The sequence below is a fragment of the Gastrolobium bilobum genome, unplaced genomic scaffold (assembly GCF_033153095.1).
Source record: "Gastrolobium bilobum isolate Gb01-03AN ecotype WA unplaced genomic scaffold, APGP_CSIRO_Gbil_v1 utg2242, whole genome shotgun sequence".
NCBI lineage: Eukaryota > Viridiplantae > Streptophyta > Magnoliopsida > Fabales > Fabaceae > Gastrolobium > Gastrolobium bilobum.
In genome coordinates, this window is record NW_026895266.1 from 66,423 (window position 1) to 138,511 (window position 72,089).

At 34.2% G+C, this 72,089-nt stretch overlaps 6 protein-coding genes across 6 annotated transcripts in view; 2 read left to right on the forward strand and 4 right to left on the reverse strand.

Annotated features, from left to right (window-relative positions):
- LOC133302777 (light-regulated protein 1, chloroplastic) overlaps nt 1–769 on the forward strand; it is a 1,605-nt gene extending 836 nt beyond the window's left edge. The window contains exons 2-3 of the mRNA XM_061502599.1: nt 1–75; nt 308–769. The exon at nt 1–75 is cut by the window's left edge and continues 87 nt beyond it. Of these exons, the coding sequence (XP_061358583.1) occupies nt 1–75; nt 308–383 (151 nt within the window). The 3' untranslated portion in view covers nt 384–769. The remainder of the gene's footprint in view (nt 76–307) is intronic.
- A 3,727-nt stretch (nt 770–4,496) lies between these two features.
- On the forward strand, nt 4,497–6,950 carry LOC133302760 (putative pentatricopeptide repeat-containing protein At2g01510). The gene has a single exon (XM_061502582.1). It carries the CDS (start codon nt 4,497–4,499, stop codon nt 6,948–6,950), a length of 2,454 nt encoding a protein of 817 aa, XP_061358566.1.
- A 1,514-nt stretch (nt 6,951–8,464) lies between these two features.
- LOC133302811 (protein PXR1) lies at nt 8,465–9,245 on the reverse strand. Its single transcript, XM_061502634.1, has one exon. It carries the CDS (start codon nt 9,170–9,172, stop codon nt 8,594–8,596), a length of 579 nt encoding a protein of 192 aa, XP_061358618.1. The 5' UTR covers nt 9,173–9,245; the 3' UTR covers nt 8,465–8,593.
- Nucleotides 9,246–17,303: 8,058 nt separating this feature from the next.
- LOC133302734 (aspartokinase 1, chloroplastic-like) lies at nt 17,304–22,832 on the reverse strand. Its single transcript, XM_061502551.1, has 14 exons — nt 22,631–22,832; nt 21,709–22,117; nt 21,533–21,615; nt 21,358–21,398; nt 20,578–20,732; nt 20,283–20,432; nt 20,062–20,157; nt 19,689–19,805; nt 19,352–19,471; nt 19,167–19,259; nt 18,970–19,086; nt 18,558–18,674; nt 18,169–18,231; nt 17,304–17,777 (listed from the first exon to the last, which is right to left on the reverse strand). Exons 2-14 carry the CDS (start codon nt 22,114–22,116, stop codon nt 17,637–17,639), a joined length of 1,701 nt encoding a protein of 566 aa, XP_061358535.1. The 5' UTR covers nt 22,117; nt 22,631–22,832; the 3' UTR covers nt 17,304–17,636.
- A 9,159-nt stretch (nt 22,833–31,991) lies between these two features.
- Nucleotides 31,992–36,605, reverse strand: LOC133302743 (transcription factor ICE1). Its single transcript, XM_061502561.1, has 4 exons — nt 35,592–36,605; nt 34,906–35,130; nt 33,044–33,214; nt 31,992–32,290 (listed from the first exon to the last, which is right to left on the reverse strand). Exons 1-4 carry the CDS (start codon nt 36,471–36,473, stop codon nt 32,207–32,209), a joined length of 1,362 nt encoding a protein of 453 aa, XP_061358545.1. The 5' UTR covers nt 36,474–36,605; the 3' UTR covers nt 31,992–32,206.
- Nucleotides 36,606–62,570: 25,965 nt separating this feature from the next.
- Nucleotides 62,571–65,377, reverse strand: LOC133302816 (zerumbone synthase-like). The gene is made up of 3 exons (XM_061502643.1): nt 65,358–65,377; nt 65,115–65,192; nt 62,571–63,378 (listed from the first exon to the last, which is right to left on the reverse strand). The coding sequence occupies exons 1-3, from the start codon at nt 65,375–65,377 to the stop codon at nt 62,571–62,573; spliced, it is 906 nt and encodes a 301-aa protein (XP_061358627.1).
- Nucleotides 65,378–72,089: the final 6,712 nt, after the last annotated feature.

Consider the following 72,089-nt stretch of genomic DNA (forward strand, 5'->3'; position numbering starts at 1 on the left):
TAGTAATGGCACCACCCCAAGTGTTGCTTCAGAGAACGTTGAGAGAGAGTATCTTCAATACAATGATCCAAAGACGTAAGATCTCACAAAACAGTTTAGTAATTTTATTAACTTCATTGATGAATATGAATTTAGAATTATGGGCATGTTGAGATATATAGTCCCACATTGGTTGTATGTGCAACTAATGTGGAGTTTATAAGGTCTTGGGCACTCCCAACCTTTGAGCTATCTTTTGGAGTGGTGTATCTCAAGGTTCTTTACATGGTATCAGAGCATTATAATCTTATATGGATGTGTTTTTCAGGGTTTTCCGTGCAGAGGCTTGTGATGATCTTGGAGGAATTTTCTGTGAGCAAGAGTATCAGAAGGGTGTCTACTAGAAGAAAGGGAAAACCCTGATCTTTTTGCCATGACTACTACGTTGTCGATGTTAAGTTTACATAGTAATTGTAGTGTTGGTTGTACATAGTATAGAATATGATCTCAGTGTGCATCAAGTTATATGGATGTGTTTTTCAGGGTTTTCCGTGCAGAGGCTTGTGATGATCTTGGAGGAATTTTCTGTGAGCAAGAGTATCAGAAGGGTGTCTACTAGAAGAAAGGGAAAACCCTGATCTTTTTGCCATGACTACTACGTTGTCGATGTTAAGTTTACATAGTAATTGTAGTGTTGGTTGTACATAGTATAGAATATGATCTCAGTGTGCATCAAGTTTCTTTTTCGCTATAAATTTTACAATAATAATGCACAATATATTTGGAAGCTTCTGCCCTCTCTTATTGACTAATTTGAAAATAAAATACGAAGAAAAAGAGCACTTATTTGATGGCGCGCGTCATTTTAATTCTGAAAAGACTTAGTTTGTGGGAGATGATACAAAATAATTAATTAAGTTTTACCCAATATTTTAAGGTTTTGAGTTGAAGAAGTACTTATAATTCGATTCTCACTACCACTTTCAGATGGAATGAAGAAAAACATAAAGTAAATCAAAAAATGAACATGTGCAGTACAAGATAAACAAAAAAGCGGATATGTGTCATATCTATATTTCAAGTCTAAAGGACTCTTGAGTGAGATGATGTTTGTAGAAATACAAAAGATATAAAATAATTAATTAAATTTCACCAATACTTTAAGATTTTGAGTTGAAGTAGTGCTTATTATAATTAACATTCATTCAGTGATTCTTACTAAAAAAAATTAGAATAGATTCTCTCATGTCTTTTATGCTTAGTGCTTCTGTTTTGACTTTTATTTTGTCTCTTAATCTTATGAATTATATAATGGTAACCTCAAGAATTAGCAGATGAAGTTATAAGTCATATTTTTATATGCATTCTTGGCTTCTTCCTACCCAAAGTCAGATGCAGGTTTCCTTAGATTGAATAGAAGCATGGCCTGAAGAAGTTAGCCTCACATACCAGCTTTCCAAGTTTAAATACCAACTTTCCAAGTTTAAATACCAACTTTATTGGATTTTCCATTTTCATGAGCGTTTAAAACATTTAAGATATCTTGTTACAAAAAAAAAAAAAAAAAAAAACATTTAAGATATCTTAACATTGAGAAACTATATCTGTTATACTTATGTAAATTAATGTATATAAATGCGTGATTCCCATCAAATACAATTTTGGAAGAGATGAGAAGATTTAAATGTGACTAAGTCCCGACTCCGAATTAGTTCCATAATTAGTTCAAAGAATTAAAATTTGTAGAAATACCTGAACCGACTCGCCCCAAAAGATAAAAAAAAGTATATGTGTGTGTGTATTTAAATTAATTTATTTTAAGGTTAAAAAAAATTTAGTATTTTTTTCAAATAAATAATGAATTTTTCCCTACGATTAGTTCTATAATTAACTCAAAGAGTTCAAATTTGTGAACATAACCGGGTGTCGACTCGTCTCAAAGAGGTAATTAGAATTATAAAAAAATGTATATAATTGTGTGTATTTAAATTTACTTATTTTAAGGTTAAAAAGATTTAATATTTTTTTTTTAAAAAAATGACTTTTTAAAATATGTGTTTTTCAAACATGCTGCAAGCCATAATAATATCATATAGAAAAAGAATTCATGGATGAAAAAAAAAATCATTTTACAAATACAAGTGCGCCCGACCCACAATTGTCTTTAGAGAAATTTAAACTCTTGTAATATAAATAAAGTTCGCTTACATGTAATTCAACCATGCAATAAATACTAATTGACAAAATTATTATTATTATTATTATGAGAGAGATTATAAATAGGTTATAAATATATTCTTCTATTATTATTATCCGATAAATAATATATATTTTATTTACTAAAAATATTGATTAATATTTTAAAAATTGAATCAAATTACTTAATTTTATCGGTCAATTGATGAATTAATCATGTTTCTGATTTAATTTTCTTATTATATTATTTGATTTAATTATGATTTGACAATTAATTTAACTAATCGAATCAATCAAAAGTTTCGCCCGTTTTAATTTTAGATTTGATTTTTTAAATATTGATACTCACTAACAAGAGAAAAAGTGGTGTATAAGTATAACATTTCAATTAGGGGGAGTTTGATACACCCAAAAAATTTTTTGGAAAAAACTACTCTTATGCTATATATGATAAATTTTTCTTTTTCGATAACTGTATCACTTTTTTTTTATTTTTTTTTTTCAGATGGTGGAGCCCACAAATTTATCTCTATGACATGAGATAATTTATCTCCTTTAACATTAGATTAATAAAACTCAAAAAATTTATGCCCAAAATCATAATTAATTACTAGAAATATGTTAGAAAAATAAATTTCCCGAGAATATGACAAAAAAATTGTTTGAGAAGTTAAAATATTACTAAGAATATTGGCTCAAGTTTACTAATTTTATATTTGGTTGATTATCGAATATTTTTTAGAATGTGGAGTAATTTACAAAAATAACCTCAAACCCATTGCAGCAATTGAAGATTCCAATTAACACGATTTACAGATTTCAATTTTCTGAATAGCTTTGTTCCTTGGCTATGTCACCGATTTACATGGGTTCAAAGCATGCTCACCGAACTGAACCCTTCCACTACCACCATCCTCGATCCATTGTGGAACCCCCAAATCAACAACCCAATAGACCCTTCTTCAATCCACAACAATAAATCCATAACCCAACAAGAATATTCAACGACGATTCAGAGCAATTCCCGTTATAGCCGCATACCGACCATAAAGAGCAACAAAACCAACACAACGAAACCTAAATCAAAACCAGCAACAAGTGATTCCTGGTATGACAAGAAGCTAAACCAACACAACGAATTGAATTATGGTTTATTTTTTATGTATAGTCGCGAGATATTTAACATGTTGGTCTTGGGTATGACAAGATGTAACAAAAAGACCTGGTTTGTGGGTCTCCATTTCTTGCCGAGATTTCATTAGCAAGATGACCCTGACCATAGAAACTGAAATGTCTCTGTCCAAAAAACTGTGTGACATTTTCCCACCACCTAGGATTTCAAGAATACTACCCAGGAATACTGGAAAAATCACTTTCTCGGAAAAATATTTTAAAATGTGCTATCAAACATAATCTTCTTGGAAATCCATCCTCACTTTTCTAGATATCTGAGAATAATTCCTCTATCAAACACTCGCAGGTAGTGTTTGGTTCGGGAGAAATTTTTTTTTACTAGGAAAATGTAATTGATAGGAAAATGGTTGGAAAGTGAGTTTGATAGGAAAATGTAAAAAAAGTTGTTTGGTTAACCCAAATATTACCAGGAAAATTTATTTAAGTATGCAAAATCTATGTTCGGGAGAAACTTTGCACCTGTTTTTTCACTTCCCCAGTCATCTCAAAATACCACATCTCAAGTGGTATTCTGTAACAGTGAATTTCATCCAAAAATCAACACAATTCCCATCTATCCTATTTGTCTGGTATTTCTTGAAAAAATCTGAACCAAACGTGATATTTTTTAATATCCACCTACACTTTCCCATCAATCCTAAAATAAACCTTCAACCAAACACTACCCCAAGGTAATCATATCTGTTTGTCTTCGACTCGCCATAAAATGGGTTAATACAACCACCTCATTTTTAAAAGTGAGTTAAAAATGTCAACCTTTTTCATTTTATGATCAAGTTGGTGAGTCAACTTGCTTATAATAAATAAATAAATAAACCAAAAGAGAGAGTTAGTGAAATTTTTTAGAAAAAAATGAAATATTTCACTTAAATTATCTAATTAAACTTTAAAAAAATAAAAATAAAATAAAAACTCAATTCATCAGGTTCACCTATCCCAACATGCTTTAACTCTTAAGCGTGATGGGTTAAAAAATGTAGCCCAACTCGCGAAATTAATCGGGTTAGATGGGTTGACCCGATGGGTAAAACCCGTTTTGCAACATCTTTGTAATTCCAGCCCCCCTTTATAACGGTTCACATTTTGGCGCCAAAAACGAGGTTCCTTAGACACAATTTTCCGTTTCCATGAATTGTGTAAAACCATGTACGAGGAAAATCACGGTCCAAAACCTTCTCACTTTGGGTGCATCCAGGTCTCCAAAACCGCACCTCGAGGTCGACGCTTGGATCATCAAGACAGGCTTCGATCCCAGCACATGTCGTTCCAATTTCAAGGTGAAGAACTGTCTCCAACGTGGGGATTTGTGCGGTGCCCGCAAACTATTTGACGAAATGCTCCACAAGAACACTATCACCTTGAACATGATGATCATGGGTTACATAAAATCTGGCAATCTTTCCAATGCTAGTAACTTGTTTGACAGCACGGTTGAACGCACGGCTGTTACCTGGACAATGCTGATTGGTGGTTATGCTCAGAACAATCGGTTTCCCGAAGCTTTTGATCTTTTTGCTCAGATGTGTAGGCATGGGACTGATCCGGATTATGTTACCTTGGCCACTCTCTTATCTGGGTTCACTGAGTTTGACTCTGTCAATGAAGTAACCCAAGTTCACGTCCATGTTATCAAATTGGGTTATGATTCGACCCTCATGGTTTGCAACTCATTGCTTGATTCTTACTGTAAAACCCGTAGCCTCAGTTTAGCTTGTCACCTCTTCAAGCATATGCCTGAGAAAGATTCTGTCACTTTTAATGCATTGTTGACGGGATACTCCAAAGAGGGGTTCAATCATGAGGCCATAAACCTGTTTTTCAAAATGCAGGATTTGGGGTTTAGGCCCACGGAATTCACTTTTGCTGCAGTTTTAAATGCGGGCATACAGTTGGATGATATAGAATTTGGGCAACAAGTTCACAGTCTTGTAGTGAAGACCAATTTTGTGTGGAATGTGTTTGTGGCTAATGCTTTGCTTGATTTCTACTCCAAGCATGACCATGTTGTTGAGGCAAGGAAACTTTTTGTTGAGATGCCAGAGTTAGATGGTATCTCTTACAATGTGCTCATCACGTGTTATGCATGGAATGGAAGAATCAAAGAATCTCTTGAACTTTTCATGGAATTACAGTTTACTAGATTTGACAGGAGGCAATTCCCATTTGCTACACTGTTGAGCATAGCTGCAACTGCTTTAAACCTGGAAATGGGTAGGCAAATTCATTCCCAGGCTATTGTAACAGGTGCCATTTCAGAAATCCTGGTTGGAAATTCTTTGGTCGACATGTATGCTAAATGTGACAAATTTTGTGAAGCAAATAGGATTTTTGCAAATCTGGCTCATCAAAGTTCAGTTCCATGGACAGCCCTGATCTCTGCTTATGTTCAGAAGGGACTCCATGAAGATGGCCTAAAGCTATTCATTGAGATGCAAAGATCCAAAATAAATGCTGATGCAGCCACTTATGCCAGCATTGTAAGAGCCTGTGCAAATTTAGCCTCAATGACACTAGGAAAACAGTTACACTCACATATAGTCAGATCAGGATACATTTCAAATGTATTTTCTGGGAGTTCATTGCTTGACATGTATGCAAAATGTGGATCCATAAAAGATGCACTTCAAATGTTTCAAGAGATGCCCGTGAGGAATTCAGTCTCCTGGAATGCACTGATTTCAGCTTATGCACAAAATGGAGACGGTGAGCATACTCTTGGATCATTTGAACAAATGGTTCGTTCAGGTTTGCAACCAAATTCTGTTAGCTTCCTTAGCGTGTTATGTGCCTGCAGCCACTGTGGTCTAGTTGAAGAAGGATTACAGTACTTCAACTCCATGACTCAAATTTATGAACTTGTTCCTAAAAGAGAGCACTATGCATCAATGGTTGATATGTTATGTCGCAGTGGAAGATTTGAGGAGGCTGAGAAATTGATGGCTCGGATGCCATTTGAACCTGATGAAATAATGTGGTCATCAATTCTCAACTCATGTAGAATCCATAAAAATCAAGAGTTAGCAAAGAAAGCAGCAGACCAACTATTCAATATGAAGGTTCTTAGAGATGCTGCTCCATATATTAGCATGTCCAATATCTATGCAGCAGCTGGTGAATGGGACAATGTGGGGAAGGTGAAGAAGGCCATGAGAGACCGAGGTGTTAGAAAGGTCCCAGCTTATAGTTGGGTTGAAATCAAGCACAAGACTCATGTTTTCTCAGCCAACGACATGTCTCACCCACAAATGAGAGAGATAATGAAGAAGATTGATGAACTGGAGGAACAAATGCAGAAACAAGGGTATAAACCTGACTCAAGTTGTGCCCTTCACAATGTGGATGAGGAAGTCAAGGTAGAGTCCCTTAAATATCACAGTGAACGCATTGCCATTGCTTTTGCACTAATTAGCACCCCAAAAGGGTCACCTATATTGGTAATGAAGAACCTACGAGCTTGTACTGATTGTCACGCCGCCATCAAGGTGATCTCCAAGATAGTTGATCGGGAAATCACAGTCAGAGATTCAAGTAGGTTCCATCATTTCAGAGATGGATTTTGCTCCTGTAGGGACTACTGGTAGGCTTTGTTCTTTGGATAAAACCATCAATTTCTCTTAAAAAGAGCAGAAAAAACTTGGCAACGAGTTTTCCAAGGTCAATTCACACACATATCTAACTTTCTATCTTCGTTTGTAACATTATTTATACCAAACTTCTACAGGCCAAACAGAAAGATATATTGTTCTTTACGTACAATTAATTCTAACACAAATTGGTATTGGAACCCTTGGAAGTTGTAATATCTAGCTAAACTGAATTTCTCGGAACATTTCTATGCAGACACCTTTTGTAATCAGAAAGAAATGAAAGATAACTAAATTCGTGGGAAATTCAAAGTTACACACAAAAATATTGACATGCGTTTTGGTGCTGGATCATTGAAGATTTCACAGAACCAGCGTTTGCAATTGGTCTCCATGGCCTATTAATTACTTCCTCTATCATTAGGTAGAGACTAAAGAAAACTGAACAATATTAATATGGACGAATACCATATAAAACAATAATATTGGTGTCTTGCAAAAATCTAAATTAAGTGGTGGAAAAAATTAGAATACCGGTATTTTCCCTCTGCATAGAAGTTGATGATATGTGGTTCTTGCTCACAAAGTTTGATTTGCTTAGAACATATGCTTAACATCTTAGTTGCAAAGAAGTCACAACCGCTTCCTCTCTCTCACTCTCTCTCTCTCCTCTATTCAGAACCACTCTTGTTTGAGTGACAAGTTAGTGTTCATTTGCAGTGGTAAAAAACAGAACCCTCGCCTTATGTTGTTTTATCCAGTTATAGAAATGAAAATTATATTATAAGAAATTCCAGGTGCAAATACCAGAAAATAAACCTCCTGGTCACTCACAAGAACTTGCGATCATTATACAATTTGTGAAATGCGCCATAGCCCATTAGCCCTGTTACCTTTTTCTCAAATTACACAATACTTACTCCACAAATGACATGAAAGTCCAACTATAGACTCAAACTTCCTTCAGACACTAAAAAACCCGAATTCCTAAAATGCAATTCTAACTTCTAAGCCCCGATCTTTCATTTTTGCAACATACACATGATTGGTAACACAAGTTTATCATAAGCTCAAGTATAAAGAATCAGCATAGCTTCCTGACATTCATAATCATTTTTCCTTCTAAGATTCATCAATTCAGTAATGTGCAAAAATAAGAATGCTAATTTTAAAAGTGACAACAGTGTTGGTTAACAAACCAAACACGAGAAGAGCATGACAACACCCAGCAAACAGATATGTAAACAAAGTTTTATAAGTGTTTCACAAGACCTATGCAAAAACATAGAGCATGTGCAGATGACCTAAACCCTACAATTAATCAATAAAGCCTATAAACAAATGAAACGAAATTAGAATGCGGGTGTTAAATTTACAACATACTGTTTTTTACACGCAATTAATTCTAACACAATTAGAACACTTCAGAGTTTAAACATGTTATAGTATAGGCCATTAAAACAGCTTGGATTATAGTGGTTTCAACCACTGACTGAAACCTAAGGAGCACAAAAACAACAATTCACACCACAGATCTTGCATTCAAAGCATCAACTAAAATCTCAAATATTACAAAATTTCTTTCAATACATCCAAAATTATCCATTGAGAAAAACAAAAAGCAATAAAAAAAAAACATTCTACTTCTTAAGTAGATCATCAGGAACAACTCTAAGCTGCTTCCTCTGCTTAGACTTAGCAATCCTCTTCAAAGTGTTAGGGTTTGTAATCTTCTGGAACTTGGTGCCAGATCTCAGAATATTCTCTTTCTTCTTCTTTTCCCTCTCTTCCCTCTTCTTCCTCTTCTCAACCTTATTCATCCGAATCTCCTCCTTCAACTCCGTCATCCTTTCCTTATACGCCTTCTTTATCATCTTCTCCCTCCCTCTCTGCTCAAACGTCGTTCCCTTCCGGCTCACCTGAACCGCCGACGCCCTCTGCTTCCTCACCTGCTTCCACTTCCGACCGGAAACCCTCCCGGCGATCACGCCGTCGTAGCTCGGCCTCCCGAACACCGGCTTGTCTGGATCGTCTGACGACGGTAGCGCCGATCTCTTCGCCGGCGGAGGTAGAGCGTCGTCGGTGTCCATGGAAGCGGTTCCTTCGTTTTCATTGCCGTCACCGGTGATGTTGTGTGCTTCAGCTTGTTCTCTTTTGCGCTTGTAGGTTTTGCCACCGAAACCCTCGTCCAGACACCGAAAATCTATCGTGCACGCCATTGCTGTGGTGTGTGAAGAGAGCAGATCCGAAACCCTAGCACCTTTTAGGGTTTATATAGCTTAAGGATTCTCACATACTCACAAGTTGGTTATTTGACGAATAAGGCTTTCTCTTAATAATTTAAGAGCGCATATTTTCTTATGTTGGTAGGAGAGAAAAAAAAGTAGAGATAAGTTAAATGTGAGTCTCACATTTTAAATTAAAAAAGAAAAGAAAAATTAATTGGCACGGAAAACGAATTTGTGTAGGAAAAAATTCTTATCTCACGTAGAAGGAGATAATGATTTCTCATAATTTAATGACCGTTTCGTCTTGAAATTAAAAACCTATTTGCGAAATAAAATTATTAAAAATTATATAATGTTTACATAAATTTAGAATTAAATCAAGAAAATGTAGAAATCATCATTAATTTTCACGTTTAAAGTGTTATTTATATAACTTTAGCTTTTTTTGTAATCAGAATCTGTTATCTTAAAGGAGAATAAAATGAATGAATCATCAACAAAATTTATATTATTAAAATCATTAAGAGTGGATTAGTGACTATGTAGCACCGATACTCACACGGGACACGGGACACGTGACACGATACGACACGACACTCCGACACGTTAATTCTAAAAAATATTAAATTTTGACACGTTAGGACACGTTTTGATATTAAATAATATTTTTAATTTATGTAATGTATATTATATTTAATATTCAATAATTCAACAAAAAAATAAAACTAAACTTATAATATTCATCAATTTTGCAAAGAAACATAAGATATCCTGAATATTTGTATTAAACTCAATAAAATGGTAATCGTAATCCAACGAATCTAATAGTTGGAACTAAAAGCTCAACACAACGAAACCTTTAAACCTTTTTTTGAATTTCTATAACGCGTGTTGAAGTGTCGGGGAGTGTCGGAGTGTCGGACACGACACATTAGAATTTTTGAAGTGTCAGTGCTTCATAGATTAGTCATAAGAAATTTGATAATTTATATTTGATTATTTATGCGAGTATATTATATATATAGTGCCTATGCCATTGTATCTCTGAATATTTATATTTATCGCATAATATCCTACATATATGTTTAGCACATAATGATGAAAATTTTGCATTTGTGACTGATTCTAAATTATATAAACTAAACTGAATTTAGCATGAAATTATAGAAATTGTTCAGTTCTATTAAACCGTATAATGATACCTCAAGGGTATGCGCTCAGAGATATCCTATGGATAGGTATCTTGGTTGACTTATAGCCAATATCCCTATCACTGCACACAAGCAATAGGCTTATAGCTGAGACGTGAGTGTGTGCACAGTGTGGGCAGAAGTAGTAAATGAGTTCAGAGTGTATACTTGGGGTCTTTAACCTCTTATTTATAAGGGTTACCTCTTGGGCTTGTGTAGATCTCCCAGTTGTAGTAGGATTTAACTTCCTTTCTGTTGGGATAGGGACTCTATCCTAAGCTGCCTTACTGTTTTATATTGTTAGGATAATTGGAGAATTATTCTTTAAGGGATCCTTGGGTAGGTGGTTAGGATGTGGAAATATTCCATAACAGTTGCCCCCAGCCCGGCAGTTCGGAAGCTCGGACTGCTGGGGTGCCTAAGTTAGATTGATAAGTCGACCCTACCGAGGTACTCTGATCCTGCCTTGGGTCTGGTGTGACTACCTCTTCTGGGTTTAGCTTTTTATATTAGCTTTTCTTCTCTTGAAGTCTCTGAGTGGTGAGGTGGTATTTGCCTTTTTTTGACTTTGAGCTCGGCTTCTTATATCGTGGCTTTCTTTAAATTGACTTGGTTTTTGCCTTACCTACACTTTTGAAGGCAGTATATTTGCCTTTCTGATTTTAGCCCGGCTTAACGTACCGTTGTTTTTCTAGACTTTTTGCCATATTTTGTTTGAGCCCGGCTTCGCATACCGTCTCGATTTGTCTTTTATCTTAAATTGGGGTGTGATCCTTTTCTAGGATCACGATCTCTCCAAATTCGTCTTCTCGGATTGGGGTGTGATCCTTTTTCTAGGATCACAACTCTCCAATTTCGTCTCCATTTTTATCTCAGATTGGGGTGTGATACTTTTCTTAAGATCACATCTCTCCTTTTCTGTCTTCATTTTGACCTCGGAGCCTGAAGATATGGCTTAAGCTGAGTTGAAGCTCAAGGCTGAGGCCGAGCTTTAATCTTTAAGCCTTTCATTGGGTTGAATTGGAGCTCAAGGCTAAGGCCGAGCTTTTAATTTTAAAGCCCTTTGTTGGGCTTAGTTGAAGCTCAAGGCTGAGACTGAGCTTTTAATGAATTTAAAGCCCTTCACTGGACTGAGTTGGAGCTCAAGGCTAAGGCCGAGGTTTTAAACATGAAGCCCTTCGTTGGGCTGAGCTCAAGGCCGAGGCCGAGCTAATAAATTTGAAGCCCTTTGTTGGGCTGAGTCTAAGCTCAAGGCTGAGGTCGAGCTTTTAAAATTTGAAGCCCTTTATTGGGCTGAGCTCAAGGTCGAGGCCGAACTAATAATTTTGAAGCCCTTTGTTGGGCTGAGTTAAAGCCCAAGGCTGAGGCCAAGCTTTTAAACTTGAAGTCCTTTGTTGGGCTGAGCTCAAGGCCGAGGCCGAGCTAATAAATTTGAAGCCCTTTGTTGGGCTGAGCTCAAGGTCGAGGCCGAGTTAACAATTTTGAAGCCCTTTGTTGGGCTGAGTTAAAGCTCAAGGCTGAGGCCAAGCTTTTAAACTTGAAGTCCTTCGTTGGGCTGAGCTCAAGGCCGAGGCCGAGCTAATAAATTTGAAGCCCTTAGTTGGGCTGAGCTCAAGGCCGAGCTAATAAATTTAAGCCCTCAGTTGGGCTGAGTTGAAGCTCAAGGCTGAGGCCGAGCTTTTAAACTTGAAGCCCTTTGTTGGGCTGAGCTCGAGGCCGAGCTAATAATTTTGAAGCCCTTTGTTGGGCTGAGTTCAAGCTCAAAGCTGAGGCTGAGCTTTTAATATTGAAGCCCTTTGTTGGGCTGAGCTCAAGGCCGAGGCTGAGCTAATAATTTTGAAGCCTTTTGTTGGACTGAGTTGAAGCTCAAAGCTGAGGCTGAACTTTTAATATTGAAGCCTTTTGTTGGGCTGAGCTCAAGGGCGAGGCCGGGCTAATAATTTTGAAGCCCTTAGTTGGGCTGAGCTCAAGACCGAGGTCGAGCTAATAAATTTATAGCCCTTCGTTAGGCTGAGTTGAAGCTCAAGGCTGATGCCAAGCTTTTAATCTTGAAGCCCTTCGTTGGGTTGAGCTCAAGGCTGAGGCCGAGCTTTTAAACTTGAAGCCATTCGTTGGGCTGAGCTCAAGGCCGAGGCCGAGCTGATAATTTTGAAGCCCTTTGTTGGGCTGAGTTGAAGCTCAAGGCTGAGGCCGAGCTTTTAAACTTGAAGCCCTTTGTTGGGCTAAGCTCAAGGCCGAGGCCGAGATAATAATTTTGAAGCCCTTTGTTGGGCTGAGTTGAAGCTCAAAGCTGAGGGTGAGCTTTTAATATTGAAGCCATTTGTTGGGCTGAGCTCAAGGTCGAGGCTGAGCTAATAATTTTGAAGCCCTTTGTTGGGCTGAGTTGAAGCTCAAAGCTGAGGCTGAGCTTTTAATATTGAAGCCCTTTGTTGGGCTGAGCTCAAGGCCGATGCCGAGCTAATAATTTTGAAGCCCTTAGTTGGGCTGAGCTCAAGACCGAGGTCGAGCTAATAAATTTAAAGCCCTTAGTTGGGCTGAGTTGAAGCTCAAGGCTGATGTCAAGCTTTTAATCTTGAAGCCCTTCGTTGGGCTGAGCTCAAGGCCAAGGCCGAGCTGATAATTTTGAAGCCCTTTGTTGGGCTGAGTTGAAGCTCAAGGCTGAGGCCGAGCTTTTAAACTTGAAGCCCTTTGTTGGGCAGAGCTCAAGGCCGAGGCCGAGTTAATAATTTTGAAGCCCTTTGTTGGGCTGAGTTGAAGCTCAAAGCTGAGGGTGAGCTTTTAATATTGAAGTCATTTGTTGGGCTGAGCTCAAGGTCGAGGCTGAGCTAATAATTTTGAAGCCCTTTGTTGGGCTGAGTTGAAGCTCAAAGCTGAGGCTGTGCTCTGCGTGCTCGCTGCTATAGTTGGGTGGGAATCGAACTTTACGGTTTCCCACAGACGGCGCCAATGTTTGATTCTATTAAACCGTATAATGATACCTCAAGGGTATGCGCTCAGAGATATCCTATAGATAGGTATCTTGGTTGACTTATAGCCAATATCCTCATCACTGCGCACAAGCAATAGGCTTATAGCCGAGACGTGGGTGTGTGCACAGTGTGGGCAGAAGTAGTAAATGAGTTCAGGGTGCATACCTGGGGTCTTTAATCTCTTATTTATAAGGGTTACCTCTTGGGCTTGTGTAGATCTCCCAGTTGTAGTAGGATTTAACTTCCTTTCTGTTGGGATATGGACTCTATCCTAAGTTGCCTTACTGTTTTATATTGTTAACATAATTGGAGAATTGTCCTTTAAGGGATCCTTGGGTAGGTGGTTAGGATGTGAAAATATTCCATAACAGAAATAAAATAGGAAATCTCACCATTAAATAAATATGAATAAATTAATTATTATAAAGAATTAAACTAATAAGAAACAGAACTATGGTTATCACTAAAAATCAGGAGAAGTACCTGTTGAATTACACTTTACCAGTGAAATGCACAAAAGTAACTATGGGGGCGTTTGGTTGAGGAGAAATTTTTGAAATACTAGAGAAATAGAATTGATAGGGAAATGGTAAGAAAGTGAGATAAAGTGAGATAGATAGGAAAATTAAAAAAAAAGTAGTTTGGTTTGACGAAATATTACCAGGAAAATTTATGAAAAAGTATAAAACCTATGTTTGGTTTATGATAAAATTTGGATGGGTAAATAGTATGAAATGACAAATATAACCCCAATACAAATATCCTCCATTTGTCATCCAACGAATAAAACGCAACGTCCTGATTGTCCGGATATGAAGTGAGTATTCTTCAACAGGAATTAAATCAAACAACTTGGATGCAATAGAATGCTGTGATTCTCTCCCCAATATTCTAACCATAATCTCAACAACCTGATTGTCCACCTTCATATTTTCAGACCCAAAGTGCAACCAAACACATTCAAATAACAAAAGGGCTCTTTCCCAGTTGCCAGAAAGGTTGGGAATATCAACTTCAAGCAATTCAAATTTGGCAAAGTTGAAGAAATCATTCAAACTATGCAAAGGTGACCCAACAATTGAATTGAGCATCAACTTACCTCTGGCTGATAAAAATCCAAACTTTGCCTCCTCAAGTTGATCATAATCAATTCTGGTGGCAGAAGCTGAAGTGGGTAGCAGTGGTTCAGTTGAATCAAGAGAATTTCAGAGAGAATTGAAATGGGTCCTGTCATCATGAATTGGAGGCACAAGTGTGAGGGAATGAGTGGTGATGGGAGCAGAAGAGAGGTGTTGGAGATGTTGGATAAGAGAATCCACATGAAAGGAAGGAGGAGGAGGTGGTGGAGAGTGCATACCCGGGTTTTCATAAAAACCCACCCTCAATTTTGCTTTCTAAACAATGCAGATTAGTGGAATTCGGTGGTTCAGTTGGGAAAGCTATGCAAATTATATAAATGGGGATTTGAAGAAAATCTGTTCAAACAAACGTTGCCTTCCTAAAAACCTTACTTCATATAGATGGGGAAATGTTGAAAAGACCCAAACCAAACACCACCTATAGTCAATATCAATTTTATTTTTAAATTAATATCCCCTTGATTTTATGAATGTTTATGTAATAGAAATTATCAATGTTTTAAAAATTAATAGATTATTGAAAACCGCCGAAAGTGTTGATTTTCGATTCAATGGTTTGGACCGTGATTAAAACGTAGTTAATTCGGTGATAATTAAATAATTCTTAAACTATATGATTTATCAAATAATAAACTAAAATGAAATTTAAGAAATTAAAAGAAAAATTATAAATTAACATAAAAAAACTATATTAAATGTCTTGTAAGATAAAAATTAATAATAAATTACTAAATAATAACCGTCCTCATGTGAACTTCATAACTTTTATAAGTTAACAACCTTAAAATAGTATGAGATAGGACATTATTACTAGATCAATTAGTATTACTTCCAATGTCATATTACCATTTTGTTTTATCGTTAAATCAATTATGTTGATCCAACAATTATATTCATTTTCACCTTTGTACGGTTATGATTCTCCATATTTAATGTGAAAACATTAAATATAGGAAATCCTAACCATACAAATTTAGAAATAAATACAAAATATGGGTTTGGTGTTTGTCACTTTAAATGACATAAGTTATGTTATTTTAAGAGAGAGATAGACACAAAGAATGAAAATTATGGGAGAGAAAGTGGGTGGTTTTTTTTAATTTAAATTTTAAATAAAAAAATATTTTTTTTGTGTCTGTCTGTCTCTTAAAATGACATAACTTAATGTCATTTAAAATGACAAACACTTTTCCTATAAAATATTAAATATAGGGAGAAGAAAAAATATTTTTAAAAAGTTAAACCATAATTGTTGGATCAACGTAATCGATCTAACAATGAAATAAAGTAGTAGTAACATTAGTAGTAACACTAATTAGTAGTAATAATATTCCATCTTAAAAAGTATTTTGCCAACCTCTTTCAACATTGTTAGATTATAATCTCATCTAACGGTGGAGATTTAAGGAGATAAAATAAACTATTTTACCCCTTTCTTTCCCCTCACTATCTCCATCATTTTTCTCTCCTCCCAGCCTTTCTCACTCTCTATCGACGAAGACATAGGATGAATTAAAACTCTCAACAAGGTTTTATGTTTGTTATTAGAACTTCTGAAATAAACCTCTGTTTGTCAGCAAAATGCAAGAATTGTTTCCAACAAAAATTATTTGGCCCTTTCTCAGTCATACTATTGCTGAAGTGTAATGACGTTCGTACAATTTTAGTTATTGAAACGTATTGAAGAGAGTGAAAGTTAGGGATTTGGTATTCGAATCACTACCATACTATTGGCATCTTGGGCATCAATCACGTTCAACAAAACTATTTTACAAGAGTCATAACAAATAGAGTGAACAAAAAACTAATTCAAACTCACAAGGGATTTCAATCCTACGTGCTTCTCTACCTGCATCTGTCTTCGTCGATAGAGAAAAAGGGTGAGAGGAGAGAGAAAGGGTGAGAGAAAAGAAATGAATAGAAGGATTTATTTTATCTTGCAAATCTCCTTTGTTAAATGAATTTATAATCTAACTGTATCGAGAGAAGTAGGCAAAGGTAGACAAATTAAGAATATGTAAAATAACATATTCCTGATTTAAAAATAAAAAAGTTCAAACTCGAGATTGGTTTATCCGGACCAATTCAACCCGTTCCTCGACTCTTTGAAAGTCCAATTTAAAAGGGAATTAAATTTGTCCACAAAAAAAAGGGAATTAAATTAAGATATTCTTGTTTCACAATTTAAAAAGGGGGGGAATCAAAGGAAAGTAATGCTATTTTACCGTTATGCTTACTTTATATTATTCTACCATTATCCCCCTTTTTTTTCCAACAATTTTTAGACCTTTTTCCCATGTCTAACAACTTTTCAATAAAATTATATAAAATTATATCCAGATAATTTCTCATTCAAAAGTAATTTTTTTTAATTAATATTATCTGAACAATAATCATTATGTCAAAATCACTTTTCACATATAAGTATCTAAACTAAAATCACATCATTTTAAACCCACATTTAACCGAAATCAATTTTGTAAAACTAAAATCAAGTATGCGAACTCTTATCACCAAACAAGACTCCAACACAAATTTTTTTTTTTAATTTTTCTACCGATTTATCAATTAATTAATTAATCAGATCAAACCAGACAAGATCAAATTTTTAACACAACTGTATATTCAATATTCGAATTCGAGACCATTAATTAAGTCGGAACAATCTCATGCTAATTGATCCATGTGCTTGGTGGTCTCTAGCACAAATATGAATATAATAGCAATAAAAACATGTTATATTTACAAACTTCTTATTTTCAAATTATACTATATATTTTCGAGAATACATTTCAAACCGAGTCTATTCCCGAAAATAGTTGAATTTATAAGAATTTATAAAGAAAAAATTTGTAAATATAATATTTGTAAATTGAGAATACTACTTATGCCTTTTAACAACTCCAAATACAACTCTATACATTTTCAACTAGTTCAGATCCATCTGAGATAAATGGACTACTAGTTTCCTGCATGACGTGGTATCCAACAATATGATGAATAATTGCTTGCACCTGGCCTACCCTCTTTGAGGACACTACCAAAGAATACAAAGGTCTACTCTAGCAATAACAGGACTAGTACATTCTGATGCATCGTCATTCCTCCAACCAAAACTTTTCTCAACGCAGAACATGTTGATCTTGCAAGTATCTCCCTAAGATAATGCAGGAACAGAACCATTTCCTGATATGCACTCATTCTCCAATTCTGAGAGCTCACTCTCAAAGAAGGCTTTGTGGAGTGTCCTGACACACTGTTCTGCTTCACTGTCATTTACAACTAACGAGATATTCACCTGGCGCAAATCAAACAGGAACAAAGGATACATGAAAATGAAAACCTTTTAGAGTAATGATTTGCATATAACTGTCATAACTTTATACCCTAAGCCTGAACATGACAAACCACCAAGTCTACAACGCAATAAAAAAAAAAGTAGTGTTGAAAACTTGAAATGTCATGCTATCTCTCATTAATACAAGACATGTTTGATCTTCTCCTTTTCAAGCAAAACATGTTAATATGCGCGCAAAGTATACAGGGAAGATAAGTCTTAGATCACTTACAACACGGAAGTGTACAACAAGGACACATACAAGTCATTGTTTGTGGCTGAAAATGAAAAAGCTATAATTTCCTAATAGCAACTATAATGAAGAAACATCTGAAATTGATAAAGTGAATACCTTAGATGCACCCTGAGAGATCATTTGAACAGTGACCCCAAGAGTTCGAAGAACATGAAAGGCCTACAATAAGCCATTCAGTAAATTTTAAAGTCAATAAAAAAGAGCAAAACATCAAATGATTACAGAAGAATATAATCACGCAAGTTGACGTGAATCAACTTATGCCATGGTATTTATTCCAATATGCTGATTTCGACAATGCCCCAAGGCTCCCAAGGTAGAAGAGGCACTCTCAACAAAAAGTATCCCCAAGATAGATAAAAAAAGGGAGGGACAGAAGGCCCAGATAGTGAGTGTAAAAAAGTAATTAAATCTCAGAAGCATCAAAATAAAACTTGCAATAAATCTTAAAACAATATCTAAAGAGAGACAATAGGATACAAAACCTTCTCCAGAATTAGCGACGACCTCTGAACATTTCCAATGAGAGATATTATTGATCTGTTCTTTAGGAGATTTACAACAGCAATTTTCTCCAGTTCTTCAACAACATAGTCAAGTTCCTGGTTAAAGATGAAAGAATGATAACCAATTAGATTTAGGCAAAGGCTGCGATACAAAACATGGCACAGGGCAAATATTGAGCAGCCCTTTGTTTACTGAGGCGTAAAATTAGGTGACCTCAAGCAGATAGACATTATCTAGTGGTGACATAGGGATACATAGAAATTACAACAATGAACATGCCCTATCTTACCAGGTGGGATAGACTACATTAGATCAAATGACACCATCTCACAATAATATTGTAATTCATCAACAAAATAATCCATGGAAGTAAGGAACACAATGGCTTACCTGTTGAATTAGCTCTCTGCTCCACAGCTTTGATGGATCCAATGTCAAGGAAATACTGACTTCACTTGTAGCTACAACATCAACTGATATGCCTAAATCTTCGAAGATGGAAAAAACCTGCATAAATATGGAAATATGAAGATGGGAAGGGATCCAACCACTAAGAAGACAGGTCTGGCAGGTGTTAACTTTCCCACCTTAGCAAGGAACCCATACTGACCAAGCATGCGTGTGCTTACAATATCCAACATGGTCACATTACGTTTCAAAACAATGCTAGTTAATAATGCCTGCAGGTGGAAATAGGAAAACATAACACTGTCTAAAGTCCTCCTTTAGATAATAGTATTTATCATTTATGCCAAGACTCAATTCTACAAACCTTGCTCATATCTCTTCCCTTGGTGATGAGAGTACCTGGAGCTTTAGGGTTGTAAGAATTTTTAACCCTAACAGGAATATCACCTTCTCTAGCAGGTCTCATAGACTGTGGATGCAGGACCTGCATATCAGAGAAATAAGTCAAACACTAGATCACTCTGATATTCCAAGGCCCATATCATATCAATTGGGCTCCCAATAATCATGCTGCCCATGACAGTGCTGCAGGATATGAGCAAACCAAGAACGCAGGCTAGAATTTGTAATGTTTTAAAACCATAAGAGAAATGACATATGCCATATCGTCAATAAAAGAAGATAAGTGAATACAATGATACCTGAGCACCAAAGTATGCCAGTTCAGCAGCCTCATCAAATGTCAAATATGGAACAGGTTCTGCTTGTGGGCATAAATTTGGATCAGAGGTTAGAACACCATCAACATCTTTCCACACCTGTTTAACGGACTCAAATTAACTGCTTCCTCGTTATCTCCATTTAATCTAGAAGAAGCTAAAGAAATTATGCATAAAAATTGCAGTATTTCATGCTAGTATTTTACGTTATGAAGTCAAAGAAATATTTGCATTTCCAACTACTACCAGAATTAATACCAACACCTAAATCTGACAACTCATTCGATAAGCAAAGCAAGTGCATCAACATTCTTACAAGATTTTGCCATGCACACCTAACTGTTTATATGCGAACCTGGATCTCTGGCAACCCTAGTGCTTTCCCAATTGTTGTAGCTGTCAAATCACTGCCCCCTCTACCCAATGTTGTCACTGCACCTGATTTCCAGGCCTGCAAGAATATTGAGTTTGTAATTCAGAATTTCTCATTTTATCAATGTAAAAACCTGGAAAACAGGAGTGGGGGGAAGGGGAGGGTTGAGTAAGACCATTGAAAATGTAAGGCATCACAATGACCTTTCCAAGGAAGCCTGTAACAATTGGAATTGCAGGATCAGAGACCCAATCACCATGTAACCTCTTTGCAACAGCAGGATAAGTTGCTTCCAAAATGTCCGCATTTGTGAAGTCATCAGTTGTTATAAAACCAATCTCAAATGCATCATACTGCCAGACCATTAAATTATCATTTTAACAAAAAGTTACTATCATCAGGATTCAGAGATGGACTATCCTCATCAGCAATTACAAAACTAACTTTTTAAGTTGCAATAAGTATAAGATACTAGATAGGAAAATAAGAATAACATACTTGTCGGGCCTTAACACCTATTTTGTTAAGATATGCAGCAAATATCCTAGTGGACATGCACTCTCCAAAAGAAACCAAATAGTCTTGTGTCCGAGGGGTCAACTCTTTCATCATAGCTATGCCCTTCAGAAGTTGCTCCAATTCTTCTAGATGCTCTGGAAATGTTTCCACACACAACATGGAGACAGATGCAAATATGAGTACAAAAATAGAAAAATTTACTTGAAGATGCATATTGATAAGAAAGAAGGCTTATTGCAGAATTGGTTCAATCCAAGAGTTGATAAAATAAAATGAGACATTTGTATGACATAACAAGCTCAAACTATGGCATGACAATAATCAATGTTATGATATACTATGTCATCTCATTCAAGCAATGCATATACAATGTATTTGCTGCCCAAAAAGATCAGTGTTTCCACCACCATCAGCTTTCGTGGCACATTCAATATCAAGCAATCATACCAAAGTAAGCTTTTTAAACTAGCAAACTTCTTCAGGATACATTCATCAAAGCTTGAACATTGATGTCATAATTCTCAAATAAAAAGGAAAATACAAAACTACAGAGTAAAAGAAGCAGTAACTAGTATGAAAGTATGTATTGTGAATAAACTAATTAATTCAAACATGTGTTCAACACCCTAAGCCTATTGGAGCAACACACAAAGGCATAGACATAACTTTCCAGTTGAGTCAAAGTTGTAAGAAGGTTGAATACAAAACAACCACTACAAATTGTAACCAAAAATGATTTTAAAAGGGAAGGTAGCTCACTTGCAGTAACAGTTCTGTCCACTCCAAGCTCCTCCATGGTCCTGGATAAGATACCGACACACAGTGACACAAAGAGAATATATTATTAGTCAATAAAAAGTGTGATTTTCCTTTATTTTTTGAAAACATTTTCACTAGACTTGGAAAAGAAAAAAGTAAAATCCATTGTCTTTACCTGAGATGTAGGTCTTCGATAATGCTGAGCTCATCAATACTATCGGCATTAGTAACTCCACAACTTACAGCTTTTTCTCCAGCCTAGCAAGACAAAAAAAGTATCCCATTTCTTTTCACCATGCTTCTTAAGTAACATTAACAAAAATGACATGAAACAAAATGCAAATACAATACCAGTAAAAGCAAGTTAGTTGTCTTTCCCATGGCAGAAAGAACAATAATAGGCCTCTCTTCCGGAAAACTTAGAATAAGGATGGCCACCTCTCTCATCCTCTCTGCATTGGCCACAGAGGAACCACCAAACTTCATGACACACGTGAAACTCTTTTCAATTTCAGCAAAGCTTCCACTTACAGTCTCATTCTTTTGGGGTACATCACTTTGTGATCCCTTGCTGCAACAGACACTGAATGCCACATTCCCACTTGAAACTTTCCTCTCACAACTCACAAGGGGAACAGGAGCAACAGATGCTGCAAACCCAATTCGCCGTGGCAACAACACAGGTTGGCAATGCAAGGTTCTCCTTAAAGCCACAGGGAATGTGCTCTTAACCCAACTAAGCTGCGTCGTGTTGGCCATGCTTATACCAATAAAAATACTCATTTCAACAAATAACGCAAAACAAATCAAAACACCCAATAATCTGTATCAGTTATTACCCAAATACTACCCACTACTTCATTCAGTCACAGTATTACAATGAATTGAAGATTACTCAAAACAGATGGAAAAAGAAAAAAAAAAAAAATTTATTTTTATTTTTATTTTTTTGCATTTGATGCATAAGGGCATCACAAGCACAAGCACAACTTTTAACTTTTTGTCCTGTCGTGGAGAAAGATTTTGACATTTTTTATTAGTTTAATATTTATCATTTAATAATTTTTACTCTCTAATTGTTTTTTATTATTTATTTAAAGGGAAGTACACTTTAACAACGAAATAATGTTATTATTTATCAATTTTATCGTTTAATTATATTGATTCAACGATTATATTTATTTCGATCTATTAGAAATGTTGATAAATCAAAAGCAACCTTAAGCAGAAAAAGGGAAAATTCGGAGCAATTTAGGAAGTTTAAAATAAATACCTCGTAAGAAAGAGGTTGTTGTTGAGAGGTTGAAAATGCAGGAAATCGGTTCCGAACAACAACCCCGAAGGATTGAGAAACGCACAAAGATTAGGGTTTTGGAACACTGGTTTCGGTCATAGAAATAAAAAAGGAAAAAAAGAGTGATGGCGTGGCGCCGACTTTTGACTTGAGAGCTCTGGGGAGTGGGAATGGCACTTCTCTTTCTGACACTCCCTTGTCTAACGACAAAAACGTGTTATCGTAATTACTTTTGTTAAGGTAGTGTTTGGTTGAAGGATTATTTTGGGATTGATGGAAAAGCGTAAGTGGATATTGGAGAATACCACGTTTGGTTCAGGTTTTTTCAAAAAAATACTAGACAAATGGGATAGATGGAGAAATGACTTTTGTGTTGATTTTTGGATGAAATTCATTGTTACAGAATACCACTTGAGATGTGGTATTTTGAGATAACTGGGGAAGTGAAAAAACAGGTGCGAAGTTTCTCCCGAACATAGATTTTGCAAATTTAAATAAATTTCCCTGGTAATATTTCGTTCAATCAAACAACTTTTTTTTATATTTTCCTACCAAACTCATTTTCCAACCATTTCCCAAGTAATTACATTTTCCTAGTATTCAAAAAATTTCTCCTCAACCAAACACCCCCTAAGAGTAATGTACGCGGAACACGTGTTTGAACTTTTTTTAAGTTAAAGAAATTGTTTTTTTTAATATAATTATGTTAAGTTAGGAGGATATACTTATTACCAAAAAAAAAACTTATCATATTTACAACTAATCTAATTATCATTAATTTTCGTCAATCTAATGGTTATAATTTATTAGAAATTATTAGATCGCATTTATTAATAATTATTAATTCCTAAAAAATTATAACCGTCAGATTGACGGAAACCAATAGTGATTAGTTGGTTGTAAATGTAGTGTATTTTTTTGGTGTTAAGTATATTCTAACCCCGTATGTTGAAAAAGGTTTCTTAAAAAAATACTTTTTACAAAAATGTAAATTGTTAGCAATTATGTAGAGGGAAAAATGTTTTTCTCCAACAGTAAATGAAGTTAAATCCTTTGTACTAAAAAAAAAGTTACATCCTTTTTTTTATTGGAAATAATATTTGTACAGTTAATACAGATAAATTATTTACCTTTATTTCTAAAATAACATCGTTTTGGAATTGAAAAATTAAATAATTTAATTATAAAGACTATAATAATCTTGAAATAAATTAAAATTATAAAAATACCATGATTTCTGTCCAAAATAATATCATATTAGACTTACTGCAGATAACTTATCTACAGAAAAAAAACGAATACTTTTTTATTTTATTTTTTGGATATCAGAAGTTATATCCTTTGTGCACAGGCCAAGTCATGAGGAATTTAAAAAAAAAAAAAAACACTTTTAGCAAGTGGAAAGACGAAAGATATTTTGATATTAAAGTCAATGATATAGCTTCGTTGGCTATATAAGCTCACTAAATGGGAAAGGATCTGATTTTAATTTCCAGTAAATATATTTTTGGGGAGGTGGCAAAGGGGTTTTTGACCCTTTTGTCCCTAATTAAATAATTAATAACCAATTTGCCCTTCCCCCAGAACTATCCACCATCCTGCCCCCATTTAGTCGATTATGTTGCACTTGTAATCGACTAAATGGGCTAAACTCAGAAATTATGAAACGCGAATTTTAGTCGACTAAAAACTCACCTTAATCGACTAAATTGTTTGCACTTTTAGTCGACTAAGCACATTATTTAGTCGACTAAAGATCGCGAAAAACCTTATATCCAGACCTCTCTTGGGCTCATTTTCAAAATATTCGAAATCAAAACTTCTCTCTTGGTCTCTTTCTCTTGTTTGTCAGCTGGGAACCTTCCATTTCATCCCACCACCTCTAAGACATAGTAATTGTGAAATCATTGTCATTTTCCTTTATTTCTCAACTGTTTCCCCCAAATCCGAACCCTAACCCCTAAAATCTGATTCCTACCCCCAAAATTCGTGTGAAAGATGAGCTCAAGTCCAAACATGTATGTTACCATGATTTACTATGATGGAAAGCATTATGAAGGCCCCAACGGTGTTCAATTTGAAGGAAAAACGAAAATGTTGAAAATCAAACGGGGCACTACGTACAATGAGCTGAAGGGGAGGATTAACCAAAAATTGGGGCTACACGGGAGCCATGGCGTTCAACGGATGATCGTCAGGGTAGAGTCTACAGTTGGTAAGAATGCTATATTCTACATTGGTAATGATATATGTGACGATGAAGATGTGGATTGTGTCATAGATGCAATTATGGACCGAAAATTTCAAAACTTTATTGAGATATATGTTGAAATAGACTGTGGTCAATCTTTATCTGCACCTGTGCATGGAAGAAGTCAAAGTCAAGAAGACAGAGTGGTCGGTTTATCTGCACCTGCACCTGTCTTAAGTCAAATACCACTGAGGAAAATAGACGAGGATGAGGATGGGCATGACGAGGATATGGACAGTGAAGACGATGGTGAACCCGAGAGTGTTATTCCGCTGGGTGACACCTCAGATACGGACGTAGAGGGGAATTTTGACGCTGATACTAGTTCAGGAAACTTGAGTTCCCAGGTTATGTCACCGCTCCGTGTTGACCCTGTTAGCAGTGGTAAGATTGTAATATAAAGTTTTAATTTTGCATATATATATATATATATTTGTGTTTTCTTTCGTACTGACGGATAAGTTTAAATTTGGACGTAGGGTCTGAGATTGAGCCATTTTGGAACGACAGCCCACACTATTCGTTCATTAATTGGGCTCACCCTAATGATGAGACGGAGATATTGTATGGCGACGATGACATCCACGGTGGCTGGCATTTAGGAGATCCATTATATTTGTACCAGGAGTTTCGAACTAAATCTGAAATGCAACATGCTGTCAAATTAAATTGTATGAAGTCTCATCGTACTGCTGTGGTGGCAAAAAGTGATGACCATAGATTTGTGATGAAGTGTCGACACCATAATGATGGTTGTCCCTGGTACGTGCGGGCTATGTTGCCCAAGAATGGAAATAGTTGGGTTGTTAGTAAGTGGGGTAAAAAACACACCTGCCTAAACCAAGGCCTTACTCGGGACCATAGACAGCTGGATTCTGATGTAATCTGTGCAGCCATTATAAGTATGTATTACATTCATTTTTGTTTATGGTTTAATTTTTCGGTATATTTATTGATTGTGTTGACTTCGAATTTTGTGTAGGTATGTTAAAAGAAGATTCATCCACGAAACCAGTTCTTATTCAGGAGAGGGTACAAAGTTTGTATGGATACAACATATCTTATAGGAAGGCTAAAATGAAGGCCATTGTGAAGTTGTTTGGCGACTGGGAAAAATCATATGCCATCTTACCTGGTTGGCTGAACTACATGACACAGATAAATCCTGGTTCTGTGTTCAAGATTGATACGGATCAGTGTTGTGACGAACGACGAGTCTACACCGATAAGGCTGTCTTTCGCAGGGTATTTTGGACTTTTCACCAGTGCATTGAGGCTTTCAAATATTGTAAACCCATAATCCAAATTGATGGCACGCACCTGTACGGGAAATACAAAGGTACCCTCTTGATTGCTACGTCACAGGATGGTGATGGATTCATTCTGCCTATTGCGTTTGCCATTGTTCCACCGGGTGAGAGATTGGATGATTGGTTGTGGTTTCTTAGCCAAATGCGTTTCCGTGTCACACGTAGGCATGGTATCTGTCTAATATCCGATCGTCACCCCAGCATCATCAGGGCTGTGAAGGATCATGCCGGTTGGCAGCCTCCATTTGTGTATCACGTGTTTTGTCTTCGTCACATTGGAAGCAACTTCAACACTAAGTTTAGGGACGTGGAACTGAAGAAAACGCTGATGAAACTAGGTAACCTATTTACATGAATTTTGTACATGTTGTATGTAATGTTGTTTATGTATAACTCATTGCAATTTGGGTTCATTTTTTGCAGGTTACATGTGTTCGAAGATTCACTTTGATTTAAGATTTCAAGAATTTGTCGACAGTAACCCACAAGTAGCCTCATGGATAGATCAGATTCCCAAAGAGAAATGGTGTAGATCTTATGATGAGGAGGGCCGAAGGTTTGGTCATATGACGACAAACCTATCTGAGTGTATCAATAAGGTCCTACGGGGTGCACATAATTTGCCAGTAACGGCATTGGTCAAGATGACACAAAGTAGACTTGTTGAGTATTTTGTGAAGAGGCGTGAAAAGATCCAAAAAGTAAAGGACAAAGGCTGGAGAATTGCAAAAAAGGTTGAGGACTTCTTACAAAAGAATGATCAGTTAACTGTCAGCTTCCGTGTCCGTGTTTTTGATAGAGACTTGCAGTTGTTTGAAGTTGAGGATGCCTACAATCAATCTACGCATGATGCCGGCGACATTATGAGGGTTGACTTGCTAAATCGTAAATGTCAATGTGGACGGTTCACAGCTAGACGATTTCCTTGCAGTCATGTGCTAGCGGTGTGCAAGGTTGAAAAATTGAACCACTATGACTATGTCGATCCTGTGTTCTCAATTACACAAATTGAGAAGGTCTATGCTGCACATTGGTTTCCAATGGGTAATGAGTTGTTGATCCCAGAAATAGATGGTCCAACATTAATCCCAAATGCATCTTTGGTTCGTGCACAAGGAAGACCGAAGTCTTCAAGGATACAGAATGAAATGGATTGGGTTGAGTCCCAACCCACAAGCAGTCAAACTAGATGCAGCACCTGCAAGCAAATTGGTCACAATAAACGTACATGTCCTATGAGGATTAATCCTAGCTGAAGCAATGTTGTGCATGTATTTAAGGTCTTTTGTAAGAGTTCATGTAATTTTTGTAAGACATTGTGATGTTACTTTGTGTTACTGTTTAACTCATTATGTAATTTGACATCTCATTTCTAAGTCCATTATCTAACATTGGTCCATATTGATAGATTGAAACTCATAACTAATACTAATATTACCAAAAAATGAAATCACCAAGTTTCGGGGAGCGTAAACAAACGGTTTGGGGTAATACGTACCTAATCGCATACGAATCCTGTACAATACTATTTTGTACCTGAAAGTGTGTTCCCCAAGTCATTATATGCGTGTACATTGATATTCGATCGGTTCCGTGCCAAAAAAAATCGTGCAAAACAGAATGGGGTGTCAAAACCAGTTATTTAGTCGAGCAACCCGTACTGGTTTAGTCGACTAAACCAGTACGGGTTGCTCGACTAAATAACTGGTTTTGACACCCCATTCTGTTTTGCACGTTTTTTTTTGGCACGGAACCGATCGAATATCAATGTACACGCATATAATGACTTGGGGAACACACTTTCAGGTACAAAATAGTATTGTACAGGTTATAAACCACGAATGTGCATGTACTGCATAAATGCAATAATTAAGGGTATCCGAAACTTGTGTTCTTATTTTAACTCTGTTAAGGTCACCTGTTCTGAATTTCATTGGACATTTTAGACCCGTTGGACTGTGATTAGACACAAATTGAAAACATGAAGGTAAAAGATATTTGTTCCTTCATTTGGTAAACAAGAAAACAACAATAATTACGTAAACGGTTCACAACATGATGGGAACATCAAATAGTTCATTTCATAACCATAATATTACATAAGCTACAAATGTAAAATAGGAAGACCGAAGTCAATTACATAACAACATACACTAGAAACGTAAAATAGAAACATAAACCCTAAATCTAATCCTCATCCTCCTCGGACGCCGTCTCCTCGTCATCCTCATCTGACACATCAGCCCCCTGCCCTGCAACATCCTCAATCTGCTGTCCTCGTCCAAGCTCTAGACGAGCAAGCATATCTTCAACACCCTTGAACCGTCCCTGTATATGTCTAAATCTTTCATTTCCCTTCTGCACGTGACTCTTCCTCCATTTTTTGTGTTTCAGCGCCATTTTTCCTATTTTCTTCAGCGTGGCGTTTATGCCCTTCATGACATCACGTAATGAAAACCCACCATCAGGCTCAGCTATCTCCTGCTGGTCACCCTCATCATCATCGTCATCATCATCCTCCACCTCGGGGTCAACCATGTCTACAACTGGAGCAACATCAGGAACCTCAACATCAGCCGCACCTGTGAACTGCCACACTCCTGTTTGGGGGTTCTTTGTCATCTTGCGCTGCTCCAGTAGACATTTTCCAAACTTATGATTATACCCTGTGGTCTTCTTCAAGGTCACATTACCCATGGGAACATCAAAATGCTCCAATATCCTCTGAACAAGACAAGCAAATGGAAGTGCACCCTTGTGTTTGGCCTTATACATCATCCAACACACGTAGTGCCTCCAGTTCACCGAAGTACCATGTCGGATAGCCCACATGATGGGAATGTCATGCTCCAACACCCTGGAATGATTGAACGCTCGCGGAAACAAAATGTGGGTGATAACATAGTGTAGTATGCGAGACTCCACAGTAAGCAACCCCACCGTATAGGCAATGTGTTGCCCACGGACTCTCCTCTGCTCCTGCACGGCATCACCGCGTGTATATCCTGGAAGTATGGTCCCGCTGTCTGCGTCATATTCCACAGTCTGCGCAGAATCAAAGTCATACCCCAGTAACTCCAACCATACCGGAGCCTTCATGATGATGTCCACCCCGCAAACCCTAGACCTCAGCCCACCGTGATGGTAGCTGAGATTATGGTAGAAGGCCCGTACATGCAGCTCAGAATATGAACACGACAGTTCAGCCAAGGTCCTAAGATGTGATTCCTCCAACCACCTCACAATGTTAAAACCTTCTTGTTCAAAAAAGGCTGTATCAAGTGATTTGGCCCCACAAATCGGTCGGTTAACAAAGTCACGGACAAAAGATTCATGAACCACCGGGTCATTCTCGAACAAGTATCCGAATGGGAGGTCCACAGCAGCGGGGTCTTCCTCTTGTGGCCTTGACGAAGACGAATGGTCTTGTCGTAGCTTTTGTCGTCTCTCATTTCCAGTGCTAGACGATCTTCTACGGCCAGCCATGGGAACAACTGTACCTACAATGCAAGTTGAAACAAAAATCAATGAACAATAACAATATCAAAAAATTTAAAAATCAATATAAAAAACAAAACCTAATCCTAAAATAAAACAGAAATCAGAAACTCAATCCCTAACCCTAAAACAGAAACAGAAACCATAACCCTCAACCCTAACCCTTACCCTACACCCTAAAACAGAACACAAAAACCCATTCCTAACCCTAAACACTACAACCCAAACAAAACAGCAACGTAAACCCTAACCCTAACCCTAACCCTAACATAACCCTAACCCTAAGCCTAAGGCACCACATCAACCCTAACCCTCACCCTCACAACAAACTTAGCACCCTACCCCTAACATAAATCCACAAAACCGCAAACCCATAAATCAAATGCATGAAGAAAACCAAAAAAAAAACTAAACTTAAAACCAAATGCAAGTCAGAATACGTTACCTAAATGTCGATTTCGCAAGTGTGAACCAAGGAAGCTTCAATCGCACCTTCAAGGGTTGAGATTCAGACTTGGTTGGAGAGAGGGGACGGAATGCAGCCTTTTAGTCGATTAGGGTTTGAAAATAACCCCCTTTGCGAAATGGGGGGTTTTTTAAAAAACCTGATCTGCGACATTTAGTCGACTAAATAATGTGCTTAGTCGACTAAAAGTGCAAACAATTTAGTCGATTAAGGTGAGTTTTTAGTCGACTAAAATTCGCGTTTCATAATTTCTGAGTTTAGCCCATTTAGTCGATTAAAAGTGCAACATAATCGACTAAATGGGGGCAGGATGGTGGATAGTTCTGGGGGAGGGGCAAATTGGTTATTAATTATTTAATTAGGGGCAAAAGGGTCAAAAACCCGTGGCAAAGAGTATAACTAAGCCAAGTCAGAAATTTCTGATAAATCGTCTCATCCATTTACATCTCTAATTATAATTATCTCTAGCGGCACGAAGATAAATTCAATGTAGAAGAAGAAAAGTTTGAATACACAGTAAATGGAAAAACGGGATTTGGGGAATAAGCTGGAGATTGAACCTCTTGTGTGAATATGGGCATTAGATAATTAATTCATTCTGCAATAGATATTGCCTTCACTTAGTGACGGAGATAATAATAAACATTGCAGAAATGAAATCAGGGAGTGCTAAAATCAGAGTATGTGTCAACAAGGTTTTGAGATGAGTGAAAGCCTCTAGTGCTCGAGGACTTTCCACTCAAAACCATTCTTTCTTAACGCAAGATAAATCTACTATTATTGAGCATTGGAGTGTATTATTATCATCAAGCATTAGGGGGAGTCCACGTAGTATTTGATAAAGCGACAATAATAGTTAGTCCAAGAAAACCATGCATTTGTCGAGCATTTGTTGGAATTGACGACTTAACAATATCTCTAATCTTTTGCAAGCTTAGGTTGAGCATTACAAAAGGTATGGTTAGTAAGTACACATTTACTTTGCTTGGCAAAAAGGATATGAGAATGAAGAAGAGTACAAAACATTGTTTGTAGATGCTCAAAATGGGCTGCAAGAGAATCCTTGTAGACCAAAATATCATCAACGAAAATAGTCACCAAGTGTCGTAAGGTAAACAGCAAAAATAATTCATAGTTACTTGGAATATTAACGAGGGGTTGGTGAGACCAAAAAATATAACGAGTCCTGAGGACAATCTTGTTGGTATCATTAGGGTGTATTCGAATTTGACGATACACCTAGCAAAGGTCTAGCATAAAAAAGACACTATCCCAATGAAGCTCATCAAGGAGTTTGTCAATAGTGAGAATGGGAAAACCATCACGTATAATAATTGCATTTAAGGCACCATAATTGATGCAAAAGCATTAAGTTCCATCCTTCTGGGCGAATAATGCCCATGTAAACACCAATTTGATAGTATGTATTCATGTTTTATGTCAGTGTTATTTTTTTTTTTTATACCAATCATAATTACCTCTTTAAGAGATTATTGGTTCAAATAAGTAATTAGGCAATGTGTTAATCATTGGTTCAAATGTAAGTACTTAGATTTGAACCAATAATATCTTATAAACTATTCAAATCTCTCACCATTAGCTCGCTTCTAGTGGTTTAATTAGTCCCATTTTTTAATTTGTTTTCAAACGGCCAACATTATTAGGGGAGGATGTTTTTCCAGCTTTAGAAGAAATATCAAACCCTGAGGACTGTAACGAGTTGCATCATATTCAAAATTACTAGGCAAGACACTTATTGAGGAACTAAAATGGGAGGGGGAAATAAATAAAACAAATAAAAAAATTTATTCCAACACTTATAATTAACAACATAAGTTCACTCTTGTCAAAAGCAAGATTGAGAAAAATATCATAGCTAACAACTCAACCTACAGATTTAGCTAACCTATTTGATCTTGGCCTGTACAGGCCTTTACAAATGGGAACAAGAAGCAATGCATTTACAAACTGCAAGCTACAGCAACTACAATTAGTACATCTATAAGGGTAGCATTTATAAAGCACTTCAATCACATCATACCATGAAAGCCCGCTGAATCCAACAGCACTGCTTTAATTTGCTCAGGGGGAACATCCTGGCCTTCTATGCGTTGCTGGTAAGAAACAAGAAAAACGATAAATCAAAGCCAAACCTTCAGATAGTGAAAAGCTAATAATCCGTGAGCTCAAACTTTGAATGCCACACACTTCAGAACAAACAACCTAAGAGAAGCCTCATAAGACTTCCTACTCATTATTAAGCTAATCTTTACACTTCTAACTAAGGTTTGTGCTAAAACTGTGGTCCCTCTCCTCTAAGAAAACACCTTATGTATTTCACAAGTGGGATTGGGTTCTCAAACTCAGGTGCCATGTGTGTGTCTTAACTAACCATTCTGTTGCTACCAAGTCAAATTTCTTTCATTTCATCCCAGGCCCCCATCCGAATTCCAAAGCTTTTCTTTAAATCTCTTTAGATAATTTCTTGACAAAGATTCAGCCCTAACATCAATGGCAGCTCAAAAAGTCAAACCTAAACTGTTGGTCAATAAATTTACAGTTGCTAGAACTCTCCACCATAAGATTGTCAACATAATTTTGGAAAACACGAAATATTATTTATTACATCTGTGATTTGTCATATGATCAGATGTAGGCACCGGACGTTAATATTGGAAGAACAATTTATGTTCAATGTGCTACAACAACAACCAACTTCTTCGACCACTCCTTAGGGTTGGCTACATGGATCAATCAACACCACTGGACATAATATGCTAATGGCCAAATAAACATCAATGGCAAGCATTGTAAATAAAAGTAAGGAAGAGTTCACGTGAAGCTTGGTACTTGAGAAAGAACTATACCTCAGCTCTGAAAACATCTAAAGCGAAGCCATTGAAACAGCTAATAACGGCCTGCTGAACATCCAATCCGAGGTTATCCAAAGCCCTCATGGTGGAAAGCAAAAGACCTGGTCTGCGAGTACAAAACATATGAATGTTGACAGCTCTCCCTTCCCTTACCCTAACTTCCACCTATAAATTTCAGAAACACCGAAGTCGAGTTAAAACAATTTCCTCAATTACCATGCAAATAAATTCTGTAAACATAAAAATGCATAGTTAGAGATCATTAGTTTGCACTTATACACCTTGCAGGTCTACACACTAACACAACCACAGGCCATCAAGACATACTAACCACTTATAACTTAAAGTTCACTTTATAATATAATTATACAAATCAGAGATTTGTCAATATCAGATACATCAGTTAGAGTCAAATACCTGTTGGTACAAATATGTTTCAAACCAAATTACGAAGCAAGTAATGAAAGAGTCAATTCAAGTTGTTTCAAGTAGATTCGAGTGTGATTCAATTTTTAACATTCCAGCAATAGGTATAAATTTGAGCCCAACCGGACTAGTCAGCTCATTTTGCAGGCTGATTTCTTCGAGATGGACCAGACAATTAGAGGCTCATTCTTTTGTGGGAGCAAGCCTGACAAAAGAAGTTGGCCTCAATTAGACCAGCCTAATTTTTTCCATGTAAATTGGACCAGCTCAGCATGCTGCCCTGTTTGGTCCACATGATCCTTTGGGCCAGGCCAACATTTTAAGACTTTTTTGTCAGGGCAGCATGGCCTGACCAAATGGAATGCTCTGTATATGCCAGCCCCTTTAATAGCTCTAATTCCAGCCACCATTTCCGAGGATTTTAGGGCCTCCTGATTTCAAATTTGAGGTTATTCTAGCTGTTTGAAGATTACAAATCCTGTGTTTTTTAATTAAAAAAAAAAAATGGAGAAGTTTTGGCCTTGTTGTGTAGGATTGCTTCACGGGAAATATCATTCCTGACCAGATCTTCTGGCTGTGCATCATTCTAACTATTTTGTTTGAGTATCTTTCCAGAAGTACTAATTTTGGATGTTATATCTCCATTGTTCAAGACACATAATTTTGCTTAGTTGTTTTTCCAAATATGGTTTATGGAGCCCACATTATTTTTTAAACACAATCTAAGAGCTTAGTATGCATTGTTAGAATATAAAGTACATTCATGTGTTTGGAGTCATGTTATGTTAGAAAGTCATATTGAGTTGGGTTTGTACTATACTAGTAACTTGATCTAGATTAGTTTATAAAGAGGTATATATCAGTGCTTTGTTCTAAACACATCTCACATAATCAGATCTAATATTATTTAACGTGATTTCAACAATGGGATTTCCCAGGCCCTGCCATATAGGATATCCTTCTCATGTTATTTTGTTGAAAAAAAGGGGCTTTCAAAACTGGACATACAATGCATACTAAAAGTCATCACCAAGCATTGTGCTAGAGCATGTTCAGCAAGATTTTGCCTATGTTTCTAGAAAGTAATATGTAGCAGACATTAGACAAGAGTAAATTGTGTAATTTCTATACTGGTCTCACAACTCAACAAATTTGGTAAACGGTCCATATTCATAATCTCGCAATCCAATATTTTTGGCAGGTGGGTAACTATATGATATGATATACAGAAAAAGGAAACATTCATTGAAGCCCAGTGCACTAGATCATCAACAAATTTGCATCCATGTACACGTGTTGGTGTTGGCCATGGGATAGGTCCACATAAAGGCAGTATCAATTATAATTTACATGGTCTGCAAGCAACAAGCAACAATTCTGACAGTGTCTATGTCTAACAACAATTTTGTATCAAAGAGGACAAAAATTACCTTTGCATTTTGGTTTTTAGGGCTTGGCAAGGCACCAGGATATAGTTCCTCCTTGACCCGGCAGGGAAGGGTTGGTGGAGTGGGTGTCAAAGGGTAAAAGCTTGTAGAAGGTGTCACCAATGAGCCAGGTGGAGTTGACTCCAGTTCATTATGAAGATCATTAATCCTCTGCAGAAGCTCCTTCAAATAGTCAACTGCATCCCCAAGTATTGAAGCCCTATCCATCTACGAACAAATGAAAGTAGATTAGCATGTACTGATAATGTTAATCATCTAGTTAATGGCAACAATCAGACCAACACAGCCTAACCTAAACTAAAGTCTCATTAAAATTGTCAAGAATATAGTACCACACACCAGATTCCCCAAACATAAGTGACAAAATCGCCGGAATAGATCCTCTCACATGACATGAGTTTATCTGAGAAGATCTCAGTCGCCCACATACAAATCAATTGTTATTCTTTTCTCACTCTCTATCATAATACGCTCTCCATATCCGTTCCAAAATAACATTTCTCATTACAGAAACTAACATGCTTGAGAATTCTATTGGGAAAAGAGGAATCAAAAGAAACAACTAAAGATTTCTCAACATAATCAATCACTCCACAAAGGGATCAACTACTTGACAGAAAAAATTGAAACAAATCAAATTGTAAGTTTCAAAAACAAAATCTTCATACCTTGCTAATCTTTGGCACAACAGACCTAAGCATGTACAACCTATCATTGAGTTTCTTCCTACGCCGCCTCTCAGCCATAAGATTTTTCGCAGGAAGCCCTTTCTTCTTCCCCTTCTGGTCTCCACCAACATTAACAGTGCCATCATCTGGGTTCCCATTATTCCCATTATCATTAACATCATCAGAATCATAAGCATCAACATCAACACTGCCTTCCTCAACTTCCAATTCTTCCCCTCTCCTCCTCTTCGCCGCACGCTTCTGAAAGAGCGTGGATTGCGCCACCTCAAGAGGCCTTAAAGCCTTAGCCTTGTTCAAAAACATAGCATTCCCAGAACCAGAACCAGAACCAGAACCGGAACCACCAAAGGGTTCGAGTTCCATACCCGTGTGAAACTCGGGTTCAAGGGTACCCATCTGAGTCTGAGGAAAACCCATCAAAAAATGGGAATTGGAGGAATGGTTCCCAAGGAAAAACCCACTTTCTGGACCCAAATCGAAGCCAGTATCAAAAGGGTTGTTGTTGTTGTTGTTGTTGTTGTTGAAGAAAGAGTGTGGGTTGAGAGAGAATGAGTCCATGTTGATGTTGTGTTGGTGAATGAGAAAGTTATCAGATGTTGGATTTGTTGAAACAAAGGGAATATTAGTGCTACTACTAATAGCAGAGTTGATGTAGCAACCAGGTTCAGGTTCGGGTACGGGTTGGGGTATAGGTTCGGGTTCCATGATGGATTTGAAGTAAGTGAGAGGAGCATCCATGGCAATGGCTAATTCTATCTCTTCTTCCTTGTCGTGGTGTTTAGCTTCTTCAACTTGGGGTTCCAACCAAGGAACGATGTTAGAGTGAGTTCTTGGTTGTACGGGTAGCGTGTACCTCTCCATGAGAGAGAGAAAAAGATGAGGAACTTTTTGTTTGCTTTTGTTCTCAGAACATCGTTTGTGAGAAGAAAAGATGCAGAGAAAAAAAGGGAGATTCGGAGTTTCGAACGTTATGTTATGTTTTGTTGTGTGTTGTGTGTTGTGTGTTGTGTTGTGTGAGTGTGTGATGTTTATTGTGTCTAAAATGGGAACGGCTGGTAAAGGTGTGGTTTATCCATGTGGATCTGCCTCTGTCTCTTGTGCTGTTCTCTTGTTAGATTCTTTTTTTTCTTTTTCTTTTTTTTCTTTCGGCGTAATAGGGATTATTATAAGCTTAAAATATTTTTTTATTTTTGGCACAATATATCATATTTAATTTTTAAAGGAGAAGTTTTTTTTTTAAAAAAAGTTGTCAATTAAGATTAGAGAATGTCGCAAATAATAATACTTATGAAGTTATGACCCATTAATAAAGAAAAAAAGTATTTATCTTTTTAAAAGAAATAATATTGTGTTATTTTAAGTAAAATTGTAGGGTTTTACTTAATATTTAAAGGAAAATATACTTCTTTTTACATGGGAAAATATATTTTTTACAATAATCAATTACAACTATATCTTACTAGTAAGGCTATCGATTGACCTGATAGAAAAATAAAAATAACTTTGATATTATAATTATGTCTTACTAGTAAAATATAATTGTAATTAATTATTGCACAAAAATTTTTCTGCAATGTGATAGGAGAAGTTGGGAGCCATATTTAAATTAAAAAAGTCAATCAACAACTTTTTACTCTCTCCATTTCATTGTGTAATGTATCTCTACCATGAAATACGATAGTTTTAGTTAAAATAACCTAATTCAATGTCCTTTAAAAGAGAAATATTTTTCTTATTAATAAAATATTACTAACACGAATCAAGCTCGAGATCTTTTAATATTTAAGCTCTGTTAATTGTGTCAACTCTAATTATAAATAGTGAAACATTTTACATCCAGAAAATTTTGATATGACTAAGACAAAGTAATCAGTAAAAGTAGGATTTAGTGTTTGTCATTTTAAAATGACAAATATTTTTCCCTTAAAAATATATAAACTATGTTTACCAAAAAAAAAAAAAGTATATAAACAATGAGATAGATTATTCCACACTAACATATCCTTTTAATAACTCTACAAAAGATAATATTATTATGGAAATTCTTCAAGTATGCCTATTATTATTTTTACCCTAATAATTAATTTGGCCCTAAAATAAGGAATAATCAATTATACCAAAAAATGGATAATATAGCCAAAACTACGCTAGTAACTTAAGTCAATTCACGAGGTTTTTCAAAGTAATCAGTGAGATACACATGAAATACATGCTTAATCATTATTTAGTCACGTTCATTTAGCTACACATGAAACGTAGCAAATTTTGTTTCAATTTTTTTGAAAATTAGTCACCTCTTGGTCGTAGCCAAAGAACCGTAGCTATTTGAGCACTGGCTGAATTTTTTGGCACTTGCTAATATGTCATGCTGGCTCTGTCACTAATTAAAACGATAGTAGTTTTGGATTAAGCAACACAACCAAAATTACACAAGTAATCCAAGTCAGTTCACGAGGTTTTTTAAAGCCACTAATGAGATAAACACCAAATACATGAAGCATCACCATTTACAACATTGTACTTGTCACCAAAAGCCTTAGTAATGATAATAAAAAGTAAGTGTAATTGTTCCTAAATACAGGTAACATCCCATACCCCACTTAAGAAAAGAAAGGTAATTTTGAGTAATACAAACTATAAAAAATAGCTTAGGTAAATTGTACCACACTAGCATATTTGCTAATAACTTTACCAAACACAATCCTTATATTGGAGTAATTTGAGGATCCCCTAAATAATTTTTACCTTACTAATCAGTTTGGTCTCAAGATAAAGAATAATCAATTACACCAAAATATGCGGGTAATATAAGCAAAACTACACTTGTAACCAGTGTTATCAGACCAAGCTCAAACTGGCCGGGTCGACTCGGAACCTGATGAACCGTTCATCTGACCGATTCGTGTCAAGTATCGGATCGGCCATCTGGAAGGCAAGAATTCCACCGTCTTAACCCCCTCATTCCATAGAATGTTTGTTTTTGAGGACTGAACACAGCTCGTGATGAGATTAACCAAATGGCTTGGCAAGGATATTTCTCAAGAGTTCGCTACAAAAACCTCAAACTAAGTTTATCATATGCCTTGATCAAGTCAATTTTGATTGCCACGAAGGCCTTCATTCCCTTCATTTTATGCATGGAATGGATAACCTCTTGCATTATGATTATGTTGTCCTGGATTTGCCTATTGGGCACAAAGCTTACTTGAAACAGGGAGATATCTTCTCCATAATTTGCTTCAGCCTCTACACAATGACCTTTGAAAAGAGCTTATAGATCATCAGATATAGGGAGATATGTCTAAATCGGGAGATGCACTTCGGGTTCTTTATTTTAGGGATAAGCACCAAGAGGGTGGAATTAACTTTTGAAATCTGTTATGGGATAGACCAAAACCGTCTAATTGATTCACAGACTTGCGCCCTCATTGTAATCCAATTTCACTAGAAGAAGACCGTTGGATAACCATCAACTCCAGGAGCTTTATATTCCTCATTGCAAGCAAGAGTTTAGAAATTTGTTAGGTACCTAAGATTCTAACCATCTCCTATTGGTATGTAGGTGTCCTAGAGATAATCCATATTATCAGAGGAACACATTTCATTGTTTGGTATTTCATAATTTATATATTTGAGCATACTTTATCTTTATCATATTTATGTCTCGCCTATATTTTATGGGTAATATGCATTTAAAGATAAAGGCCCTATAGATAGAACGAGTGTTCACTCGAGTATCTATTATGGGGATCATGATCATGAGAACTCGAGTACACTACATATATGTCCCCTGAAACTTATTCATAGTCTTGAATCACCAAGATAGGCATTAGTCATCTCAATAAGACTAATACAACATCATATACTTGTATGAAGATACAAGGTAGGGACCTCATGGAATGCAGGCATGGAGATGCCTTAGCTGATGTCATGGATGAATTTGTTAAAGAGCATATGGCACTAAACTGACCCGCAGATAGACTCCACAAAGATTCTATGTAGAGAGTATCATTGGATTTGTAATGTCTCTTATTATTTGGTGGTGCGGATCGTTCTAGACTTGAGAATGTCATCAAACACTATGACCTAGGGTTATACTTTGCATGTACAACTCTATCTGCCTAAAAAATGGAGAGAGCAGTGTACTCTTGGGTATAACTCGAATACATGAGTATAGATGGACATGCCGATAGGACTCATAGTCCCCTACAAGGGATTAGTCATTCACAAGACTGGTAGGGCTTGCATGACTTTCATTAGACTCAGGAATCTGTGCAGAGTAAGGGATCTGAAGAGTCATGGATCCGCCTGAGAGTTTATAGAAGAAGATTCCTAGTTCTGTGAAAAGCTATATTTAGTCAACCAAGAGAAATGATACTTTATCCTTGCTCTCGAGTAAATGTGAATGACGTATAAGGGATGACGCCGACACGATATCTAGATCAGAAAGATAGATCACTTGATCAACTCGATTAGTTCTAAGGCTACAGAGAATTACTAGTGTTTTATATAGTCATTAGATAAATTGGGCCTGTTAAAGGAGTTTAATTGGTCCAAGTTTATCTATGTCAGTAACTAATTAGGTCTAATAAGTCACACACTAAGGTCGTTCTTGATTGCAAGTTATAGCAAGTTTGGGCCAATAATTGTTATTGGGCTTTGTCAAGAGTAATTGAGTTGGAATGAGACTCCAAGCCCAATTAAGTCATGTGCCCCATTTGGGATTTTAGTGGTGAAATTAGTTTCTCCACTAATAGGCCCAAATATGTTACAAGGCCTAATAGGGGCTTGGGTCTTGGGTTATGAGTCCTAGTAAGTCAAGTAATTGACTAAGCCAAAATAAGTTTTGGCGCAAATCGAAATTTGAATTTGAAATTTTGAATTTTGACTTCAAATTACGAGCTAGGATAAGATTGAATTTGAATTTAAATTTAAATTTAAAATTTAAATTCAAATTTTGAATTCAAGAGATTAAGTGGATAAGGATAATTTTGAATTATCCAAAGCTATATCCAATAGGGATTGGATAAGACTTCTTGCAACAACCATATTATTTGAATTACAAATTCAAATAAGGTTATTGAAGCAACAACTTAGAGGTTGGGATATGCTATAGGCGAATTTGAAGATGGAAGATTCTAGATCATATTTTCAAATTCGAACAACATGGATAAGATCCATTAAACTTGAATTTTGAATTCAAATGAGGATAATTGTTCTCCAACTTCATGATATCATCATATCCAAAAGAGAACAACTAAATCTCTCATGGATGTGGGCCAATTTCTTATCATTCAAATTATGATCATAATCCTAATTATATGACTAACAAAAAGTGGCGTCCAATTCACTTAATTCAATCATGAAAATTTAGCCTAGCTTCTTGAACCAAGAACCCTAGTTCTTGACCACCTAACACACACCATCCTCTCCTCCATTGTTACCCCACTTAACCTCAAGAAATCATCATAGTCTTGAGAAAAGAAAATCCAAACACTTGAAAGCCTTCACTCTGCCATTTCCTAGCAAGCATCCAAGGAGAATGAGGAGTTCAAGGAGAAAGGTTCTCACTTGCATTCAAAAGATAGTCGTGTGGCTCAACCTTAGAGGACTCCATCCACTTTAGTGTCTACAAGTGATAAAGGTAATCCTAAAACCCGTAAGTGTTTTAACAGGTAAATCATAAGGCATAACTCATGAGGACCGTAAAGACTTATGGGTTCCGTATTGATTAACAAAGATCAAATTTTTATTTTTCACCCTCACGAGCGAGTTGCTTAAATGTCAAGTAACTCCCATTTTAACTTTCATTTGCATGCATTCTTCTTGAGAAATATTCGGCCACAAGTTCTCGAAGATCAACTATCTGCGATTGGGCTCCTCCTCCCTAAATAGATTTTTATAGAAGTTAAACACCAGGTCTTTCAGTTTAACAGGGTCCCCAATTGAAAGATTGGACTCGTTTCAGAGCCTGGATATCTTATTGTTGCTTCTACATACCACTATTGTCAAATGGTAGAATCTTGTATTCTTGTCCCTAAACAAAAAAAATTAATTATTGATAAATATTGAAATAAATAAATAAATTTAATAAGTGGACATTTACTATGGCTAATGATGTGCCTCTGGCAAGTGTGGTTTTTCAGTATTAAAATTGATAAGAATTGGGTCATAAGAGAGCAATTTAAATACATATTTGCTATTTATATTGATTCTTTCTATGTCAATAATATTCACCTTTTGGTTGTGTTTTTTACAAGAAAAAGAGGAATGAAAATTACAAATTATAAAAAGCCTGTTGACGCAACTCCACACGCACGGATGTATCACAGTACAAATGTCAGAGAATTGGCGCTAGTTGGCGATAGAATGGCGCAAACTAGCGCCACCAAGATAATCAGCACCAAACATGAAGAAAAGTGGCGCCACCCATGAAGCAAACCAGCGCCACATTCATCACAAATTAATAGCGCCACTAGGCGCCCAAGTTAAGGAAGAATGGCGCCACTAGGCGCCCAAGTCAAGGAAGAATGGCGCTAGTTGGCGCCCAAAAGGTGAAGAATAGGTTACGTGAATTTGTTTCCGACTTTTCTGAATTGGACAGAAGCGTGGCGCAAACGTGCGCCAAACCGGTTGCGGGATAGAAGTACCGTGTTATCTCGGGGGTATTTTTGGAAGAAGGAAAAGAGTCATATAAATAGGATCCTTCTGACAGAATTAGGTATTCAGACCTATTCTTCTGAAGAGAGACGACGGCAGAGCTCCGAGAGGATTCCTGAGATCAAAGTTATTCTTCTCTTTTCTCCTTAATTTTATGCTTTTGAATATTAGATTATTTTTAGCCATGATTATGTTTGGCTAGTTTTCTTTTATTGTAGTTAGGGTCACAAACCCTATGTGAACCCTTATTACGCGGATTGATTTATAATTGCTCGTTTATATAATTATCTTTATCTCTACCCTGTTCGTATTTTATATTTTCTTTATTAGAATTGATCACTCTAATAGTTGATAATAGTCTGAGGGTTAGAACCCTAGATAGGGATATTGGGGTTTTCATCCTGAAAGGGGGTAGGATAACGATTCGTATGCATGCTAGGAATATATATGTATTGAATTGCGGATGCCTAAATTATAGAGTTCATCGCTTAATTTTCATGAGGGGTTGCTAAGGGATTAGGATTCCAATTGGGGATTAAATGGTTAAATTGCCAAGGGATTGAGATTTAACTAATTATTTGAGATAATAATTTATCCGAGTAGTTTTATAAATGAATATTGTAAATCAATCCAAAGTAAGAAGTGGGGATCATAAGGTGAGTGCGCTCTAGCTACAATATTTTTCTCATATTTTTAAATCAATTCTCATTGTTATTGTTTTATTTCTCTTAAATAAAAATATAAAAACAAGTCTTTATTTCATATTGTTACTCAAATTCAATTCACAATTTTCCAAACAACAAACCGAGTTTTCCAACTTAAGGGGACTGGTTATTGTAGTACTTGGTTTACAATCCCTGTGGAGACGATACTCTCGTTAGTTTCTATATTACTTGTGCGATCGGTATACTTGCCGGAGAGCATCAAGTTTTTGGCGCCGTTGCCGGGGATTGCTAATTCCAATATTATAAATAACCGTTGATCTTTGAGATTGGATTTTTATTTTTTTATTTTGTTTTGTCTTGTTTTGTGTTTGCAGGTGCTACTAATTATTTTGTTTTCTGAGTTTATGCGAGGTAGACTTGCTCCTACAGATTTTGTGATTGATTCTGAAATTGCAAGAACTGAGAGGAGACTGAGGAAAGTTTCCAAGCAGATAATTTGGGAAGAATTCAAGAACATACCTATACAACCAATACAAGAAATGGCGGGTAACAACAATGCAAACAACCCACCTCCAAGATTGTTGGACACCATTCTGACTCCGGTGTTCAATAGGCCAAATTCAAGTATAATCAGGCCGAAGATGGAGGCAAACAATTTTGAGCTGAAGCCATCTCTGATTACTTTGGTGGAAAGGGTTCAGTTTTCTGGTGCTAAGGAGGAAGATCCTCATGAGTTCATAGATCGATTTCTGATGATCTGTGACACTACCAAGCACAATGGAGTGTCTGTCGATGCTATCAGGCTGCGATTATTCCCTTTTGCTGTTAAGGGAAAAGCTCTCATATGGATTGAGAGGCAGCCAGCTAATAGTATCATGACATGGGAAGACTTGTCCACCAAGTTCTTTGCCGAGTTCTTTTCTATGGAGAAGTACAACCAGCTGGTAAATGAGATCACAAACTTCCGCCGGTTTGAAGGAGAATCGTTGTGTGCAACCTGGAAGAGATTCCAGGAACTTATCCGGAAGTGTCCGCACTATGAGAGAGATGATGACAGAAAGGTAGCAATCTTCTTTAATGACATCTCTCCTGAAACAAGATTGGTGATAAATAGTGCAGCTGGGGGTTCTATTCGGCAGAGAACATCTGAGCAAGCCATTGACTATGGCTAAGATTGGACTCGTTTCAGAGCCTGGATATCTTATTGTTGCTTCTACGTACCACTATTGTCAAATGGTAGAATCTTGTATTCTTGTCCCTAAACAAAAAAAATTAATTATTGATAAATATTGAAATAAATAAATAAATTTAATAAGTGGACATTTACTATGGCTAAGAATCTAAAAGTTTGGTCGAAATTTAATAAAAATTGAAGGATTTTATAAAAAATTGAGATTAGGGTTTTAAAGTGGTAAAATTTTTAAAACTTTTTTGACTTTGGGTGAAATATGATGTTTTAATTGTTTGATTTTATGCCGAAGGTTTAAAACAGTTTAATTGGTTAAGTTTATGTAAGAGGTTATACTTACTACTATTTTAGGCTTACCATTCTTACAACTTGTTTGGTTATCGTTGGAATTAATTTGAGATCAACAGTAATATTTTTCTCTTTTTCAACCCTTGATTTCAAATTGACTCAACGATAACTAAATAAGTACTAAGAATAGTAAACCTAAAATAATAATAAGTATAAAATTTCCTTCTTTTTGGAGATTTACAAAATGAGTATGAAATTTGAGTAAAAAATTATTAAAAAAATAAAATTGTGCACTAATCGTAATAAATGGACTAAAAGTTAATTAAGGCAAAAAGTAAAGATATTATCCCATTTACATAAGTACTAATTCACTTTTCAGCAATAGAATATATATAGATCATGGAATTCAACGTGGAATAGTACACAGATATGTCTGTTTGAAAATCTTTTTATGACCTCCCATATCCTTAAATAAAAACATGCTTTCGTTATTAATTTTTCACAGTATCCGTGCCTGCCAATGCCATAACTCCATTTTTGTTTTTTGCTTTTGAGTAAATTCAAGGTGTTTCCACTTAAAGATGAAATTAATCCTTGAGCTACAGTCACTTATCAACTGACTACGCTTTGGGTTTGCCATAACTCCATTACATCGAAGCAACATGTTAATAAGATATGTTATTGTAAAAAGAAAAGCTCTAAACAGAAATTATAAATGATTAACAATTCAATTACATGTAAAACCTTTTGTGCTTTTTGTAATTATTCTTATTATAAATAAATGCACACATATTAGTAATTAATATGACTATCATTTTTTAAGTAGTTGCTGGTGTCGGAATAGTTCAAGAAATATCTAATATATTTATTAACCATCATTGATTCGTCAAATACAATATAGTTTTGATTTTTGGACAAGTGTTATACTTTGCATGAGCCAACCTGGTTGTTGATAAGAAATTGAAATTGAAAAATCTAATTAGGCAGCACCCCACAGCCACTCTTTAATGAAATCACAGTCTTGTTGCATGTCCTTGTAAGTTATTTTGATTAGTTTACATTTTGAATGATCTCTGACATACATGCATATATTCAATTATTCATCCAGTAGTATTAGATAGGATTAACTCTTATTAGGGACCAGAAAGATGAGAAATGTATCCCCCACATATGATATTTTTAAGGGTTGGTTTTTGTTTATATTGAGCCCAAAACAGTATCGTTTTGAGGCGGAAATCAAAATATTTTTATGATTATAATTTATTTCAGGATTATAATAGACTCTTTCATTATATATTTTTTTATTTTTCAACTCAAAACAATGTCATTTTGGGAGCAAATATAGATAATTTATCTACATTTGCTGTAGAAACAATAGAGTAAATGGATTTTCTCTTTCTCACTCCATTATCTCTCTTCATTTTTTATTTTTTTTTATATATCATTTATCGTTTCATCGATTATTCGATTTGTCCAATCCAAAAAAATATAATCACATGGACAACAAAGCTTTTCTTACCAAATTTTAACATAATTGCATTTATAGAAACTTAAACTCGAGACCACTAATTAAATTAAAACAATTATTTACGAGTTGATCCACGTACTTGTTATTCTCTCTTCCTTTTTTATTATTTTGAAAAACATGACCTAGTTTTTTTTTTCATGGAGCAAGGCGCCAAGACCATTATATAATTCCAGGGTCATATCATTTCAAGAGTAATAACTTTGAATTTTTTTATTTTATTTTTTAAAAAAAACTACAAAGAGACTTTTGGGAATTTAAGTCTACCTTACTTTTTATATTTGTTGCACTCATCTTAATTTGCTTTTATGATCCCGTTCAAAGAAATCATCTACGTTTTATTAGAAGATTCACAAAAATATTTATTGTAAAGATCTAATCCTAAATAATTGATACATATATAATTAAAATTTGAACCTAGGATTATATACCTATCTATACAACACACACTTATTTACCACTTGAAATTAGTCTATGTATTGTATGTAGTCTAACATAGAACAATGATGGCTTGAACAGTTGAACCCCAAGTTGCCATTTGAACCAAGCAATATTCAAAGCCAAGTTTTGGAATAAATTTTCAAGAACAAACCCAAGCTTCTCGTGACCCCTTTTCCCCCCTTTTTTTTTATCGCACCTACTCTCCAATCAAACTTGAAACTCTTATCCAAACTTTTCAATTCCCTCTTGTTCAACGCTAGCCCTGTCTCCTTTCCACTTTGTTCTTCTCCCTTCTCTCTGCAAACAATTAATGTATATAAAGAAGCTTGTGTTTGAAAAGACTGCACCTACTCAATTGGTACCGGTTAAAAGTGGTTGTTTGAATCCAAAATTTTGTTTGAATCTAAAATTAACGAAAATGGATCATGTCATGCTGGAAGATCTTAACCATTAATAATTAAATCAACGGTGATGATTGTGTAACTTCCTATCCTTATATTTTTTCTCTCTCCTCCCTTATCACCATTAACTCACACATGTATGGTTATGATTGTCTCACATGACATGGTCATGTTAATTAGCACATGAGAGGATCCACTCCCAAAATTATCACACTACACTACAGAAAACTGGTATTTGGAGTCTGTTTAACTGAGGCGGTTTCACTTAAACCGCCTCCAATTGATACACAGAGGCAATATTTTTTGCGGTTTAATTGATTCGAGACGGTTGACGTGAAACCGCCTCCAAATGTGTACTAGAGACGGTTAAAATAACCTCATCCATTTACCATTATGAGGCAATTACCGCCTCTAATTGCTACTTTTAGAGGCGGTCAAACTATAACCACCTCTAAATGTATATTAGACGCGGTTAAAATAACCGCCCCCATTGACTATTTAGAGGCAATTGAGATATAATTACCTCTAAATGCAGTAATTAGAGGTGGTTTTAATATAACCACCTCTGAATGGAAATGGGAGCAGTTATTTTAACCGCCTTTAATAGACATTTGAAGGCGATTTCATGTGAACCGCCTCAAAATATACATTAAAGGTGGTTAAAATAATCGCCTCCAAAGCATATTTTGAGGCGGTTCATGATCTATCGGACAGTGAGATTCAAAGAGGGAAATCTCTTTGTTCAGCCGTTGGATTGTCCTCAAATTTGGTTAGTGTGTTCTTCTCTTGTAATACTTTAATCTGACCGTTCAGATTTTTAAGTCGAATTATCTGGTGTTATATATAAATTTCCAAAGATGACTGTTGCACATTGAAAAAAACCATCTCACTTTCACTTTGAAGTCCCACATTGGATGACACTTGTTCCTCCTTCTCCATTCCCTTCTATATAACAACCCACACTAACACACACATATACAAAATTCAATAAGTTATTTATATTCAACTAATAAAAATTATATTAACTTTTAAAAATTATTCTTTTTTTAAAAATATTATATTAACTAATCAGTATTGAAAATTATATTAAAAATAAAAATTATATTAACTTTTAAAAATAACAATTTTAATATTAAAAATTAAAAATTTATATAATTTTAACTATTTGGAGGCGGTTACACGTTATTTGAAGCCAGTTAATATAACCGCCTCAGATTATCTTTTGAAGGCGGTAATGGAGGCGGTTAAAATAATCGCCTCAGATTATCTTTTGGAGGCGGTGTGGAGGCGCTTAAAATAATCGCCTCAGATTATGTTTTGGAGACGGTTCAGATTGTCATGTAGAGGCGGTTACTCCAGCGATTTGTGAAAATTGTCGTATTTTGCCTCACGACGGTGGTAAACGAGGCGATTTATAAACCGCCGAACCAAGCATTTAGAGGCAGTTTGAACCACCTCAAAATACAAATATAACTGCCTCTGAAAACCAATTTTCTTGCGAAAGCAAAATATATATATATATATATATATATATATATATATATATATATATATATATATATATATAAATGATCATTTGACTCCGGCATCAAATTTTTTAATTTGACAACTCAGCTAAACCGTTGATTTTCTCCAATCTCACGATGGTAATTTATTGGGTTACATCCATTAATTATTTATTAATTCTCAATAAATTACAGTCTTCAAATTGGCAAAAATCAACTGTTCGAATGGCGGTGTCAAATTTTTAAGTTTGACACGGGTGTTAAAGGATCCTATTTCTTATATATATATATATATATATATATATATATATATATATATAGGACATGATCCTTTGACACTGGTGTTAAACTAAAAAGTTTGATATCATATCTTAACCATTGATTTCCATCAATCTAACGATTAATAATTAATTAATAAGTATGACCCCATAAATTATAACCGTTAGATTAGAAAAAATCAACGATAAAAAATTCTACCATATATATACATATGTATATAATTTAATTGCATTGGTTTTTACCATTCATGTTGGAATTGTCCATCATACATAAACAAGCAATAAAATAATAGAAAATAGAAAACTTTAGCTGACTACCAGACTGACCTTCTCACTAAATGGGGTTTTAGATCAATGGTGGAGTCTGGATTCTTTATTAGGGGAGAGAGAAAATTGGAGGAATAAGATCTTTCAAAAAAAAAATTCTAGTTAAAACTAATATAAGGCAGCAAGGGTTCGTATTTTGAGTTCACCTATACAGATCAAATGTTTCAAAAATAAATAATAATTGTTCATCTATAACTTCACCCGCATTGTTGTTAAAATCTCGATTTATTACTACGTTTTTACGTTTTTACGATTTTTTACATTACGCTTTTACGTTTTACGATTTTTTTAATCCCCTTCCGATTTTACTTAAGATCTCGATTTTAACAACATTGTTCACTCGAACAATAAAACAAACTTTTCTTTTTTTTTGTGCTTTAAACACGTATTTTAATATTTGATACAATATTGTTAGGGAAGTTATATTTCGTGAAATGAAAAATATGAATAAGTGTATACATGTAAAAAAGCCAAAGGAATATAGATATTGGAAAATAATATTAAACAATGGAATTTGAAAGAATCTAGAAGGATGAAATTGATATATATAGGGATAGGATATTGTGACACACAAATAATGTTACGCACAATGTTACGACCACATCTTAACCGTTGATTTCCGCCAATCAACGGTTATCATTTTTCAAATCAAACTCATTAATTAATTATTAATTCGCAATAAATGATAACCGTTGATTGGCGGAAATCAACGGTTAAGATGTGGTCGTAACATTGTGCGTAACATTATTTGTGTGTCACAATATCCTATCCCTATCAATTTAGCACACTTAATTGTTGTTTTCTAATGTCAAGGAACACTGATTAATTTTGTGTGTTATATACTTACGCATATATTATATCATGTTTTCATGATTTATATTATGGGAATAGTATCTCTCCCATGACCGGAGATAAGGTTCTCTCTAGTGGCGCCTAAAACTACGTCGTTTCATACTTATAAAATAAAAAAATAAAATTTACACGTTAATACCCTAAACCCCAATTTCCGAAAGTCTTCCTTTGGTCTCCGGCCTGCTTCATATAGGGAGTTCTTTCAATTTTATTTTTCCTCAGTTCAATCTCTTCCCTCGCCACCTGAACTACACCTTTATCGTTGGAACTCATGATTTCCATACCGGTACCTGTTGCCATCTCTTTTAACCTTTTTTTTTTGCTTTCTATAATTGCCAGATTTTACTTTTAGATTTTGGCATCTGTTCATATTTTCTTTTGTGAAATCACTATGTTGTTTATGAGTGCAGGGTTGAGATTAGTCTAACAAGTTTGTTTAAGGGCTCAACTATTTTTGCACATCTTTTTTATCTCGTTGCTGCTTCACTCTTTCACATATTCTCAGTCAATTTTTCCAGCTTTTGATTGGATATAAGGTTAAGAATTGTGTAGCTAGTGAATCTTATGTTCTCCAATTGATTTTTTTTAAATAAAAGTTCCACAGAAGCCTTATTATGCATTGATTTGCCCAAGGGAATACTCTTAAATCTCGCCTTTAAGGGCTTTATTCTTTTAATTGTTATTATTGTTAAGGGTTATATGCTTGTTTTACTGCTAGTGCTACTCCTTTTATTTTTTTCCCTACTTGCGTTATATGCATTTGATTCCCAGTGTAAACATGTTACTGAATAATGGTTTTTTCCCAAATTATTTTTGATTTGTGAAAACCATCTCTTGATTGTAGAAGTAGTTTGTAGATTTTATTTGTTGATTTTAACTAGACCAACTCTCTTGTTTCTTCTGTCATAGATCCACAAAATGTGTTTGGGAGCTCTGAGGTTTTATTCTACTGGGTATATTTTGGTTCCAGGGTGTTTTTTTTCTTCAGGTGGTTTAATTTGCATACATTATTTGATGCTAAAGAAATAACCAAAACTTGAAGCTTTGCTCTTTAGTGCGAAAGATGTTGGAAGGTGGTGTTAAATTCCAATAAATTCTTCTATTCATATGCTGGTTAATAATTGATTTCATTTATAAATCATATTGGTGAAATCACTCTGTTGTGCATAAGCATTGTTTGCTTCATTATTATGAATACGAATTCTTTAAAAATTTCTTACCAATTGATTGAAATGTGGTGCTTGGCTGAAAAGTTAAATTAAATATGGTATGTTTCGAGAAACTTGCCTCACTGTTATAGTGCAGAGAATCCTCACATTTATATAAACTAACATATTCCAAATAGCAATAATTGTCTTGTATCATGGCCTCACAAAATATGTGTCCCTTTTGAACTTCTAAAGATAGACCTTCCTTACACAATTACTAATTGAGTACATTCACACAAAATGTAGAGCATGTTTTCTTTTTATCCATCTTAAAATTAAAGATAAAATATTTTTTTCTTTTGTTTTCATTAACCATTTCCTTATATATAAAAAGTTCAGTTATATATATCCGTTGTTGTATAGATTTGAGTGAAATTTTGGTATCTATATAAAACAGGGTGGTGTTGCTTAAGTTGTGATATCTTTATCATGGATCACTCACAAATAACAACTATTGAAGACATTGACATGGGTGAAAGTTTGGTATCTTTTGATGTTGTTGATTTGGAGAAAGACAGTGATGAATTTGGAGAAGATGATCAGTGGGAAATCATGGAAGACAAAGATGGTGATTGTGGGAAGATAATGTACATGAAATTATGGGAGATGAGGATAGTGAATTCAATGAAACCCCTATTTTGGGTAGTCTTTAAGAAAGCAGAAGAAACTTATGATTTTTATAGTGATTATGCAAAAGGTAAGGGGTTTGAGTACGTAAGCAGTACTATAGCAAGAATACGAAAACACAACAACTATATAGGTGGAATTATGTGTGCTCAAAGTAAGGTGTCAAGATACTAAATGATAAAAGAGTTGATGTTCATAATGTCAAAAGGCAAAGGGATACAAGGACTAATTGTTTAGCAATGCTCCAAATAAAGTTAGTAGATAAATCATGGATCGTGAAGAAGTTCAATGATACACACAATCATCCATTGATTAACACTCCTTCAAAGGTGAAGAAGTTTGCTTCTCATAATGATTTACGACGCTTAGAATTTACTAAATCTATTGTTTCAAATCTTTTTCAAGAGGGTTTAACGTCTTCAAAAATCTCAAAGGTGGTGAACGCTATGGACAAAGAAATTAATATTACCCCAATTCAAATTAAGACTATTATATCTGGCCAAAGAAATAATAATGTAAGGCAAGAATATCAAGGCATCATCAAACACTTTTAAAGGAAGTCCACTCTTGATGGAGCTTTTTATTTTGATATGCATCTAGCAAAAGATGGCACATTAAGAAACGTCTTTTGGGCAGATGGTAGGTCAAGAGCTGCGTATGCTCAATTTGGCGAAGTCCTTATGTTTGATGTGACTTACAAAACAAATAAGTTCAGGTTTCCTTTTTCCCCTTTTGTGGGGGTTAATCACCATGTGCAATCAATTTTATTTGTTTCCTCTTTGTTAGAAGATGAAACGGAGGAAACATTTATATGGTTGTTTGAATAGTTTCGAACATGTATGTTGAACAAGTCTCTGGTTGCTATTATCACTGATCAAGACAAAGTTATGGGAAAAGCAATTGTACAACATCGTTTTTGCACGTGGCACATCAAAAAACATGTTATGGAGCATAGTCAAGCACTGCGCGCACAATTTAAAGATAGTTTGATGTTGACTTTCGTGAGTGGTATAAAAGTCGAAACATCGATGAATTTGAAAGCAAGTGGGAAGCATTGAGGACTAAATATGATATTAAAGCAGGTAATTGGTTGTCAAACATATACGATTCACGTCTTCATTGGACAAAGGCATATTTGAAAGATATATTTTTTGTCGAAATGACCACGAGTGGTCGAAGTGAGAGCATCAATGCATTTTTTTATGGATATGTCAACTCTAATACGATGTTAAATGACTTTGCTACCCAATATGACAAAGAAATCAAGTCTAGGAGGGATGCAAAAGAAGATGAGGGTTTTAAAACTAGAAAAACAAAGGCAAATTTGGAGACTAACCATCCAAATGAAGTAATAGCTGGAGAACGCTACACAAAAAAAAGTATATAAGATCTTTAAAAGGGAGTGCAAGACTGCCTTACTTGATTACTTTCATGAAAAGATTTCAACAGATGAAAATGTAATCAAGTATCGGGTAGGGTCTCCCGAAGTTGATAAAAAGTGGTAGGTGGTCGTCGAATACCATTTGACTGAAACCTTCACAGCTCATTGTTCATGTGAAAATTTTGAGACTATGGAAATTTTGTGCAGACATATTTTATACACCATGAAGAAAAAACAAATAATAACCCTTCCTGAAAAATATATTTTGTCTAGATGGACAATGAACGCAAGCTATAGGGCTGAAAATCTTGTAGACGTTCATGCTGAAACAACTACTAATGAAGTTAGTGCATTGTCTTTGTGGTTGGTTCACTCCAAACTCATTATGGCTGTTTCTGAAGCAAGAGATTCTATTTATGAGATCAGAAGACTTGACGCTATGGTTGCTGAATTTATACAAATACAATTGGAAAGAAAGAGAAAGAAAATTGAAGACGAACCAAATCCCGGTATTGTTTCGCAAGTTTCACTCATTGAAGACATACGTGATCCCATTCAACTAGTCAAAACTAAAGGGCGTCCTAAGGTTGCTTCACGTATAAAATCGAGCGTGGAAATGTCATCAAAACAGCAAAAGACTTGCAGTTATTGTCGAGGAAAGGGTCATAATAAAACTAGTTGTCAAAAGCAAAAGGTATTTGTGAAGTTGAAGTATGTGCTTTTTTTTCTTTGAACTTTTAATTAAAAATTGTGTTGTTTCATTTGTAGATGAATGTTGCAAGAGAGAAGCAAAATGAATAACAGTCATTGTACATATTTTCATGGTTTTATTTTGGTAAGAATTTATTTATTTATTTTAAAATATAGCACTTCAATATAATATACATGTACTTAATTTCTTTTTCTTATTTTCAGCTAATAATTAGAAGCTTTGCTAGAGAATAGAAGTTGATGCAGCTGTTCTATTTTATTTGAAATGATTTTGGAGATGAGTTGAGCTTTCCTGAAATATTTAGTCCCGTGTAGTTTTTCTCCTTTGCAATTCCGGTCTGATATTTATCTTTTATTTGATGCCCATTACTTTTGTAACGGAGATTTACTCTCTAAATTTCAAGTTAAAGATAGAGCAACCGGTGATGGAAAGAATATATATATTTTTTAAATTTAGAGTGAGAAAATGAATTCCCCCAAGGAGAAGCAGGGGATTGGGAAGTCCAATCTATGCCCTTCACCCAAAACAGAAAATAAACAAGAAAATGGACCACGTTGAAGCTACAAAATTGATATTTTCTTAGTCCCTTAATTTGTTTTTGTATTCTCTTGTTCTTTTGAGAGTTATTTTTCTAATGTGGATTCTTTTGTTCCGATGTCTACATTGAGTTCGGATTCACATAGAGTAATAGGAGGATGAGTTCTTTTGTCAAAATTTCGTATGACTTTTTCATTTGTAGATTTTGTATATAATATGCATAACACTTCCTTCGAAATATAAACAAATAGCCATTGTAGTCAGCGCATTTCGCTTCTATGTTTTGTGTGCTTAACACATGCAAAGGAAAACAAATATCAAAATTTATGCTCATGATAAAGTTACCCAAAAGAGTTAAGGCAATTGTTCTTCCATAGAAAAATGCCTCGTGAGTAAAAATATTTTAGAGTAACTTTATGTGCAATGTTAGTTGAGGAATCTACAACCCTTGCAACCTCATGTGCAATGTTAAGGAATGCATGCGGCTCTATCAGTAATAGTACATAGAACTCAAATTTCTCCTTGTCCTCTTCGTTCTTCCGCAGAATTGATGAGAATCTGTTAAACCAATCACTACCATAGATTGAATTATCAAGAGACACTTTTTTCATGCCAATTTCAGAAAGCCATATTATTCATGTTTTATAGCACCCTCATATTAAAGACCTCCAATTGCTCTTTCTTTTTAAAGTGTTTCTCATCTCAGCACACATTTTTTTCCCAGGAAAACACAACACAAGTTATTCAGAAAGTTAAGTTAAATGTTGCTTTTCCATTTCGTTCATCTGAGCATACTTATAGAGCTTCTCGTTGAAGAGCACCTGGGGGACTTTGACAATCAAAACACCATTGTCATCATAAGCTCCTTTAAGAACACAACCCAATTCATCTTAGTTTCGGCCAAATAAAAAGCTCTGATATGCTTCAGAAGCATATGAATAGAAGAATTTATTGGAATTTCACACCACCTTCCAACATTTTTCGCACTAATGAGCAAAGCTTCAAGTTTTGGTTATTTCCTTAGCATCAAATATTGTATGCAAATTAAACCACCTGAAGAAAAAAATACCCTAGAACCAAAATATACCCAGTAGAATAAAACCTCATAGCCCCCAAACACATTTTGTGGATCTATGACAGAAGAAATAAAAGAGTTGATCTAGTTAAAATCAACAAATAAAATCCACAAACTACATCTACAATCAAGAGATGGTTTTCACAAATCAAAATTAATTTGGGAAAAACCATTATTCAGTATCATGTTTACACTGGGAATCAAATGCATATAACGCAAGCAGGGGAAAAAAATAAAGGGAGTAGCACTAGCAGTCAAGCAAGCATATAACCCTTGACAATAATAACAATTAAAAGAATAAAGCCCTCAAAGATGAGATTTAAGAATATTCCCTTTGGCAAATCAATGCATAATAAGACTTCTGTGTAACTTGTATTTAAACAAAAATCAATTGGAGAACATAAGATTCACTAGCTACACAATTCTTAACCTTATATCCAAATCAAAAGCTGGAAAAATTGACTGACAATATGTGATAAAGAGTGAAGCAGCAACGAGATAAAAATGATGTGCAAAAATAGTTGAGCCCTTAAACAAACTTATTAGACAAATCTCAACTGTGCACTCATGAACAACATAGTGATTTCACAAAAGAAAAAAGTATGAACAGATGCCAAAACCTAAAAGTAAAATATGGCAATTATAGAAAGCGAAAAAAAAGGCTAAAAGAGATGGCAATAGGTACCAGTATGGAAATCATGAGTTCCAACGATAAAGGTGTAGTTCAGGTGGCGAGGGAAGAGATCGAGCTGAGGAAAAATAAAATTGAAGAGAAGTCCTTGTACGAAGGAGGCCGGAGACCAAAGGATGACTTTTGGTAATTGGGGTTTAGGGTAATTAGCGCATAGATTTTATTTTTTTATTTTGTAAGTATGAAACAACATAGTTTTAGGCGCCACTGGAGAGAACCTTATCTCCGGTCACTAGAAAGATATTATTCCCATTATATTATTTAAGGGATAGGTTATTCTACCTATATCTTTTTCTGTCTACCTTTGCCTACTACTCTCTAACACTATTAGATCATAATCTCAATAGGAGAGAGAAATGATAAAGATAATTGAGATTCTAATCTACTGATATTTGAGAGTAGTAGACAAATATAACAGAAAAAGAGGTAGATAGAACAATTTATCCCATTATTTAATTATAATTGATCTTATCATATATTTTGGGTTATGAAGTTCCAAACTAGGACAGTAAAAGGCCCTTTTGGGCTATGGACAGAAAGATCTGTATGATATTTTGATTAGACCCAACCTACAAGGCAATCCCTTGTTTGGTGATTCCTTCCCACCATTGCGGATTGAGAACCAGAGATGGCGGTGGCGGCCAATTTTGCAAGTAAAACCCTCCAAATAGCTTCATCTTCAACAGAACCTTATTATGTGCTCGATCTTCATCTGCTCCTACTTTACATGCCGCTAAACTCAATGGGTTTGCTGCTTCTTCTTGAGCTTCTCCCCAAAAGACCATATGCTAAAAACAATTTCTTCAAAAAAAATTGTGGGGGGCACCCTAGCCTCCCCTGGCTCCGTCCCATATCGTTCATTTAAAGAAAAAGCAAATAAATATAATTCCATAAATTATGACCGTTAGATTGACGAAAATCAATGATTAAGAACTTTTTAGTTTAACACTAATGTTAAAGGATCATGTGCGTGTGTGTGTATATATATATACACATATAGGAAGGTATTGTAACAATCAATTAGGGTTACGATTAATTAATTTCACCGTTAGATCGATTATGTTGATCCAACGATTACATTTATTTTCATCTTTGTATGGATATGATTCCCTTTATTTAATACTTTATATTTATTTTCACCTTTGTATGGTTATGATTTCCCCTCACATTAAATATGGGAAATCATAACCATACAAAGATAGAAATAAATATATCTGTTAGATCCACATGATCGATCTAACGGTAAAATATATTGGTAGTAACATTGGTAGTAATCATAATTGGTTATTACAATATCATATACCACATATATATATATATATATATATATATATATATATATATAGACAGGATCCTTTGACACTGGTGTCAAAGAAAAAGTTTGACACCTCATCTGAGAGCCGTTAGATTAAAATAGATCAACGACTCTGATTTGTAAGCATGTGACACCATTGATCTTTTTTAATCTAACGGCTCTCAGATGAGGTGTCAAACTTTTTCTTTGACATCGGTGTCAAAGGATCCTGCCTATATATATATATATATATATATATATATATATATATATATATATATATAGGATCCTTTGACACTGGTGTTAAATTTAAAGTTTGACACCTCATCTGAGAGCCCTTAGATAAAAAAAGATCGACGACTCTGATTTGTAAGCATGTGTTTTTTTTTCTTACGGCTCTCATATGAGGTGTCAAACTTTAAATTTGACATCGGTGTCAAAGGATCCTATCCTTATATATATATATATATATATATATATATATATGGAGTAGGATCCTTTGACACTAGTGTCAAATTTGAAATTTGACACCTCATCTGAGAGCCGTTAGATCAAAAAAGATCAATGGTATCATATATATGTTTACAAATCATAGTCGTTGATCTTTTTTGATCTAATAGCTCTCAGATGAGATAAATTTGACACTGGTGTCAAAAAATCCTACCTCTATATATATATATATATATATATATATATATAATTGCATTGGTTTTTACCATTATCTTGGGATTGTCCATCGTACATAGACAAGCAACAAAATAATAAAAAATATAAAACTTCAGCTGACTCCCAAACTGACCTTCTCACTAAATGGGGTTTCAGATATCGTTCATTTAAATAAATAAAAAAACGCAAAGTATCTGCCTTTGGTTGCGTAGCCAACATAGATTTCTGGTTCCGTACTCATAATTAGGAACAATTTCTAACATAATCACAGGTCACGTGACACCACCGTGGCTATCTTGACGAGACACGTGGCTCACATGCAAGTAAGGTAGGGATAGAAAGAGAGCACTGACATGCAAGAGACAAGACAACGGCAAGAAATTCCTCGACCTCTTTTGCACCAAAGCATTGATAACATTGTGTATCACCTCACCTCGTTAACTAAAGCTTTCAACTTGTTATTAAAACGAGGACTATTGATCGTGCACATACCTATATGAGGTGATGTATACTTAATATTTTATATTAATATTGTTACCCTTTTATTCCTTAAATACTTTTTCATCTTAGTTGGTGGAGATATCAAATAATAAGAATAAATTTGAAAAAAAAAAGTAATTAATATCGCCTTAGTTTTCTAAAGTGACAAACAATTTGAAATGAACTATACAAAAACTCTAAAATAATATTTTTTTAAAAAATAGATAAAGTAATTTAAAACAAAAAAGTGTCTAATTTCTCTTACGAAACATTTTTATTAGGTGTTTCTCGAGCAAGAAAAATATCTTAGTTTGTAAAAACAGTGTGTATACCCATAACTATAAAATTAAAAATACAGTTGAAGTAAAATATAATAATAGCCACATAAGTAATATAATACACGTTGAATTGTATTGGCTATCTGGTCAGCATCAATTGTAGGAAAAAATTTAGGTAGAGTTCCTTAGTTGCTTGTAGTATTTTTCCCCAATTAAGACATAACATGTGTTGTTTTAACACCTTGTCATCCCTTTCATTTATCTCGAAACCACGGTAGTTGGAGCTAGCTAGGACGTCCTAGGCAAAGTTGACAAAGCACTAAAAAGACCTCAATAAAAGTTGCATGACACAAGAGCCTTCTACGTTGAGCTTTGACGTGTGGAGAGTTGTTGTCTTGTTGAATCCCAGTCTCTAAGGGCTTGTTTTAGAGTTACTTTTAGGAGAAAAAGAAAAAAAAGTGAAGAATTTTATTAATTTCTTTTTTTGTTTTTGAGTTTAAAAAAGTGAGAGGGAAGAATTTATGAATTTTCACAAAACCCTCCAAAATCCTTCTTGTTCTTAAAATTAAGGTTCTCTCAATTTGGGAGATTTTAACTCCCAAACAAGAAAAAGAAATACCCTTCATTTTCCTTCCCTTCCTTCCCCTTCCTCTCCCTTGAACTCATTTCGTTCTCTTCCCCTCTAAACTCCCAAACAAAGCCTTATAAGATGATGGTTTTGAGAGGGATGACAACGAAAATAAGATGTGAAAAAAATTACACACATGCATATTGTTGTATTTTTAATTAGGGATTAGCATCATAATTAAGTACGAATATAACATAAATTTACTTTAGTTTTGAACTTCTTTTAAAACATGAAAGTCTGTCTTGTAGAAGCAATAACGTCATAAAAACCAAACCGATGATTGACTCGGTTGAGGTATTGGGTAAGTAGATTATTGATCTTATCGGTAGATCACTGGTTGAACCACATTATTTGAATTTATATGAAAGTATATAATAAACATAATAGTAGTAATAAAGTATCTCAAATGGGTGATTGGCATAATGGTTCGTTGCCTCTTATTTAATGAGAAAAAATGTTTGTCATTTTAAATTACACAATTTTGTAAACAATCACTAAATATACACTAAAACGATGTCATTTTATTTAAAATGACATAATTTATGTCATTAAAAATGACAAATTTTTTTCCCAATTTCTTACAATCTGGTTTGGTTTCAACTCTTGTCAGGTGCACATTCTTTAAAAAGATTTTTTTAAAATACTAAAACTAGTACAAGCATTAAACTAGTCCGGATTTTTACATATCACAAGCAGATCACTGATTCGTTACCTAATCAGAAACATATATGATCTATTGATTAAATCAGACTGATTGGGGATCCGATTTCTGGATCAAGTAGTCAGACCGAATGGTCTTGTCGAGTTTTCACAACATGGCTTTAGAAGTGATTTGAAAAAGCTTCAATTGTCTAAGTTGCTAATGCCATTTTTTAATTTCTCCTTCTCCCTCTTTTTTTGGTAAATAATTTCTCCTTTTTTTTGTAAAGAATTTCTCCTTTTTTTACTATTGCTAAATTTGTAGTTTACAACGAAACTAAAAAAAATTAAACTTATAATTGTCATAACTCAAAACTATTTATGTGAGTCGGTGCATGATTAGTGAATCTTGAATTTGAATATTATCTTTATTATCCTTAAGAACATGACATTCTTTTGTTATGAAAAGAAAAAAGTTTTAGCTTAAGTGACATTAAATTTGAAGATTACTAATTGATTTTTAAGATTAAATTGTTAGGAAATGACTTATTCCCATTTATAAATACTTCATTATACTTGTGTAATTATTAGTTATGTACTATTTGATGTGGTTCAATCTAACATATCATTTTTAATAGATGAGAAGAATTTAATATCAAATCAAGATTAGAGGATAATATTGATGAACACATTTTTTCCAGAAATTTTATAAACTGAACCTGTATTTGTAGAATTTTGCAGCATGTAGTAATATTAGGAGAGACATATCTCTCAAATGCATAATTGGATCAAACTCAAATTTTAACATAATTTTTTTAGAGTTTGACCATTCAAAAAATTTAGTGGAGTTTCGATGAGGTTTTCGTACAACCTAAAACAGAGGATATCATAAACCCTTCTTTAGCTTAGGAATGAGGTTCAAAGAGAAATATCTCTCTTTTTTTTTTGGTGTGGAAGAGAAATATCTCTTTGATTAGCCATGGGATCATCCTCAAATTAAAAAGATACAAAGTTTTTCTATAATAAATTTTATGTATAATTTTCTTTTAAAAGCTCTACACTAATGTATTAAAATTTTACTTTTTATATAGATTATTTCATGAAAATCTCATTAAACTAAAAAAAAAAAATACTAAATCAAAAAATATTAGGAGTCAATACTGAATAATGTTATTTTTCTGAACCATTGCAAATTTTCAATTACATAAAGGAAAATCTTACTCTCTTTACAATGTTAAAATCAACTTTGACTCATTTATAACCTGTCCAAGTCAGCCATCAAATTGATTATGTTATCAACCCAACATACCCCAAATGACCGTGTTGTAAATTTTGTTAATTTCAGATGGAATCATATATATATATATATATATATTTATTTATATATTGTAATTTTATGTTTTGAGTTATTTAATAGGAATGTTATATATATAGATAGGATAAAGGTTATAATAAGATAATATAAAAATCAATAAACTCTAAACTAATATGTCTTTTAAAAAGATTTAGTAATGATAAAAAAATCTAATTAAAACTGTATATATAAATGTTATTTTTTATTTATAAAATTATTATATTTTAATAAAATCTTACTATGTTTAGAAGAAGAAAAAAGTTGAGCCTCTTGAAACCTTTTGAAATTAGAAGCATAAAAGCGGGTTCAGAAGACTCACAAATCCATGCTGGGTTGAAGATGTGACCCGAGTCCAGACAAAACTATAGGGCCATAGTCATTATTAAGAGTTGAATTCAATGGCCCATCAATGTATTAATGCCATTGTCTTCACAGCTGCCACTCAAATTTGTGTTTTCTTTCCTTTTACATTTTTTTTGTATTTTTATTTGTATTGATGCAAAAATCACTGATTGGATCCCAAACTGACGTTCGATTTTTATCTAACTGTTCATACAAAAAATTTATATTAACTACAAGCTAGTTGGGTAAGTTCATTAATATTTTGAGTCGCAACCCTCGTGATGTCAATAAAATATGGAGATTAAACTTTTTTCCAGCATGGAGAAATCTGTAACCTATGTCTAGCAGTGTCATAAATAAATGGCAAAAACAAAAGTAACATAAAGAATTATCAGATATGTGGGGCCCAGCTTGTTCTTGTCTACCATTCCTTGGGCCAGACCAGATGTGCAGGACTCTTATCCCTATCTCAATGCCTTTAATATAAACCACAAGGGTTTGATCATATCACCGTTATGTGGTCCTTACAATTACAGGGACTACAGTGAAACTCAAATTAGGTACATTTACTACCACTGTGTTCTTCCCGGTGGTGGAGAACAATCGCCCCCTCAAATTAATACAAACATTTATCTTAAATTACATTCAAACATAAAAAAAAAAAAAAAAAAGATTGTGTAATATAAATTTGTTATGCTGAGGTGTGTAAATGGGACAAACGGCCTATCAAAGACCTAAAGTCTGACCTACTTTAAATCTGACTTAGTCACAAAATTGTCTCACTCCACTATTGCTCTTACCTTTGGTACAAAACATAAAGAGAGGTCTTCTTAAAAAATTTTAAAAAGAAAAACAAAAGTGCTTCAACAAATTGATAAACCAACCATAAGATATTACAGAAATGAACAACTAAGGTTAGGCAGTTTGATCTGGAGAAGGGAACCTAAGATTTTTAAAGCAGGTGAATGCTCCATCCACAATGAGGTTGTGGCCTGAGATAAACTTTGCTTCATCAGATGCTAAGTACAATGCAGCCCGGGCCACATCAATGTCCTCACACTGGGCCCCCTTGAGCTCACCAAGCCCATTCACAATGCCCACTACTTGTTCTTGGGTTAAACCAGGATAAATGATCCCTATTTGGGCCACTGACATAGGTGTAGGAATTGGAGCTGGGGATATGCAATTGACTCTGATTCCATCTCTGCATAGCTCACTAGCCACAGACTTCACAATCCCTTGTATTGTAAACTTTGATATTGTGTATGGATGAGGCCCAAGCCCACCCATGAGCCCACTTATGCTGGATGTACATAGAATGGACCCACAGCCCATGGGTATCATCACTCGGGCCGCATGCTTTATACCTGCAATCATTCCCCAGACATTAATCCTCATGACCTTGTCAAATTCATCAAGGTCTAGCTCTGAGATGCTTGGTGGGAATATTGGGCCTGTTATGCCAGCATTGTTGTACATGATGTCCAGTTTGCCATAGTGGGTCATGGCTACATCTACAGCTTCTGCTATTTGGGCCTCAACAGTGACATCACATTCCACAAAGTGGGCTGAAGGGCCCAATTCTTTTGCAACTTGTGACCCAAGTTCAGTGTCTTTGTCAGCAATGATTACATGGGCCCCATGTTGGACAAATTCATGGGCTGTGGCCTTGCCAAGTCCACTTGCTGACCCTGTTATAAGTGCTACTTTTCCCTCTAGCCTGCTTTTAAGAACCAAAATGAATGAATATCAATCATCATGAGTGAAGAAAGAAAGAGTGGAAAAGAGAAAAGAAATTGTTTGGTTTGAAATGTGAACTCTGGGAATAATGGATAATGGTCTCTATCTAAATAATGCTATCAGCTTTATCTCAACGTCTAAATCAGAAAGCATCATTTCTTTTTTGGCAAAGTTGGAGGATGATGTCGTGGACCAATTTTTCATCCAACAAGATTGATTAAGATTGCGTATTCAAGGGGGCTTTTGGTAGAGGAGAAATTTTTTTTATCTAGAAATCTCGATTTTCAGAAATATAGTTTATGATAATATCCAAAAATTAAAAATTTAAAAAATTTAGTTTCTCGAGAATCCTGAGGAATACCACGTATCAAACGCCCCCTTAAAGGACTTTGAAAAGTATGAGGACGCGAAAGGACCTTTAGATGTATTAGAAAAGATAATTTTTACAATGAGCACATGAATCAACTGATACAAGCTTGTTCTAACTGAATTTATGGTCTCAAGATTGAATTTTGGGTATATAACTTGTTAAAAACTTAATAGAAAGAGTTTTGATGCCATTAATCAAAAAAAATTCCCATAATGGTATGGAGATTTAAACTTATGATCTACACTCCTCTATTCAAATAAATTACCACTAACTTACAAATTCTAATTCTAGATGTGGTTACCAAGCAGAAAGCGACTTTGTGTGTATATAATGGGAATGAAGTTAAATTCACTTTTTTTTGGTACTGTTTTGCTTCATTATTAGTTGGGAACATCTACAAGAATCACTTAAGTAACTGACACGTTTAAAAATTAAAATTGGACCATTAAATCACGTTAGCTGTTTCTGTTTGGTAGATCTACAGCATGAGAACATGCAAATTGGAGGCAGCTAGCACGATTTGTTCCATGTGCTTCACGGACTTCCGTTGTCATTGTTTAAATTTATTTCTATGTATCTGTTAATACAAGTGACTTAAGTACTTAACTTATATATTCTACAGTGTATTGCTTTTCATTTGTCAACGCAAATGAATAAAATTGAATTAAATAGTGCTCTTAGATTTACAGTATACTATTCTGTTTACTTTTTAATCTTATAAGCGTTGTATTAACAACTGGAATGTAAACAGTGATCAGAGAGAAGTTAGAATTGGTAAGTATTTCACAAGCTAGCTTTTACTTATGTGGAAATATATATATATATATATATATATATATATATATATATATATATATATCATTTGACTCCATAATAAGATTTACAAGCCTTATTCCTCATCTTATAAATCTTACTGAGTCGAGAAAGACTATAAGAGTGATAAAATTCTTCTTATCAAATTTTTAAGACAGCTACATACTAAGACTCAAATTTGAAATCACCAACTACACTGAAATAACCATATATAAATTGATTCACATATTTAGTGATATAGACAATTGCCAAATACCAACAACAGTAAACTTCTATCCATTCCCAGAAAGTAAGAATAAAAACTTAATGGACTAATTTATTTTTTTCCAAAAAGTAAAAAACAAAACTCATGCTTCATAGTTCATACTGATCTCATGTAAATTTAGTGAAGTAGTAAGAGCCCAGAAAATAAAATAAAAAAATAAATAGATTAGTGTAATTCATTCATGAAGAATTCAGATAATATCACCCATTAAATGAAACAGGACTAATTAAAACATCATCAACTATTGTACAGAGCTTTAATGAGACTTTACCTTCTTCCACCAACCGTTGCATAGAATCTGCTGCGTTTTTGAAGCAAACCATTGGTAAGGGTTGTGAGCTTGAACTCTCTGGAAAAGATAAAGTGAATATTAATCAAAAGAAAAAGCTTCAAAAACCCAACAACAGCTCCAAGCAATTCAACTTAGCAACAGTTAATAAGAAGGAAACATTGACCAACTAACTAAATAAGGTTTAATATTAGAAATGAAGGAATATTATAGAACTTGAGAAACCTGGCTAGTGTTCTGAGCATACTTGCGGCGAAGATCTGAAGGAAACAACTTGGGGTGGACCTCTCTGGTGTTAATTTGAAAGCATAGAAAGAAATGAAAGGTTGATGAATATATTTATGGAAGAAGTAGGAAACGTTTTGTCTTTTGTACATAATAGTTGTAAAGAAAATGATTCTCCCTTTGGGGAGCTTGATTCAATATAATCATATAATATACAAGGTCAAAATTATGCAACTTCTTGTTTTAGAAACCAAATTAAATTATGAGAAGTATAAAAGAAAAAAAAGTTACCACCAAATACAAGGATAAATTATTGTTCTAGTTAATCAATGGTAAATATAAGTTCATGAGAATTCAGATGTGTTAAAATTTGGTAGAGAAAATTTTGTTTTTCATGTAATCTTACCCGACTAGTCAAATAATCGACAAAACATTGAATAACATTAAAAAAAAATTAGGGGAAAATTATTTTTATGGGTTTAGTGTGTGTCATTCAAAAGGACACAAGTTGTGTCTTTTTAGTGACTTACACAGAGTATAACCGGTCATACTCTGTGTAATTCTGAAAAGTTACTTTTTTTTCACTTTACACATCAGCGATGTGACTGAAGAGAGAGAAAAAAAAAGCTTTTCAAATTTACACAAAGTATGACCGGTCATACTTTGTGTAAATCATCTAAAAAGACATAATTTGTGTCCTTTTAAATGATAGTCTTTTTTCCCTATTTTTATTTAGCGTAATAAAAATAAAAGCTTATTTACAATCTTAGTAAAAGATTATTTTCAGTATTTTTTTCGCCTAAATTAAACAAGAGAGAGAGTACGTGTTTATATCAAAGTTACGAGAGAGATAAAATAATTAATGTGCTGAAAAAAGTTTTGAATGGGTCTTTTTATCTCCAAAATATTCAACCTTTTAATTACTAACCTCAATTATATATTTATTTTAAATAATTGGCATTGACGGTCAATTAATCCAAATAAAAGTAAATAATCACTACAATTCATCTCTTAAATATAGTTTTTTTTTTTTATGTTATCAAAAAAAAAAAATATAGTTTTTTTTACCAATCCTTTTCTTTTATTACATATTATTTAAACATAAACGGAGTTTAAATTCTTAATATGACAAGTAAAATTCATTTGTACTTAATATTTCATTCATCTTGAGAGTAAAAAATAACTCTAATTAGTATTCAATATATTGCAGAGACATGAAAAAATGTAAATTAAATATTAAACACTATTTTGGAACATTTAATTTCTGAAAATAAAAAATTGATTAAGTAACCTATAACTTTTATCAAAAGCAATAAGAATCGCATTTACACAAAGTAATTTGTAAATAAATGAAAATTCTAAATTAATAGCATTTGTAATAAGGTTAATAATACATTGGATATGTCTACTCTTATGGTGTAGAAGAGAACATATTTTATGCTAAGACACAAAATGATAGAACCCACCACTAAAAAAGAAAAAAGAAAAGAAAAGAAAATAACAACACACTTATCGAAGCACACTTATCGAAGTGTTTATAACATAAGATAGTAGTTTCCTACAATATGAGACTATTATTCTCCTAAAACATTTTAAACTTTGAAGCGATGTAGCGGTGAGGTTTCTGCTGTGTGATAATTCATTTTTTTGAAGTCTCTCGAGGATGTTTCTCATATAAAATATCTGATCCAGTATATAAAAACTGGGTGGAACAAAGAAGAAGATAAAGAAAGAAAAAAAAGTGAGTTTCAGTCATTTTGTATGTGTTGTATAAAATAATTTTATCTCATATAATACGATAAAAATATTTTTTAATTCAAGTAAATACTCATCCCAAAACATGTTACTTATCTAACTAAGGTGGAAAAAGAATTCTCTTAATCAAATGAATGATAGCTCAGTTAGTGCCAAGATACTGAGCAAGTGAGAGTGAGAGCATGTATTCAATCTTTTTTAATATTATTTTTGAAAAAAGTTTAAAATCTTAAGTCCGATCCTGAATCAAACTAGTTACGAAACGATGAATCGATTGAAATATCTAAAAATAAAAAGTCCTATCTGATACTTATCATTATTCTATAATTTAAATGGTAATATTGGACACGCATTTTCATGGAGAGAGAGAGAAAGAGTTGATAATGAAGAATGAACATGATTTATGTCTGTTATGATCTGTCTTATTTATTGATCCGCAAAGGAAGTTAATGTTGAGAATAAAAGAAATCAAGATGGTTGCATCTTCCATTCTTTATTTCCACCCTGTCATAAGTATATATATGCTTCATTTTCAAATAATAAACAGTCCCATGGACCTACCACAATCCCAATTCATCTTCAAATAATTGCTTGGTTTTTCCAAGTTTATTTTTGCTCAAACATACTTCTATAGCCATAGCCAGTGGAAATTCAAACACGATTTCGTTTTCTTTTCTCACCATTTAATTCTAGGGAAAAATGTCTATACTTTTAAATTACACAACTTACATCATTTCACTCTCACAAAGAGGTGGGACCCACAACTTTATTTTTTTTTGTCAACTCTCTCTCCTCCTTTATCTATCTCTTTCTCTCTCTTAAAATGACACAACTTTACATCCTTCAAAATTATACACACTTTTCCCTTAATTCTAATAGTGATTCTTCTTATTAAAAGAGGATGGAGTAATGAAAAACAAAAATATTACTATTATGTGAAGGCACGTGTTACATAAAAGATAAAATCATAAAACCATATATAAGTATATAACCAACACAAAATACCAAAAAAGAAAGGGACAGTATAAAATTCAGATGAAATTAATACGTGAACATTATTCATATAATATAGTGCTCCATAAAGTACCGTATAGTGGCTCCAATTAGATGTTAGGCACATGATAAACCCTAGCCATTCAAAATTTATTCCAGAACAATTATCTGAGCCAGTTGTTTTACATTGGAAATCTACTGGATCTTAAATGTCAAAAGAGTATATCACCAAAAAGGATATGGAGCCTCATGCAAGTTTGTGTGACCAACCGACCATTGATTATAAACTATTATTAAATTTGTTTCTTAGTAACAAAAGGAAAGTGCAAAGGGGAAGTCTTTTTAAAAGACTATCCTATATACCCTTTACTTACTAGCTAGCTATTTGCTTTATCTTATCTTTTTTTTTTTTGTCTTTACTTTTTCCTTATAAAACCACTTATTCTCGAAAGGACTTCTCTAACAACTTCACATTTTAATTCCGGTCCGGCTTCATGTATATGTTGATTTATAATTTTAAAGTCAATAACTATGTAATTCTAGAAGAGTGGTTGCTTGTTTTATATATGTATTATCTAGAAAAGAGATATATAATATGAAGACTTGAAAAGTAAATTAGGAAAAATTAGGTTGCGTTTGATTTGCTTTTTCTTTTCATTTTTAGTTAATATGCTTTCACCACAAAAAAGGACATTTTATTATCAGTTTTATTTTATTTTAAGAATTTTCAAAAAGAGATGGTAAAAATAATATTTTGATAGAATTTGGTGGAAGAAAATAATTAGAACATGCAGTAATAACAAAACAATATATAGGAATACAATTTGGCCATGTATTTTAAATATTCAGTGTCTATGACTTTAATTATGATACATGATATTATAATATTAATTACTATGCGGTTCAAGTAATTATTAATAATAATTAAGTTTGAGATAAATATTTAAAATTTATTTACAATGTTAAAAATTGAAGTACGTACGGGGATGTATTTACAAAATAAAAGGGACTAAAAGCCTAAATATTTTTAAAAAGATTAGTATTCCCATGAATCAAAATTTGAAATATTGAGCCAAATACCAAAATTTGAAACTATTCTAAATATTTAGTGTCCGTTTTGGACGGACTTTTATTATTAAAAAAGTTGCTTTTTTTAAAAGTAAAAGTCTTTTTGAGAATTTTTAAATGTTTGGATAATAATTTTTTTAAGAAGCAAAATTTAAAATAAAAGTTAAAATGTTGTTTTTTTATAACCAGTAGTTAGTTTCTTTTGGAAAAAACAGAAATTAAAAGATAATATAAATATTTCTTTTTTTGAATAAATATAATATAAATTTTTAAAATACAATTTTAACCTTATCCTATCATGCTTATTTTATCACTCTTTATCCTACGATCATGTTATTTTATCGCTTTTTTATTGTAATTTTATATATAAAAAATGTTTTTTTATTTTAACATCCAAATAACCTTTTTATGTAAAAGTGATTTTCAGATCATACATCCAAACATAAAATAACTTTATCTTTAAAAAAAGTTATTTTAAAAAAATCAATGCATAAAAAATCATTTTTTTTAACGCTCATCCAAAGAAACTCTTAATATGGATTTACGAAATGACTGGGGATAAGATGTTATAGAAGCACATCAAGTGTAGCGGTTGTTAGTTAACTCATTCTCATTAATCAATTAACTGTTCGATTAAATTACAAAACCTTTTTTTTTCATATTTTATATTTGTTACACATCAATGTCCTCTTAACTCAATTGGCAATATCAATCAGGATTCAGGATTCATTCCTTATCAAGTTACTTTTTCTTTTTTTCATATGTTTCCAGATGGTTTTATCTCCTTGTTAACTTGATGTTATGGAATTCATATTTCTTGTCGCTTTCTTTTCTTAATTTTTTAATTTAAAGATTATGATTCATTATAAAAAACAATCAATTAAGAAAGAAGGTATAATCAATGAAAGCAAATCAACAAATAAATTTGTATTGTCTATATTTAAATTGAAAAGACAAGAAAAGAAATACAAAATGGAGACAGAAGATTTCAATTATGTTTTACTTAAACATTCACCTCCAATGGTTGGGCATCAAAATGAATATTATATTTTTTTATTAATTAAATGTTAGAATTAATTTTGAATTAGCTACAATTATGAATAACATTTTTTTAAAAATTTATTTTTATCTTTTTTTCTCATTGAAGTTCATCTGTCACCAATCCCAATTAGTCTGAGATAGACGTATTATTAATGTTGATGAATGAATAAAAAATTGTAAAAAATGCATCATTTCACTGCTGAATAAGTGTCGGTGAAATTATTGTTGGGTTTTCCTCCTTAATGCTAAGCCCATTGAGGGATTTAAAAATTCCTAAACCCTAAACTTTCTTCCTCCCCGATAAAAGCATTAGTTGTGGGATGGAGGTAAGGTTGGCTAGAGAGACATTTTTTAGGATTTTGTGAGAAAAGCTTAAAGTTTTGATTTTTTGATAGCTCCTCTAAGGAGAAACTTGAATGTTAGACCTACTTAGAAAAGTTTGAGTGAATACCACCATTGTAGGTGAGGTTTGAGAGTACCACCATTTATTGGTGAAGTTTGATCTTTTGTAATCCATTATTCACATAGTGGACATTTGATTCTGGACTAGTATCACGTGGGTTTTACTTATTAAATGTATATGTGATAGGATATTATGCCTATATCTTTTTATACTTATTTTATTTACTTTTCTCAAATATCGTTATATATATATATATATATATATATATATATATATATATATATATATATATATATATATATAAGGAGAGGTTATATTGACAAACTTTTTTCTTACAAACTATACTAAGGGTGTGCATGACAACCATTCTGTTTCTTGGCACTGTTTCTGAAAAGAAACAATTCTTTTCTATTTCTGTGCCTTGGAACAGTTTCTGAGAAAAAAAAAATGTTTGATAACATGTTCTATTTTTATTCCGAGTTTCCTATCCATTTTTGTTCCCGGGAACAGAAATTAAAAAAAAAATTGATTGCGGAAAGGTTGTTATGCACACCCTAAGTCTGACCAGTCAGGCTTCAATCAAGAATGTATAACTAGTCAGATTTAGTGTAGTTTGTAAGTTTGTAAGAAAAAAAAATTATTAATATAACTTTTCCCATATACGTATATATGGATAAATATTTCTACAGTCACTTTAGATAAAGTTATCTACGGCTACCCAAAACATTATGTCGTTTTGATTAATGAATGGCGTTTATGTAATTTTCGGTGAATTAATGAAGGGTATTTTCTTAATTTTGTTTATTTTTTTATCATATGTATTTTACCGAAACACCCTTCATTAGCTCACCTAAAATTACAGAAACACCTTTTATTAATCAAAACGACGTAATTTTTTGATAGCCGTAGATAACTTTATATAAAATGGTCGTAGAAATACTTTTTTTATATATATATATATATATATATATATATATATATATATATATATAAACAATGCATCACATAAATCGATAATGAGGAATATTGAAGCCAACAACTATAAGCATTCTTTTTTTTTTATGTCTATTCTTTTTTCTAATATCATTAAATCAGAATCTCAACTAACATTTATTTTTATTATTTTTCTCTTCTGATAATATTTTGACCCAACTATATTGAAAAGGAGCAAGTTGAGTAGGCATGAAAAAAGTTAAGTAAAATATCTTATCCCATTAAATAAACTCATAGCATAATTACAATATGATCATGTAACTTATCACCGGGAAGACAGCCGTCAGACAACACACTGAACCCAGATACAACAAAGTTAGAATTGTCTGGTACTGTTTTTGTCATCTGCTTCTATGCTTAATCTATTTAATTAGTTAATTTTTATCTTTAACAAGTAGTGCTTATTTATTAAAGTAGGTTACATAACTCCGGGATGATATAGAAAAAGACTACACTTGAGACAAGGGTATAGTGGGCTC

What these genes read in the sequence shown, in the direction of transcription:
- LOC133302760 (XM_061502582.1), top strand. Translation starts at nt 4,497, where the DNA reads ATGAATTGTGTAAAACCATGTACGAGGAAAATCACGGTCCAAAACCTT.
- LOC133302811 (XM_061502634.1), bottom strand. Translation starts at nt 9,172, where the DNA reads ATGGCGTGCACGATAGATTTTCGGTGTCTGGACGAGGGTTTCGGTGGC.
- LOC133302734 (XM_061502551.1), bottom strand. Translation starts at nt 22,116, where the DNA reads ATGGCCAACACGACGCAGCTTAGTTGGGTTAAGAGCACATTCCCTGTG. An exon ending in AGTATGGGTTCCTTGCTAAG is followed by an intron (nt 19,087 to 19,166) that starts GTGGGAAAGTTA and finishes ATATTTATGCAG; the next exon opens with GTTTTTTCCATCTTCGAAGA. An exon ending in CGTCGCTAATTCTGGAGAAG is followed by an intron (nt 18,232 to 18,557) that starts GTTTTGTATCCT and finishes GGCTTATTGTAG; the next exon opens with GCCTTTCATGTTCTTCGAAC.
- LOC133302743 (XM_061502561.1), bottom strand. Translation starts at nt 36,473, where the DNA reads ATGGAGAGGTACACGCTACCCGTACAACCAAGAACTCACTCTAACATC. An exon ending in TTGTGCCAAAGATTAGCAAG is followed by an intron (nt 35,131 to 35,591) that starts GTATGAAGATTT and finishes ATTTGTTCGTAG; the next exon opens with ATGGATAGGGCTTCAATACT. An exon ending in CTAAAAACCAAAATGCAAAG is followed by an intron (nt 33,215 to 34,905) that starts GTAATTTTTGTC and finishes TGAAATTTATAG; the next exon opens with GTGGAAGTTAGGGTAAGGGA.
- LOC133302816 (XM_061502643.1), bottom strand. Translation starts at nt 65,377, where the DNA reads ATGCTCAGAACACTAGCCAG. An exon ending in ATGCTCAGAACACTAGCCAG is followed by an intron (nt 65,193 to 65,357) that starts GTTTCTCAAGTT and finishes TATCTTTTCCAG; the next exon opens with AGAGTTCAAGCTCACAACCC. An exon ending in GCAACGGTTGGTGGAAGAAG is followed by an intron (nt 63,379 to 65,114) that starts GTAAAGTCTCAT and finishes GGTTCTTAAAAG; the next exon opens with CAGGCTAGAGGGAAAAGTAG.